Genomic DNA, 72,089 nt, shown 5'->3' with positions numbered 1-72,089 from the left:
CTTAACTCGGAGATCAAGAATCAGATCCGAAGATAGAACGAAGTAAGGAATACGGTACAAGGAGTCATTCTCACCAGATCTGAGGGAATAACACTTTTGCAGATCAAAGGTAAATTTTTTTTATTTTTTTTAATCTAGGTTTATCATTAGCAATGTAGATCTATTTGGGATAAGTAGAGACTGGCATTGGCCGGGCGGGGTTGGTGCCTAACACCTTCCAACCCCGTAACATGATCCCCGGATTCAGATTTCTATAGTAGATTAGTTCTTTTTATCCATTGTAGGGTCAATTTGGTTCCTAGACCGTAACAACTAGGTGGCGACTCCCAAACCTCAAGGGTCAAAAGCGGATCCGCGCACCCCGCTGATCGAGGGCGCTTTCAGGTTCACACAAGTTAACCTTGAACTCCACGTCAATTTACCAATCTAGGGATAAGTCTCACTGTAGCTCTTCACAAATTGATAAAAAAAAATGGCTTCTTACCCAGATCCAACCCCAATCTTTACCAAATCCCCTACTAGCTGGACACAACTCTAACTTGTTCTGCGAGTTCCATCAAAACTCTGGCCATCACACTGATCGATGTATCACCTTGCGCCATGCCATTCAAAATCTTATTGACAACAAAAAGGTCACCATCCATAACCCAACATCACCAAATGTCACCATTAATCCATTACCTACCTATCAACCTCCATCAGCCCTAAACATGGTTTCCAACACCCAATTACCATTTGAACCTATATATCTCATCCATCCCACCCAAGTCAAACCACCCAGTTACCCCATCATCAGAATTGCTTTCGTCGACGAAGTATGCACCACGAGCCACGAGCCCTTCAATCTAGCCTCAAACGATGCATATTGTCTATCCCCACCTCATTACAGTATCCCCGCATTCACTAATTACCTGTTGGCACAAATGAATCTAAAAAGCCCTATCTCTTTGACAAATAAATATTCATACTTGTTAACTAAAGAAGATGTGTTTTTCTCCCTCTCATGCGATGAAGTTAGACATATGACTCGAGGATGAAGAGTTTTTAAGCCACCAAAACTCTGTGTCGACAATCCTATAGTCTTGGTGAGAAAAGAAATAGATCCCATTAAAGAGAATATCGAAGAAGATGACTCCGTGATCAAACAGTTGAAGAGATCAAGGGCTAATATCTCAGTTTGGGGTTTGCTCATAGCTTCCACTGCCTATAGGGAAGTCATTCTGAAAGCACTAAGTACATCCCATGTCTCCCTCGATATTTCTCCGAATCAGCTAGCCAGAGTATATTAGGGGCTGTCGACAATAAATTTCAACGGATCTACCTCGAGATTCGTGAAATATAATCGTAAATGATTTTATTAATTTTTGATGAAAAGTAGATACAGATCTCAGTGTTTTCTCTGATTAACAGTCAAATAAAAAATAGTGATGATGATGTACGTAGCTTTTCTTCTCTTCGAGCTTCTCGCTTTATCAGTTGAAAATGATGCTTTGACGTTGTCTTTGCTTTGTGATTGATCTTTTGTAGATCTTTTTCTCTCTGAGCTTCGCACTTTATCGGTTGAGAATATTTTCTTGACTTCCGGAGAATGACTTTATACTTGATCTTCTCTTTAGTCAGAGTCCGGATCTCTAAAGAACCTTGTTTTGTCTCTAGAGGAGGGCTTGAGAGCTTCTTCTTCTCTAGAGGGAGAGCTTTTATCTTCTGAGAGAAAGTGATCCAGATCCCCTCTCAATGAGAGAGGCTCTTGTATTTATAGACTTAAAGATAATTTAGCGTTCAAATTATACCCCAACTTAAAGAGATTTAATTGATTTATTTAAAAAACTAAATTTGTCTAAATCCAATTTTAAGGATTTTATGGATTATTACTGGGCCAAACTTATTTATTTGGATATAAGGCCCAATATTTATGTGGATAACTTGATTTTGTTTAGATCATGGTGTAGACACCCCATTTTTGCATCCGCCTGATTAATCAACTCGTCAACCGATCGCTATGGTTCTCAATGATGGATGTCTATTCCAATGCTTTATTTTGTTACCAGATATGTTTCGGAAATCCGGATGAGGTATCTCGAACTAACAAAACTTAGAAACCACGCTACGTTAGGAAAATACGACCCTAGAAACATAGAAATTATCATCTTGCAGACCAAAAAGAAGCTTCACGATAAAAATCACTAAAAATGATCAAATTACCAAAATACCCCTAACATCAAAATAACCCTAGAGCCTACGTTACGATTAGGAAAACTTATTGAAACACATTAAATAACAAATCAAAATCAAATAAATCATTTTGTCAATTTTCACAGAATTTGATAAAATTACGAAAATACTCCTCATAAAGTTTACGACCATTTCATACAAAAAACTTCATAAATGATCAAACCAACATTCCCATTGAATTCCTTATGAAAAATTGATTCCAAAACATTCTGGAACATTGAAAAACGACTTAAAACGTAAAAAATCCTTTCTTAGGGCAAAACGGTAATTTTACAAATTTAATAATTAAAAATTTTGAAATTAATAAATAAACCATTAAATAATGTAAACTGAAACATTAATAAAATTAATTTAAAATTTTAAATCAAAAAATTGATCTATCAGGCTTTTAGGCAAACTTGTTGATGGTTGCCAGAATATTTATTCAAGGACCCCTCCATCTGGGGGCCCAAAGAATTAAAGATAAAATAAAAGGGGTTTTCCAAAAGTCAATCAAGTAAGACTAAAGTCAATATTAAAGTCTATCAAGTAAGGCTAAAGTCAAGATATTAAAAGTCAATCAAGAAAGACTAAAGTCAAAGTATTAAAGTCAATCTCATAAGACTAAAGTCAAAACCCTAAATCAAAATCCTGATCTAAACTAATCAAATCAATCTCATAAGATTAAAGTCAAAACCCTAATCAAAACCCTAATCTAAATTAACCAAGTCAATCTCATAAGACTAAAGTCAAAATCCTAAATTAAAATCCTAAAGACTAAGTCAATCTTATAAGATTAAAGTCAAAACCCTAATTAAAACTCTAAAAGAAACCCTAATCAAATCCTAATGCATCTAAAAAACTTTATAAATACGAGCCTCCACACCCTATTTTCGTATCAAATAAAAACCCTAGAATAAATAGGTGAAAAAGCCTCCACAACCTCACAAAAACCCTAATTTCGAAGCCCCAACTCCTTACCTGACACCCATGCTTTGATTTTAGCCTAAAAAATACTTAAAAGTCTTTCAAAAACACCCCAGAATCCATAACAAATTCGAAGAATCCAGATCCAAGAAAGAGATACCTTGTCTCGGAGAACAGAAATTAGATCCGGAGACAGAACAAAACAAGGAGTACGGTACAAGGAGTAGTTTTACCAGATCTGAGGGAATAGAACCTTTGCGTATCGAAGGTAACATTTATATTATATTTTTATCTAGGTTTTGTCATTAGCAATGTAGTCTTATTTGGGATAAGTAGAGACCGGCATTGGCCGGGCGGGGTTGGTGCCTAACACCTTCCAACCCCGTAATGTGATCCCCGGATTCAGTTGATGCTTGATGATGTTGGTTCTTTCCTCAGATTGACTCTAACCTTAGAGCCAATTAGTGCTATCAGAACTGAAGGGTTGAAGCTCGGTTCATCCCTCTCTATGGCATTGACTGTCGGCCCATTGCCTCCCCCATTATGTGTCGGTAACGGGTTCTGATTAATATTCTACTGAGGTACTTGGGCTGCCGGACCATCCAAGATGATCGCTTTCCTATCGATTAGATTCTGAACTTGGTGCTTTAGTTGCCAACATTGGTCGGTGGCATGCCCCGGTGCACTCGTATGAAATTCGCAGAATTGATTGGGATTGTACCCTGGTCCCTCTATCGCCTCTGGGTTTGGCGGCCTCTTAGCGAGATATTCTCCCCTGAGTAGTGTTGGGAGTAGTTCGGATAGATTCATAGACAGACGAGTGAAGACTCGAGGGATTCTGTTGAGTCTACGCTGCTCGATTTGATGATTCTGGGCAAATTGTAGGTTCTGACCAAATACTGGATTTTGACCAAACTGGAAGGCTTGCGGAATAGGTGCTGCTTGAGGCACGTTAAACTGGGGTGTCTGCGACCTCTGGTTTGGTGCTGAGATGAAGAAAGGACGAACGGGTCGTACATTATTCACTTGGACTTCATCATTTTTCTTGTTCAAAACTACCGGTTTACGTTGAGTAGACCCCCCTGTTGGTACCCTTAGATTAGACAAGTCGTAGATCAGTCCTGATCGAATACTGTCTTCAACTCGATCTGCCATTTGAACCAATGACGAGAAACTTGCAGTTGTATGACCCACTAAATGTGTGTAGAATGAGTGGCTCAGAGTTGAGATGAATATGGTATTCATCTCTTGTTTAGTCATTGGTGGCTTAATCTTAGAAGCCAATTCTTACCACCTTTGGGCATATTCTTTCACACTTTTCATTGGCTTTCGAGTCATCTTGGCCATGTCATTTCGGTCCAATCACATGTCTGTATTAAACCTGTATTCCTCCAAGAAAATTGTGGCCAGATCCTGCCAACTTTTAATCTGGGAATGATCTAATTGAAAGAACCATGAGAGAGCCGCCCCTGTTAGACTCCTTTGGAAGAGCTGAACCAACAACCTGTAATCGTCACCAAACTAGCACATAGACCCACAATAGAGCTTCAAGTGGGACAGAGGACACCCAATGCCATTGTATTTTTTGAAGTCAGGACATTTGAACTTTGACGGTAATGATGCATTAGGGTACAGGCACAGATCTCTGAGCCTCATTCCATTTGTGAAGTCTTTGCCTTTCATCCTTCTGATCTCTTCTTCGACTGCCTCGAGCTTGCTTGCAAGTCTCTCCTCTATGGTACTCCTTACATCAGCTGCCCTGAATTCACATTCTTCCTCTTGAACGACCTCATGTCGTGGTGGATTGTAGTGAATGTGAATTGGAGGTACTTGGTTGGCAAGAGCGGTGGGTGGTGAGGTATTCTGTGCTTGCGGAGATTGTTGTTGTGGTTGCTCTGGCATAACCTGATTTGAGCCAGAAACTTGATATTGGACAGCCTGGATGATACTTGGGTTGGCCATCAGCAAATCAAGAATCTTATCATATTTTTCTAGTGTCTTCACTACCAAATCAAGCTTTGAGGCGAGATCCGTTATTACTTCTGACGCTGTCTGCTGAGGTTGCTCTAAAGTACTCATGGTTGGTTGTGAGCGTAGAAAATACAAAGGATTGTCGGATAGTAAGTACTTCTTTCTAGGTCGTTTGGCCACATGTGGATAAGAAGTTAAGCGTTAATATATCATTTACATAATGAAGATGCATGATGATTTATTATGTCAGATTGGATTAATTGGTAAAGTTGTATTAAGAAAATCCTGAATTTCGTTGAGATTGGATTTTTTGTTAGCACGGAGCTAGGGTTCGTCGGTACGGAGCCAGATATTGATTAGCACGGAACTGGGGTTTGTCAACACGGAGCTGAAGGTTTATTAGCGCGGAGTCGGAAGGTTATCGGCAAGGAGTCAAAGGTTTGTCAGCGCGGAGCTGGAGGTTTGTTAGCACGGAGTTAAAGGTTCATCAGCACAGAGCCGGAGGTTTGTCAGCACGGAGCTGGAGGTTCATCGGCACGGAGCCAAAGGTTCATCAGCATGGAGCTGGAGGTTTATCGGCATGGAGCCAAAGGTTCATCAGCACGGAGCTGGAGGTTTGTCAACACAGAGTTGGAGGTTTATCGGCACGAGCCGAAGATTCATCAGCACGGAGCAGAAGGTTTGTCAATACGGAGCTGGAGGTTTATCAGTACAGAGCTGGAAGTTTATCAGCACGAAGCCGGAGGTTTATCGACACGGAGCCGAAGGTTCATCAGTACGGAGCTGGAGATTTATCAGCACGAAGCTGGAGGTTTATCAGCATGGAGCTGGAGGTTTATCGGCACGGAGTCGAAGGTTCATCAGCACGGAGCAGGAGGTTTGTCAGCACGAAGCTGGAGGTTTATCGTCACGGAGCCAAAAGTTCATCAACACGGAGCTGGAGGTTTATCGGCACGGAGCCGAAAGTTCATCAGCACGGAGCCGAAGGTTTATTGGCACGGAGCCGAAGGTTCATCAGCACAGAGCTGGAGGTTTGACAGCACGGAGCTGGAGGTTTATCAGTTAGAAAAAACATTTTCTAAATGAGGATTATTGTAAAAAGATTGAGTCGAAAAACCATTTTGTTAGCCTCTCAATTCAATTATCTGAAATCAAGATCGGCCAGTCAAATCCCTAAGGAAAAGGTGGCGCACAATGGCACTCTTAAATCACCTTATTTCCTTAAATAGACGTAGTCTATCCCCTTCATATCAACAGGGTAAGATCGTTCTTAGGCACCGACTTTGATCAAGAATTGCAATTGGTGCTTTAAAATTTCTTTATTGTTTTTGTTTTTTTCAAATCTAGTTTCTTGGAAAATGATTGGATTTATTTGAATTGATCGACCAATTGTTGATGGTAAATATTGTTCGGGTTGGGTATGAGTTGTGGATCCGACTCAAAATAGATATGGGTCGTGGACTCATTTTGGAAGTGAATATGGGTCGAAGATCCATTATGAGTCGTGGACCCATTTGAAGTGGATATGGGTCATTGACCCATTTGGAAATGAATATGAGTCGTAGACCCAGTTTGAAGTGGGTATGGGTCGTGGACCCATTTGAAGTAGATATGGGTCGTGAACCCATTTGAAGCGGATATGGGTCGTGGACCCATTTGAATCGGATATGGGTTGTCGACCCATTTGGAAGTGGATATAGGTCGTGGACCCATTTGAAGCAGATATGGGTCGTTGGGTCGTAGACGCATTTTGAAATAGATATGGGTCGTGGACTCATTTTGAAGTGGATATGGGTCATGGACCCATTTAAAAGTGGATATGGGTCGTTAGGTCGTGGACCCATTTTGAAATGAATATGGGTCGTGGACTCATTTTGAAATGGATATGGGTCGTGGACCCATTCGAAAGTGGGTATGGGTCGTGAACCCATTTGGAAGTGGGTATGAGTCGTGAACCTATTTGGAAGTGGGTATGGGTCATTGACTCATTTGGAAATGGATATGGGTCGTAGACCCAGTTTGAGTAGGTCTGGGTCGTGGACCCATTTGGATATGGATACGGGTCGTGGACCCAATTGGAAGTGGATAGGGGTCGTGGACCCAATTAGAAGTGGATATGGGTCGTGGACCCATTTTGATATGGATATGGGTCGTGAACCCATTTGAAAGTGAGTATGAGTCGTAAACACATTTGAAAGTGGATATGGATCGTGGACCCATTTGAAGTAGATATGGGTCGTGGACCCATTTTGGTGTGGATACGGGTCACGGACTCGATTCGGAGTGGTTATGGGTTGTGGACCCGATTAAAGTTAATCCTCGATGATGGATGATGGCAAAGTTGATAGTATGCCGCATTGAGTCAGGATCAATTTCGATAGGTAGAGTGTAGGCGACCTCCGTTTGGATCAAACACAAAGTAGCGAGTGGTAGGCCTTAAGTTTAATGATAGAAATGATGCATTTAATCATTTTCAAGCCTTAAAACTCAAAAGAAAAATAAAGTCCAAGAGAAAAGTTGTCAGGACAGATGTTAAGGACAAAATGAGCACACAAAAAAAAAAGATTTATTTTTTGAAGATTTTGAGGCACATAGCCTCTATTTTTGGCTTGGGGTACAATTTTTTTTTTTTTTTAATGATGCAAAGCATAAAAGAAAAAAATATAGATCTCCCCCTTTACCTAGGGGGACATGTATGGAAACAAAGGAGAAAAATAAGAAAACAAGAAAAGCCTAAAATCTATACAACTTTGCCTTCAAGGGCACAAAAAAAAACCAAAAAAAAAGAAGATTACATGATACTCAAGGGTTGATACATCTTGAAATTTGTGTTATATGCCTCTAATCGTATTTTGATGCATGCGGCTATAGGTGGTTTGACGTTACTCAATCTTCAAACCTCCATGCATATTGGAATGCATATGATTGAGGTGGATGTTCTCCTCCCCGCCTCCCCAAATGAACGATTTAGGGGGCTTGAGAGTAGCGGCATCCGGGGTTAGATTTTAAAATAGGAGAAGGTGGTTTGTGCAATGAGCTATGAATTGAATGTGCAGAAGTGCATTACAAATGTGTATGCATTCTCACAAAGAAGAGAAAACCATAACACAACAAAGTGAATCAACCAAAAAAAAATGTTAGTACCAAAAATAAAACTAAAAAAAAAAGTTGAATAATTTTTTTTTTGAAAGAAAAAATAAAGGACAAGAAAATGGCCAAGTCAAATTGGTTTGGTCCTACTAGTCCCTAGCAGAGTCGCCAAGTTGTAGACATGAAATGTTCGCTATGAACCTCAATGCTACGTTGTTTGGAGTCGCCAACATTCTTTTTTGGAAATTGGTGTGAATAGACACCCGAATTGATATTTTGAAAACCATTTTTTTCATAGCATTGTAGTGACTCTCATATGTTGGAAAGGACAAGGTCTACCTAAGATTTAGGTAAGGAGGTCCAATTAAAGGATGGGGAAGGTGTTAGGCACCCCATCTTCTCCACCAAAGGTGGTTACCTTGCTTGGCCATTTTATAAAAAAAAACTTTAAAAGATAGTTAGAAAATGCATGTAGATGCATGCTAAGGTGGTGTGTGCATTGAGTGAAATGTCCCCTTAACAAAGGGTTTTGATTTCAAAGTGACATTAAGGAGCATTCTATAGGAAAGAATGACCCATGTAGTCACATTAAATTTATGCATATGAATGTAGGTTTGAGCTTTTAGAGAAACTTCATGATGAAGTTCCCTTGAAGCCACAACCTTGATGCATGTTTGCATGGTTAGAAACTTAGTGTTTCACCCCATCAAGAGGGTGACACATTTCTTCATCATTGCCATGTATAGGTAAGTGTGTGCATTATGTACAATATGATGCATGCTTGAGGTGAAAATGGCTTCAACCCCATCCTTTCGATCGAACCTTAGTCCAATCTACAGGGGATGGGAGAGAGTATGCATTACATCCTAAGGCTTCTAGAAAGAAGAAAATGAGAGGGGTAGAAGAAGAATATGCAACCTTTAAAATAAATAAATTACATCTTAAACCCCACCTTGTCCTTTCATGAACTTGAACCTTGAAAGGTAGACTTAAGAGCTGAGTGAGATGGTTGAGGGTTGAGTGAGTTGAAATTTAAAATATGAGAGAATGAGTAGAAATTTTAGTAGAGTTTTAGGTTAGAAAATGAGGGTATCTATAGAGTTTTTGGAGGACTTTTGGGGATAAAGTGGTCCAACCCTAAAAATAAAGAAAATGGACATGAAGTTTAGGTTGTTTCTTTTGAGATTTTTCATTTGTTTGAGGGTAAAGATGACATTTGTGAAGAAACCCTAAAAGTATTCTTTGATCTTTGATTTTTTGGTAAATAGAGGTGAGAGAACAAAAGTACTTTTGGGAAGATGAATAAAGGAGTAACATGTGTAAAGGTGGAGTGGTAGGTAAAAAGTAGATCTTGATTTATTTGTAAATAACTCATAAAGTAAGGGTGGAAGTGTAGTTTTGAAATTGACCAATGGGAAAATAAAAGTACCTTTGGGAGGGTGAATAGGAGGATGACATGTGTAAATGTGAAGTGGTAGGTGAAAAATAAACATTGGTTCATTTGTAAATAACTCATAAAGCAAGGGTGGAAGTGTAGTTTTGAAATGGACCAATGGGAGAACTCCATGTATGTACTTGAAAATTCTCACCTTTTGAGGGTAAAATGGGAAGTTCCCTCACCTTTATGGATTATTACCAAAGACCAAATAACCTTTTTGGTTGACTAAACTTTTTGAAAAGGGCATTCTTGAGTTTTCACAAAAAGGAAGTTAACCCTCCAATTAGATGATGCATTGGGTATTGGGGGCTTATGAAATATCAACATGTGTCATCTTGTGGAGGGGTGAGAGAATGGACTTGGAGTGGGCTTGGTGTTGGGCTTAGGTTTGGGTTAGGATATGGACTTGGGTTTGGGTTAGGATATGGGCTTAGGATGGACTTGGCTTTGGGTTTAGGATATGAACTTTATTTATGAACTTGGGATAGGGTATGAGTGATGGATATGGGTTTAAAGTGGATTAGGTACAAGGTAGGGGCATGCAATGATATGAGATGCAATAAGTATGCATGTATGCATGAATAATGATGCCAAGTGGCAATTCGGGTCCATTGAGAATCTTAAGTCTAACTCGGAATCAATTCGAGGAAATTTGGATTTTCCTAACGGGTTCGTGCAAATTGGGGTGTCTATGCTTCCCATGTAAAATCTTCTCGAAAAAGAAAAATAGAACACACACGAATTGATGACACGCAGAATGTCATTACGGAGCCTAAATTGAAATTGCGTTTCAAAAAAATACTGTCGACTCCAACGACTACTCAAACAGAGCAGGCCAACATTCTTAGGGTAAATGTAGAACAAGTTGTTTATAAATCAAGTCCTGTGGGTTCTTTGAAGCCTGTTGTTCAGACTGAGCCTAAAGATACAAGTGTGACTCCAGATAGATGAGAAGCTGAAGCTGAGAATGATGTGTCTCCTAAAAGAGTAATTTTACACACGTTTTTCCTTTCTAAGAAATTTCACTTTTTTTTATGTATATATATATACATAGTCCTTTGTGATTTAATTGTTCTCGCAGAATCATCAACCAATATACACTCCATTGTCGATTTGTTCGCCTTAGAGGATTTTGTAGTCCTCCCTGCCTTCTCGGGTATGGGAGATGTTTGGAATGTCAGTCATCTAAGTAGGGGGCTTTCGAAATTAGTTGATACTGAAGACCCCTCAAAGAGTGATGGGGACGAGGTTTCTTCATGTCCTCGTCAAAATTCTCGTGGCACTCCATCAACTTCAACTACACATACGGCTCCTATCGCATTGGCGTTACCTACTTCTAATAAGTTGGTTGATTCATCTGTGATTGCTCCGAAGTCACGTGGAATGCTTATTGTTTCTATCCAAACTCGACAAGCTTCCTTGCATGATAGTGACATCGACTTATGTGTTTAACAAGCATTACATAGAGCTCATGATAAATTCTTTCGATCTAGAGTTGAGTTGATGTTTAATATTGGTTTTTCCAACCTAAGATAATTGCAATCTCATCATATGCCTACCATTGTCTCTTCTCTCAAGAATGCTTTCAGAACTGATCCTATGCCTTTTGCAAATTTCTTCGAGTTGCTTATAGCTGGAGTGGAGGTGTATCTTTCAGGACGAGAGAGGATTTTATCATCTTCATCAGCAGATGATAGAGATCTTCAACTATCCGTCTTAGACTAGGAAGCTCAATTAAAACGTCAATCAGTGGATAGTTTACGTACACAACTGATTGAAGGTAAGGAGAAAATAGTTGAATTGACTAAATGAGAAGCTGAGTTAGAATCCGAATTGACTCAGATCAGAAAATTGCTACCACAAGTTGCTGCTTCTAAAAAGTCTCTTAGTACCCAAGTTCAAGAAGAGGGAGAGGCTCTACTTACTTTTGAAGCGGAGTGTACTTGCCTATCTAATGCTCCAATCATTGATGATGATGAAGTAGCTGCTTGCGAAGCAGAGAGAGAGTCTTTGAAGAAGAAGTTTTGGAACCTTACTTCTTTATATTAAACTTATTTTTTTTATTTATTTATTTTTTCACAGTATAGGACTTAGGAAATTATAACATTGCTTATTTCATTTAAAATTAATAAAATTCCCTTATTGTCTTATACAAGTATATTATTTTCCTTTTTTTATGTGGTTGAACCTGAAGTAACTTTACAGGCTGGCTACGTACCCAAAATGGGATCAAACTATAACGTAGTTCAGATAGATAATGCTATAAGTTTTACCTAGATCGCCCTCTCAGGTTTTCAATCTAGCAAGCTCAAATTTTTTTTTAATCTTTCTTAATATTTTTTGGATCATTCACAGTTTTTACTCATGCAGGTCAGGAGTATCATGTAGTTTAAGCTCGTACAATAATGAACATTGTTAAACAGTTTAGGCTCGTGCTAAGGAGCATTATCAAACTGTTTAGGCTCGTGCCGAAGAGCATCATTTTTTTAAGCATAGTATCTTTTGAGGAATTTGTCGTTTATTGGACCAAGACGTAATCCTTCCGGTGTTACAAGAAGGTATGCACCATTGATGTATACTTCTTTTACTATATGAGGCCCATCCCATTTTGGATCAAACTTCTTTCCAGAGCGGTGTGAGAGGATAATTGGTCGTTGTACGGCGAGAACTAAATCGCCAACTTGAAAAGAACGTGGTCGAACTTGCTTATTAAATGCCCGTGACAGATGGGCTTGGTAACATTCTAGCCGTTGTTGTGCTTCCAATCTCTTTTCATCCAACGCTTCAAGTTCAACTAAACGTAACTTGGCATTCTCATCGTAGGTTAGACCTTCTTGGATCGTAATCCTTAGGGAAGGTATCTGACATTCCAAAGGGAGAACAGCTTCAACTCCATAAACCAATGAGTAAGGTATGGCTTGCATGGTGGTGCGGTATGAGGTTTTGTATGCCCATAGTACTTCTCCAATTCATTCAAACCAATCTTTTTTCAATTTTGAGACAACCTTCTCAAGAAGCTTGCAGAGAGTTTTGTTGAAGGCTTCGGTGAGTTCATTTGCTGCAGTGTTATACATTGTAGAACAGATCTGCTTAATGTTAAACTTAATGCAGAATTGATTCATCAGCGTATTGCTAAAAGATTTCCCATTATCTGTCATGATATATCGTGGAATGCCATAACGGAAGACGATATTATTTTTGATGAAGTCAACTACCATTTCTTTCTTGACCTCTCGAAAGGGAACTCCTTCAGCCCACTTAGAAAAGTAATCTGTTGCAGCAAGGATATAGAGATGTTCCTTGAAGATTTTGAGAGTGGTTCAACGACATCAAGTCCCCACCTGTCAAAGGGCCAAGATGCGATTATAGGATGCAATGGCTCCGATGGCTGACGAATGTAATCCCCATGAAATTGGCAAGCTTTACACCTTTTTACATGGTCTAAAGAATCTTTCATCATAGTAGGCCAGTAGAACTCCATCCTCTTCAGACTATGATGGAGTTTCGACCCTGACTGATGTGAATCGCACACTCCAGAGTGTGCTTCTTCTAAAGCATTTTGGATTTCATCATCTCCAATATATCTCATTAAGATATCATTGAAAGAGCGACGATATAACTTATCGTTGAAATATAAAAATTGAGGTGCCCTACGACGTATTTCAATTTTGTATTTTAGATCGTCTGGCAGCTTCCCATGCTGTAGATAGTAAATAAGTGGCTGTCTCCAATCTTTGACTTCGACTATTTCGACGGTGTTTGCTTCGTACGCATCGTAATTTTCCTCTATCAAAGTAGGTAGTACCTACCTATGACAAATAAGGATACTGATTATCTCTCCTTCTGGCATAGCCAAACTTGCAGCAAGACTAGCTAAAGTGTCAGCCTCCTTATTTTCAGCTCTCGGTACATGCCTAATGATGACGTCTTCAAATTATAAGTTGTACTGAATAATGGTGATAAGGCACTAACTCATGCTTTCGAACGTCATACTCTGTTGAGAGTTGGTTAATGATAAGTTGTGAGTCCCCATATACATAGAGTTGGTGTAACTTCATCTTTAGCTCGAGTTCTAAACCAATGATCAGATATTGGTATTCTACAACATTGTTTGAATATAGTTTTGTCAAGGCAAACGAGAATGGCAATACTTCATTTTGTGGGGTGATAAAAATTACACCTGCCCCCGCTCCATCTTTTCTAGCGGCCCCATTAAAGAACATTCTCCAAGTTGGAAGTACATCAATAGAGAATACTTTTTCATCAGGCAAGTCGTGAGATAATTCCCATTCAGTCGGAATAGGTTGATCAGCAAGAAAGTCGGCTAACGCTTGCCCTTTTACAGCCTTTTGAGGGATGTAAATAATCTCGAATTCTGATAAGAGAAGGGCCCATTTAGCTAGTTTTCCCGACAAGACTGGCCTTGTCATGATGTACTTGAGTGGATACGCTTGCGCAGTGAGTCGGATTGTGTGCGATAACATGTAATGCCGGAGTTTCTTTGTGGCAAAGATAAGCGCTAAATATGTCTTCTCGATGGGTGAATAGTTTATTTCTGCTCCAACAAGAGTTCGACTCAAGTAGTAGAGTGTACATTCTTTTCTTTCGTCATTTTCTTGAGCCAACAATGCTCCTAGTGACATTTCTTGTGCACTAATATAAAGAATCAATGGCATTTTAGGAATTGGTGCAGAAATAATAAGAGGCTTGAGAAGATACTCCTTGCTGCTTTTCAGAGCATTCTCACAAATGTCATCACATTCAAATGTTGTATTTTTCTTCATCAATTGACTGAAGGGATGACAACGCCCAGCTAAGTTTGAAATGAACCTACGAATGTAAGCAAGTCGGCCTTGTATACTTTTGAGTTCATGATTGTTCTTTGGTGTCAAAATCTTTTAAATGGCTGCAATCTTGTTTTGATCGATTTCAATACCGTGATGCCGAACCACGAATCCCAAAAATTACCCGAGGTAACTCCAAAAGTGCATTTTAATGGATTCATCTTGAGCTGGTACCGTCGTAATTTGTCGAAGGTATCACATAGATGTTGTAAGTGATCTTCTCTTTTCTTAGACTTTACTACTAAATTATCAACGTAACATTTGACCTTGTCATGTATCATGTCATCAAAGATCTTCTGCATAGCTCGTTGGTAAGTGGTACCAGCATTCTTAAGTCTAAAAGGCATAACTTTGTAACAATATATACCTTTTGGGGTACGAAAGGCTGTAGGCTCCTCGTCTTTTGGTGACATTCGAATTTGATTGTAATTAGAAAATTCATCCATGAAAGAAAAAGCTTAATGTCACGTAGTCTCATCAATCATAAGCTCTATGATTGGGAGCAGAAAATCGTCTTTTAGACACGCATTATTCAAGTCACGAAAATCGATACATACGCGAATCTGTCCATTCTTCTTTCTTACCGGAACTATGTTGGAAATCCAGGTTGGATTATTTACTTCTCAGATGAAGCTAGCTTCAATCAATTTATTGATCTTTGTCTTAATTTGTGGTATCAATTCTGGTCGAAAACGACGTTGTGCCTATTTTATTGAACGAATTACGTGTTTAACTACGAGCTGATGAACAGCGATCTTCGGGTCAAGTCCTGGCATTTTTTTGTAAGTCCAAGCAAAGACATCTTTATATTCATGTAGCAACTTGAAGTACTCAACTTCTTCATTCTAGGTTAGAAGAGTGCTGATGAACGTGGGTCGCGACTCTTCAATTGTCCTAAGATTTATTTATTTCAAGTCGTCGACAGTGGCTTATCCACCTTCTTCAAAGATCGGTGGAGCATTTTCGAGTTCTTCATCTGACGACGTAGAATCTTCTTCAAGGAATTCTTGAATGGTAATATGATTTACTGAAACAACATCTTCAGAATTGTCTGTTCCAACAGTTGAAGCTCGGCTGTTGCTCATTTGGTTTGTGAGGATGATGGTGTGTCGCTTCATTACCAATGCATTTGATATTAAGACCTCTAAAGCTACTTGTCGTTTTATGCGAGATGGAATAGTGATATGCAAATCACTACTATCTTTATGCTTCACATATTTATTTCTTTGCTTAGATCGACGTCGCGATTCTCTTTGTATTTTTACTCCAACATTCTGACCAAGTCTAGATAAAACAGACGCACGAGGTTCATGAATTTGTACATCATGATGATCATCTAAAGCACCCAATCGATCAAATACCGACGTGGTCGAGATGTGGCCATCAATTCTATCAAAGATCGATGTTCATGAAACTGGTATTTCTTTTACAGACTCATCGATGACTTCTACTGTAGTATGTTGTGAAGAAGTCGTCTTCATCTTAGAAATTTTGATTGGAACTTCTGGCGTATACCCTAGCCCCGCTCATGTGAATGAAACTCTTTCTCCAGCTCGAACGAGTTTGACTTGTGTTGTAATTAAACCATGAATTTGATCAGTTTGTGGTAGTTCACCCAATCGCACAGGTTCACATTTTTCATAACCGACAATCTTGAATAACTTTGAAGTTTTAGGACTGAACCAACTTTTAGACTCTACGTTTGCGAGGTTGTCTTCATGATTTTTCGCGATTGACGTAGTTGGGACAACGTTTTCCACAGATGTCCTTACTATATAAGATTTTTGGAGAGGTGTAACCGAAAAGGTTAACTCTTTTTTCAACGTCTCCAATTCGATTTTAGAGAAAGAAAGCTTGGTCTTTGAAGAAATCTCTTCGAAAGGTGATTGTCCCGACTTTCGTCTCGATTGCGGCACATAACGAAGCATCGGGGTTGGCAACACGATTGTGGATGACGCATCCACCATTGATTGACCCACCTTGATTTGTCGAGTTTCTGGTTCTTGCTTCTTACTTCGTTCTTTCTAAAGCGGAGGATCAGGAGAAATCTCCTCGGCATCATTCATAGTATGCTTTCCTTTATCAAATTTTTGCTTGCTAGAAGGAGGTACCGAAACTGGAAGTGCTTCTTGAATGACGTCACATCTAAAATAAAATTTCGCATCTGCAAAATACGTTTCTACTTTGTCAAACGGTTGATCTTCGACTATTACATGTTTCTGCACACCATCTTGGTAGTACTTGAAGCATTGATATAACGTGGATGGTACTACCCCAGTTTCATGAAGCCACGATCGGCCGAGAAGTAAGTGATATGAAGTTTTACAATCAATCACTTGGAAAAACGTTGTTGACTCCAAATCTGTAATAGAAAGCTTGACTCTTATCATGCCGATAGCTTTCTGACCACCCAAGTTGAAGTCTTGGATCATCAACTTATTGCGAACAAGTTGATCCGACGAGATCCCTACTTATTTCATGGTACGAATTGGCATGATGTTAACCGTAGAACCACAATCTAGGAGGATTCTTTGAACCTTATTCTCCCTCACATAACATGTGACGTAAAGAGGCGTATTGTGAGGTCGAGACCCTAATTGGAGATCCTCATCAGTGAAGGTAATTGTTGCCATACACATACTGTCTTATTGTGGATTTATGTCAAGTTGAAGTTCCTATTTTGAATCAGTTGAGCTTTGCTTTGAAGTAAGCTGAACTTTTTGGAATTCACTGGACAAATCCAAGTCGACCTGCGAATCTTCTATTTCTGAGGTGCTATTGTCCTTCTCAAATCGTTGATCTCTATCATTGGAAGTAGTAGGATGTTCTTTGGACCTATCATCAATATTATCTTCAAGCACTTCTGATTCCACTTGATGACATGACACCGTGCAGACTTCTTTTAAGAATTTCTTAGGTAAGAATGCTAGAAGATTAATTGGCACACGGGGTAGGTGCTGAAGGATGTCTTCAGGGTCTACGGGCGGAACTCGGAAAGCCTTGTTCTTTGTTGTTCTCTTTCGTTTCTTTGACCCCGTACTTGGTTTTGACTTTCTTATCTTTTTCTTTGGCTTTGAAGTAGAAAGAGTCGGCAAGTATGTAGGACGTCTTTTTCGACGAGTGACAACTATCCACCCTTCATCATCAACTGAAGTAGACTGTGAGATACTAGACTTTGAATTTGAAGTCGGATGATATTGTTGTCCTTGTTGAAGTAAAGTGGGAAATGTGATGATCTTTATTTGATTTGGCCTTGCCTCCAGCGTGGGATAGGCTTTTTCAACGTCAAAATGTATGGACATGGGTTGTGGTGGTTGAGGTAGAACTTTTGGGATTTGATAAGATGGAATCTGTGTTGTATACTGACTTGTCAAGAATATTGGATCAAAAGACCCAAAAGTGACAGATGTCATGTTGGAAGTAACAACATTTTCAACACAATCAAGTTCAATTTTCCCTTGACGTGCCAAATCCATGATTTTCTCCTTGAAGACGAAGCATTTTTCAATCGAGTGACTAATCACCTTATGATAACGACAAAACCTCGGATCATTATCGCGAACTTGCTTCTTCGGGTCATTTGGATATTGGAAGTTCGATGAGCTTTAATTTCAATAGCTCTTCAAACATGCCCAAAACATCAGCATCAGGAAAAGGGTATTCCTTCGTCTCAAATTATTTGAGAGTTTTTCAAACTTTTTCTTTTTCTTGTGTTGAATCAGCTTTTGGTTGATCTTCTCTTTTCTTACCAGTGATCTTGATAGGTTTGCTGGTGGTGGTAGATAAGACTTCTTTAGTTTTGAAGGACTTGCCATCCTTCTTTTCTTGCCTTCGAGACTCACTTGGTCGTAGAGTCTGATGCATAGCTATACTATGCTCCATGTCGTGGGCTCGAGTGGCTAGCTCTTCAAAAGTGTGTGGCTTGATTCCTTTCAAGATGTAAAGGAGTTGCTAGTGCATCCCTTGAACACACATCTCGATAGTAGAAGATTGAGAGAGTCGATCCATGCAGTTGAGGAAAAGATTTCTCTATCGCTCGATATACTCGATAACCGGTTCATCCTTTCTTTGTTTGACGGCGACGAGGTCCACCATATTTACTGTTCTTCTAGTGCTGTAGATGCGGCCAAAGAACACTCTTTCAAGTTGATCCCAAATGTCTATTGAGTTGGGTTCCAAGTCAGTGTACTAGTTGAATGCATTGCCGCGAAGGGAGCAAACGAATTGTTTTACCATAAAATCACCGAATGTACCGGCATTGTTGCAAGTTTCGATTAAGTGAGCAATATGCTATTTTAGATTTCCTTTTCCTTCGAATTATTGAAATTTTGGTTGTTGATATCCCGTTGGAAGACGCATTTGTTCAATGCATTGAGTGTAGGGTTTGGAATAAACTAATGAAGACTGTGGCATGCCCCCATATTGAGCATGAATGGTGTCAGTAATCATTGCTTGTAACTATTGAACAAAAAGTGAAGCAACAAACCCTTGTGGTGAATCTCGAGTAGCTTTTCGTGAACCAGAATAGTTTGCTCGTTGTTCTTCTTCATGCAGAGTCACGTATGCTTCAGGGGTGAATCCTGAAAGATGTATGGGGTCAGCACTCGATTTATTCTTTTTGTCTTTCTGCTCCAAATGGCTGACAGGAGTTGTAATTCGAATATCTTTGTCTTCCATTGTTTTTGTTAACTTGTTGATGGTGTCTGCCATCTGAGCAACTTGTTCCTCCATCGTTAGCGCTTCAGCTGTCATTACTATTCTAATGGATGTGTGAGTTTGTGACGGAGAAGTGATTGATAAAGATCTAGATGATCCCTCGCTTGACTTCGAATCAGATCCAGAATCTGACGAGTCGTCTTCTACCACGTCCGCCCACGATTCCTTCGTGGTAAGTGCCATTTTTGTGGCACATTTCTTGGAGTGATGCTGGAGAGGCTCCACTAGCTTGGATCCACCAATTTTTGTCATTGTTCGTGTCACATGATGATCGCGACTAATAACCTGAGTAGATTCAAGATTGGAAGAAAGGATTTTCTTACCTTTCTCAGTAGTGGAAAATGCGATAGTGTTAACGTTGCGAGATGCCATCGATGTTTTAGTTGATGTTCATGCAGTTAACTGAAAGATGAGAGGTTGAGACTGTCCCACCGAGCGTGCCAGAAATTTATCTACAATAAATTTCAACGGATCTACCTCGAGATTCGTGAAATATAATCGCAAATGATTTTATTGATTTTTGATGAAAAGTAGATATAGATCTCAGTGTTTCCTCTGATTAACAGTCAAATACAAAATAGTGATGATGACGTATGTAGCTTTTCTTCTCTCCAAACTTCGCGCTTTATCGATTAAGAAGGATGCTTTGACGTTGTCTTTGTTTTGTGCTTGATTTTTTATAGATCTTCTTCTCTCTAAGCTTCGCGCTCTATCGGTTGAGAATATTTTCTTAGCTTCCGGAGTAGGGCTTTATGCTTTATCTTCTCTTGAATCGGAGTCCGGATCTCTAAAGAACCTTGTTTTGTCTCTGGAGGAGGGCTTGAGAGCTTCTTCTTTTCTAGAGGGATAACTTCTGTCTTCTGAGAAAAGTGATACAGATCCCCTCTCAATGAGAGAGGCTCTTGTATTTATAAACTTAAAGATAATTTAACGTTCCAATTATACCCCAACTTAAAGAGATTTAATTGATTTATTTAAAAGGTTAAATTTGTCCAAATCCAATTTTAAGGATTTTATGGATTATTACTGGGCCAAACTTATTTATTTGGATATAAGGCCCAATATTTATGTGGATCACTTGGTTTTGTTTAGATCTTGGGCTTTATCTACCAAAACCTACACCCAAATTGTACGAGGCTTATCCCGATTAACAGACCCCCAATTTAGGTTTGTGGGCCCAATTTTGATTTGGTGGGCTTTTTGTTAACTTAGAAGGCTACAAGGGCCTGTTTAAATTTTGATGCCTACAGGGGCAACTTATATGAAAAACATATTGTCTTTCTCTAACTCAGATCTCCCAAAAGAAGGAGCAAGCCACACTAAGCTGTTACACATTACAGTCGACTACAACGGGATGAGGGTACCTCTAGTTTCAATTGATAATGGTAGTGCACTAAATGTTTGCCCTTTAAAGACTGCCACTTGCCTCGGATTTAAAGCTGAAGATCTCAAGCCCACTAATCAGGGTGTTGGGACATATGATAATACCAAGAGGGATGTATTCAGAATTTTGCATCTTCGATTGTCCACAGGCATAGCTGAATTTCCTGTAGAATTTTAGGTCTTAGACATCTAATCTTCTTTTAATCTATTGTTAGGAAGACTATGGCTACACCAAATCAAAGCCATACCTTCCAGGTTACTTCAGAAGATTAAATTTATTAAAGATGGACTGATGATTATCCTTCACGGTGATGCTGAGATTGTAGGAATTGTAAACAGTGCAGAGGTCAAGAGTCAGTCGCTACTTGAGATTCAACCAGAACAACATGGGGTAGAACTCAGCGGGTTTGAATTCGAAAAGATATGCTCAGTCCAATGAAATCACTCGGTAAAAGAATATTTTTCTATCAAAAATACCTCTAATTATTATATGGCTAACTTGTTCAAGAACATGAGGTTCTTTCCTGGTATGGGCCTAGGTCGCAAGCAACAAGGTATCAAAGAGGCATCAGTGATTAAGGAAGTCATCGGCATATTCGTGTTAGGGTATGAACCTACTAAAGAAGATTGGACCCAATATTGGAAGACAAAACGAGACAAGACAATCGTAAAAAGGCAAGAGCGTACCACGGATCTGATTAAAATGAAGCCTTATCGTAAGACCCTTAATGGATATTTCGTGAAAGAATGAGAAGACTTTCGATACCGTGGGTTCCCAGAGCCATTTATTGATCACATCACGGGTACTCGTCTGTCGGGGTTTGAAATCTTCTTCGATATGGATTGGTCTGAAAAGGAAGCAAACACAAAAGTGGAAGAAAAAGAAACTGAAGATTGGCAACTCAACCTAGACTCCCTCAACATTGATCAATTGTTCATTGAAGATCATAGTGTCTTAGTGTTGTCAGTTGGGAAGGGGATCTCAAATCCTAAGTCTGTATCAAGTCCACGGTCGGGTTTCTGACTAATTATCATGTAATGAGTCATGTGCTACATGTCGAAACTGGTTTCATCATTCCTATTAGTCATGTTCAGTCCGACATAATTGATGAGTCTTTTATTTATGTTGAGTCAGGTAATTTAGTTGTTTTTGCTGAGTCAGGTGAGTCTGTTATTTCCATTAAGTCATGTGAATCCGTGAAGTTTGTAATGAGTCTTGTTACCCCATCTCTTTTTAATGAAATGAAAGATAATTTAACTAATAATCTGGCTTCGGAGGGAGAGTCTTCTGATGAAGAACCCCCCTTGAAATAATCAAATTACCTGAACAAGAAAATGAACATCGAACTCAATCTCTAATGGAGGAAGTAGAAGTTATCAACCTCAGAACAAAATAAAGTCCTCAAGAGATTCAGATTGGGATCACCTTATCCCCCGATGAACGCAAAGGGATAGTAGACTTGCTCAGAAAGTTCAAAGACGTGTTCGAGTCGTCTTACAAGGACATGCCGAGAGTAAGCACATATATTGTTCAACATCGGATTCCATTATATCCTGATGCTCAACTAATTAAGCAGAAACTTCTACGTATGAAGCCATAATGGACTCTAAAGATTAAAGAAGAAGTTACAAAGCAGATTAACGCTGGATTTTTGGAAGTAGTGGAGTACCTTGAGTGGATTGCCAATGTCGTCCCAGTGCCTAAAAGGATGCAAAAGTCAGAATGTGTGTGGATTTTAGAGACCTAAACAAGACAAACCCAAAAAACAGTTTTCCTTTACCACACATAAATGTTCTAGTAGATAGTATGGCGGAGCAAGCGCTGCTGTCTTTCATGGATAATTTTTCAGGGTACAATCAGATAAAAATGGATCCTCGGGATATGCAAAAAACGTCCTTCATCACATAGTGGGGAACCTTTTGCTACAAGGTTATGCATTTTGGTTTGAAGAACGCTGGACCCACCTATCAAAGAGAAGTTACAACTTTACTGCACGACATGATACACAAAGAAGTCAAAATCTATGTAGATGATATGATAGTCAAGTCTAAGGAACGATTGGGCACGTTGCTACACTAGAAAAGTTTCTCACAAGGATTCAAAAATACCAATTTCGACTCAACCCGCAGAAATGTGTATTTGGAGCAACTTCTAGAAAATTATTAAGATTTGTGATCAATCAAAGAGGGATCGAAGTAGACCCTGTGAAAATTAAAGTTATCCAAGAAATGCCACCGTCTGAGACTGAAAATCAGATTCAAGATTTTTTAGGCAGAATCTAGTATGTCAGCAGATTCATCGCTCAACTCACCAACGTCTGTAACCTACTTTCAAGCTTCTCAAAAAGAATGAACTAACAGCTTGTTATCACGGATAGATCCTCTCAAATATCTCTTCGAGAAATCGGTCTTGACAGGGAGAACCACACGATGGCTGTTTTTGTTATCAGAATTTGACGTCTTGCATGTTACGCAGAAATCTATCAAGGGGAGAGCTGTGACAGAATACTTGGCGGATCATCCAGCGATAGAAAAAATAAGGCATGTTGATTAGTTCCCAGATGAGAATATCTTGCATGTTGAAGAAGAATCGTAGAATTAGATATGGTAGCTATACTTTGATAGGGCCGCCAATCATAATGGGTATGGAGTAAGGGCAATTCTGTTTTCTCCTGAAGGATGCCACATTCCTATCACAATTAATTTAGCTTTCTCCAACACCAATAATACAGTTGACTATGAAGTGTGCATCACTGAGCTTGAAGCTGCGTTGAATCTGGGTATTACAGAAATTGAAGTTTTTAGGGATTCAGCCATTGTCATACATCAGTCGTTTGAAGAATGGAAAACTAGGGATGAAAAGTTGAAGCCTTATCATAAGTATCTGTTAAACTTGGTGAGAAAGTTCAAAACCATCATGTTCCAACACTTGTCAAGGGAAGATAATAGATTTGCTGACGCTTTAGCTACTCTCTTTTCAATGATTCATTTGCCCCCTGGCATGAAGTTGAGGCCTATCACTGTGGTGCCCCACTGAAAGCGCCCTCAATCCGCGGGGTGCGCGGATCCACTTTTGACCCTTAAGGTTTGGGAGTCGCCACTTAGTTGTTAAGGTCTATGAACCAAACTGACTTTAAAAAAGACAAACTAATCTACGAAAGAGAAAAAGAGTCCGGGGATCACGTTACGGGGTTGGAAGGTGTTAGGCACCAACCCCGCCCGGCCAAAGCCGATCTCTACTAACTTCCCAAATAAATCACATTGCTAAAAACCTAGATAAAAATAAAAGAAAATTTTATACCTTTCCGATAGCAAGGATTTTGTTCCCTCAGATCTGACAAAAATAGCTCCTTGTACCGTACTCCCTTGCTCCGTTCTGTCTCCGGATTTGATTTCGGATCTCCGAGGCAAGATATCTCCTTATTTTTAGATCTGAACTCTTCAAGTTTGTTGCGGATTTTGGAATGTTTTTGGAAGGCTTTTAGGCGTTTCTTATGCTAAAATCGAAGGATGGATGTTAGGTAAGGAGTTGGGACTCCAAAACTAGGGTTTATGGGAGGCTAGGGGGGCTTCTAGACCTATTTCTCTTAGGGTTTATGATTTGATACGAAAATAGGGTGTGCGCACCCCTATTTATAGAATTTTTTAAGGGTTGATTTGGATAGAATTAGTATTTAATTAGAGTTCTTTTAGTTAGAGTTGTTTTTTAGTTAGAATTGTTTTAGGTAGAATTGTGTTTTAATTAGAATTGTTTTAGGTAGAATTATTTTTTAGTTAGAACTCTGTTAGATAGAGTTATTATTTAATTAGAACTCTATTATGATTTTGACTTTTGGTCTTATTTGATTGACTTTTAATATCTTGACTTTAGTCTTAATTGATTGACTTTTAATATCTTGACTTCAGTCTTGCTTAATTGACTTTAATTTTGACTTCAGTTTTGCTTGATTGACTTTAATACCTTGACTTCAGTCTTACTTGATTGGCTTTAAATTTTTGGAGAACCCCCCTCTATTATATCTTTAATTCTTTGGACCCCCAAATGGGGGGGTCTTTAAAGAAATATCTGATGAACCCTCAACAATTTTACTTGAAAGCCCGATTGATCGATTTTTTTAATTCAAAATTTTAAATTAATTTCATCAATGTTTCACTTTAATTATTTAATTTTTTATTTATTAATTTCAAAATTTTTAATTATGAAAATTGTGAAATTACCGTTTTGCCCCAGAGAGGACTTTTCATGTTTTAAGTCAATTTTTAATGTTCTAGGATGTTTTAGAATCGATTTTTCATAAGGAATTCAATGGAAATATTAGTTTGTGTCATTTATGAAATTTTTTGTGTGAAATGGTTGTGAACTTTATGAGGGGCATTTTTGTAATTCTGTCAAATTTTGTGAAAATTGGCGAAGTGATTTATTTGGTTTCGATTTGTTGTTTTATGTGTTTGAGAGAGTTTTCCTAAGCGTAACGTAGGCTCTAGGGTCGTTTTGATGTTAGGGGTATTTTGATAATTTGGTCAATTTTTAGTGATTTTTATCGTGAAACTTCTTTTTGTCTGTAAAATGATGATTTCTATATTTCTGTATCGTATTTTCCTAGCGTAGCGTGGTTTCTAAGATTTTGTCAGTTCGAGATACCTCATCCGGATTTCTGAAACACATCTGGTAACAAAATAAAGCAATGGAATACACATCCATCATTGGGAATCATTGCGATCGGGTTGACGAGTTGATTAATCAGGCGAGTGTAAAAAATGAGGTGTCTACACCCACCGAACGCTAACACAAATCCCCATATCAGATCTCGAGGTACTAGGTGGCACCTAAATTTCGGCATGGTCTCCTCTGTTTATGTTAGCATTCCAAGGCGTTCAACCTGCACCTGATAAACGACATACAATCCTGCATATAACAAACAAAATATAATACTAGCGGAAGCCTATATACGTCTAATAATGTCCGATAGATAAGAGTGCGGAAGAAGAAAAATTATTTACAGGATTATACAAAATTCCTCACTCTAAGAGAAATCCTAACACTCAAGACAGAATCCATAAGACTACTTGGGGGAACTGACACCACTAGGGGTATAGCCCTAGTACTTACCAGGTGACGGACTCTGGTTGTCTATCTGACCAACCAGATGATCATCATTCGTGCTCTATACTTGCCTCGCCAAGCTCTGAATTGAAACTAAAAAATAGATAAGGAAAGGGTGATTAACAATGGTTACCCAGTAGGGAAACAAACAATTTCTACCAATAACTCCTCCTAGCATGAACGAATAAACATACTAACTCATTTTAATAATATAAAATTTTAAAGAATAAACTACGATTAACTGGTACATATAACCAGGGATGAGCAATTAAACATTTTAAAACTCACATTACATCGATCATCATTACTCACTATAACATTATCTTTTTATACAAATCTAATTGATCAAATGGAAACATTAAACGTGGATTTCATTTTATATATCAAAATAAGCAACAGATACATAAGACACAATGGTGGAGTATTAGAATTAGAGAGTTGGGATTCACGACTAGATCGCTCCCAGTCGGAACATGATGTTACAATTCTTCTCTGGCTTTTAGTTCCTGATTTTGTGGCCGGTCGCTGCACTTACCACGTTTTGTTGACCATTTATCCGGCTCAGGCTGGTCGTTTCACGTGACCGTAAGCAATGGGTCTCTTTTCGATGTGTCAGAACATTCGACTACTATAGATTTTTAGTGCTCACTGACTAATCATCTTCGTCTATACTTATCAGGTGTGCATGTGATTCCCAAATATACAAACCATTCGTATACGACCACCTTTACATTACAAGTTCACTAGTAAAGATAGAGAGGAATATCCCGAATTCCAGTTGTGACTCCACTCTCATACGCGTCATATACCACGTATGAGCTTGGTGGTCCCTACCGTACATCCCAGGATAGTACATCACTCCGGATGATATGACGCACTATCCCTTCAGGCATTCACAAACTCTTTAATAGCTCACAAAATAGTTACATATATATATATATATATATATATATAGATATATATATATATATATATATATATAATATATATATATATATATTATATATATATATATTATTTTCATTTGAAAACAAAAGAGAAATTAACAATACAAGGTTGAGAATAGATATCCAGTTTCCTACCATGCAAGTTAGGGGTGCACATGGTTCAGATTGGTTCGGATTTTGGCAAAATTGGAACCGAACCAAACATGATCGGTTCTACAACTTTGGAACCGAACCAATCCAATTACCCTATAGAACCGAACCAATCCAATCCAATCTTGGTTCGGATCGGTTCTCGGTTCTCATACTTAATATTTTCAAACGAAAAAGAAGAATTTGTAGAGATTTACTCACCATTAGAGTTGCAGACGAAGCTAATAGATGGAAAAATCAGTCTGGGGGAGACGAATAGATGTTCTCTATTTGGCCGGAGAGTTATTTAATATTTATGGTTCTTCTTCTAATTATAAATTCGAAATTACAAAAATCTATATTCGAAATTACCAAAATTTATGTGATTTGCCCATGGAATTCGAAATTACCAAAATCATTCTTATACAATGATCCGACCGAAACTCTTCGTTTTCGAAACGAACGAGAACGACGACAACAAGAAAGAGAGAGAGAGAGAGTTACCTCTATGTTTTCCGACGAGGTGAGGTAAGCGAGGGAGAGGACGGAGACTTGAACAGACGGCAGCGAGATTTCTGTGTTTTCCGACGAGGTGAGCGAAAGAGACGATCGAGAATGGACAGACGACGACGAGGTTTCAAAAGAGAGAGAAAGAGACCTCTGTGTTTTCCGACTAGCTAAGCGAGGGAGACGACGACGGCTAGGTTTTGCAATTTCAGACTTTCCCCCAACTTCGATTCGAAGGAGAAAAGAGAAATAAACAAAATAATTTTTTTTTTAAATCGTTATATATATATATTGGTTTGGATTTCGGATTGGTTTGGTTTATTATATTCTTAATCCGGAACCGATCCAAACTAACCGGATTTTTTTTTCGATCCGTACCTGAACCGTGGGTGTGTTTAATCCGAACCAATCCAATCCAAAAGCTTCAAATTGGTTCAGTTCTTGGATTTATCCAATCCAATGTGCACCCCTAATGCAAGTGTGGCCACTCGGCCTAAAATAAATAACATAACGGAAATGTAAACAGCGCCTCGCACTAACAGAAATTTAAATAAACATGCTACCAACAATATTATCCCTAGATATCTGTTCACCAACCTGCACACAACATAACAACGTAAAATGTAGACATCACCCCTCGGGTGTGACTCTAACATTTTACCGTTTCATACCTTTTTTCCCTTTTATCAATTTTTACAGATTTCAATCTCTTCAATAAAATATCCATTTTCTGATATTCATCAACTCAATATGAGTTCATTGAATATTAAATCACATTTTTCAACTATAAAATTTATTTCTATCAATAATATTGAAAAAGAATACAAATTTCATATCAAAACGGGGTCTGAGCATGCACAAGACCCAATTTATGGAAATAACCCATTAAACTATCTTACCCACGTATAATTTGTTAAAAAATACAATTAAACATATCAAACATGCAATTTCTGGCGTGAATTTTTAAAAAACAAAAGAATTCTATATTTTGGAAATACATAAAAAATTTTCCGATAAAATCCTAAATGCAATTTTTACAATCTACGATTACTAATAAAAATTGAAAGTTCCTTACTATTTCTAGGCGAAAGGATCGAAGTGTGTGCATGGAAATCGAGGTGAACACGTACGAAAATCGAGGTGAATAGCACGAAAATTGAGACCGATCGAACTTCGAAGCGACTGATTTTTGAAATCGGCTCGGTGGTTTCGAAGATCTCGATGTATCGTCTTTTCTCCCTTCTGCGACGGAGGACGGTTTGACCCCGAAACGGATGAAATCCGAGGTCGAAGTTTCAAAATCTCCGTATATATGTATGGCTGATTTTCGACGATATCGGGTTAAAAAGAAAGTGAAACGAAAAAAGGTTGGGTGGGTTTTGTAGATGTCAAGGTTGCGAACGTTTCTCCCTTCTACGTAGAAAGACGGTTTGACCCAGAAACGAACGAAATCTGATGTCAAAGTTTCGAAATTTTCATATTTAAATACGTCTAATTTTTGACGATATTGGATGAAAAAGAAACTGAAATGGAAAGAGATTGGGTGGGTTTTGTAGAGAACGTAGCTGTTGACATTTCTCCCTTCTGCGTCGGTCGTCGACGACGAGCCGTTTGCGAGAGATTTGAGGTGGAAGGTCGAAGAAAATAAAAAAAAATTTAAAATCGTTGGCTGTTGGACGAGTTGGGGAAGACGATGTTATATAAAAAAAATATTAAAATTTTATTTATATAAAATTTGGGACAAAATCGGTATTTTGCCAATTATTTTGATCGACAATAATTTGACTATCCGAACTCCAAAACTGACAAATGAATACTCTATTTCACCTACTTTTTCGTTTCGGATCTAATGGTATATTCAATTTCTACAAATTATGTCTCCATCAAAAATTTACATTTTTGGCCTGAGGTGACCCCTAAACTTGATGTCGTTTTCGTTTTTGACGATAATTCGACTTTCTGATCTCCAAAAATGATAAATAAATAGTCTATATTCAATAATTTTTCATTACGAACCCAATGGTATAATCGAATCTTACTAATTTTTTCTCTAACAAAAAGTCACTATTTTAACTTGGTCCGACCCGGTAATCGAAGATTTTACAACTTTTATATTTGGACTGGCATTTGTATATGCTTACAGGTTAAAGTATGTTTTTCCATCATTTTGAATCCAATGGTGAGGTCAAATTCCATTAAAAATGATCAGAAATATTTTAAAATTTTACCCCTAAGTCCTACTTTCAAGATTTTCTTAAAATTACACTATTTATTTTTTTCCTCGAGATACGAATTAAAAATTTGGGGTTGACATATCACTATCGAAGTCCATAACAAACTTGTATATTGCTATCAAATCAACATTGTTACTCGAGTACCTAATGGAAAGCCATGGTATACAGATGTCAAAAGAATATTGGAAAAATAAGAATTCCCGGAAGAAGCATCGAGGAAATAACGACAAACCATACTAAGATTAGCATCTTAATTCATCCTGTGTGCAAGAAGTTTATACAAAAGGTCTTATGATGGGATTCATTTGTCATGTGTTGATGAAGATCAAGCTGAACAGATAATGGTTGAACTACATTCAGGAGATTGTAGTCCTCAAATGAGTGAAAAAATGTTAGCTATGAGAATTATGAGATAAGGGTATTACTAGCCCACGATTGAAACAGATTGTCATCACATGGTCAAAACCTGCCACAAATGTCAAATACACGCAAATCTCATACACGTGCCACCTTCTCAATTAGTTGGCCTGACTTCACCGTGGTCATTCTTAGTTTGGGTAATTGATATTATTGGTAAAATATCGCATAAGGCATCAAACGGGCATGAATAGATTCTAGTTGCTATCGATTATTTTACTAAGTGGGTCGAAACTGCATCTTATGTTGTCCTCACTGCATCTCAAGTTGTAAAGTTTATCCAAACAAGCATCATCAATCGATATGGGGTACCTTCAGAACTGATCTCTGATAATGGATCACATTTTAAAGCTAAAGTTATTACACTATGATCAAAGTTTAAAATCTCGCACCATAAATCATCTCTTTACCGTTCTCAGACCAATGGAGCAGTTGAAGCAGCCAATAAGAATCTGAAGACAATCATTAGAAAAACATGTCAATCAAATCGAGATTGGTCAGAAAAATTATCGTTTGCACATGGGCATATCAAACTTCAATTCGATCCTCTATTAGAGCTACTCCCTACTCCGTAGTGTATGGTATGAAAGAAGTCTTGTCAGTCGAAATGGAAATCTCATCTCTCAGGGTCTTGTTGGAAAGTCAGTTGTTAGAAGCAGATTGGGATCGTCAACGGTATGAAAAATTAAATTTAATCAAAGAAAAACGACTAAGAGCTTTGTACCACGAGCAGGCTTATCAAAGAAGAGTCGTCCGTGCATTTGACAAAAAGATGAAGGCCCGTCACTTATAAGTTGGGGATTTATTACTCAAGGAGAATCGGGCATCTATCTTTGACCCTGGAGGGAAGTTCAAACCAAATTGGGGAGGTCCATTCATCATCAAAGAAATATTACCGGGAAAAGCTGTCAGAGTTCAAAACCATGATGGAATTGAATTACCAGAACCAACCAACTTTGACTAAATCAAACGATATTACGTTTAAGGAGGCTATCTTTGGCCGAATCAATTATCTTATTGCCCAGTTCAATATATCCTTTCTCAATCCCTTTGTAGTTTTTTTCAAAAGAAAAATACATTTTTCGTTCTCAACCTGATCACCCAACCTAGGGGAGGAAAAAATTCAAACTACGTTTTGATCTGACCCCAAAATTCTGGGGTACGTAGGCAACCTGAGAAATTATCTTAGGCCTGACCACATCAAAAAAAAAAAATTTCCCTCACAAATAAAATTCAAAAAAGAAATATTGTCAAAATGGGGATGAAAATTCAAAGGAAAAAAAGAAAATTTAAGATAAAATGCCACACAAAGGGCATTCGGGTTTTTAAGCGTCAAAATTCTTTTTTTTTATGTCCAGTCCTAAGCTTACCCATGAAAATCCTCCTAAGTACCATGTGAAAAAGTCAAGGAAGGTAGCAAATCATGATCAGGCAGTAACTCTAGAAGTTCAAAAGGAAATAGGACATGCTAGGTTGAAAATTTGAAAGGGCGACTTAGGCCAAAATTACGGCAAGGTTGAAAATCCAAAAGAACGGTCTTAGCAACAATTAGAGCAAAGAAAAAAGAGCATGCTAAGTTGAAAATTCAAAAGGGAAACTTAGGTAAAAATTAAGGTAAGTTCGCAAGGTTAAAAATTTGAAAGGGGTCTTGGCAACAATTAGAGCAAAGAAAAAAGAGTCTGCTAAGTTAAAACCCAATAAGGCGACTTAGGCAAAAATTAAGGTAAGCTCGCAAGGTTGAAAATCTGAAAGGACGGTCTTGGCAACAATCAGAGTAAAGAAAAAAGAATAATGCTCGCTATATCGAAAACTTGAAAAGGTGATCTAGGCAAAAGCTAAAGCATGCTCACTAGTTTGAAAACTTGAAAGGGCAATCTAGGCAAAAGTTAGAGCAATAAAGAAAAATAGAAGAAAATCTCCATAGAGTTGAAAAGCTAAAAGGCAGTTCGAGCCGAAACATCTAAAGTCCAAATAATCAAGTTCAACACCCAGTTTAAACCAAGCAAAGACTCAGAAGTCACGAGCATCGTCTACGATTGATCTGAAAATTGTTACTTCTCCAAGTGAGCCAAAAGGGAAAATGGTAGATTCTACAATGAATCTCGAAAGGAAATAATTTATTTTCTTGAGCTTGACTCAAAATCTTCAATATAAAAAGTCGAAATTAAAAGTTGAATCTTTATTGCGTTTGTGATAATCAAATATTTCAAACATTCATGTAGGGGGTACTTTCTTTCTTATTTAGTTTCTCCATTATACTAGGGGCATTTTTTTACGAGATGTATTCAATACACTATTTCCTGTCAAACTAGGCGTATTTTGTTCTCAAACTTGATCAATGTTAATCCTAAAAGATAATGGGAACCCCAAATTTAAGGTTACCCTCTTAATAACAATTTTTTTTTGAAAATCCTTGAGGTTCAAAAGAAGTTAAAATTCATAAAATTTTGAAAGACTTTGAGGTTCAAATAGAAGCGTTTTTGATATCATATTTGGTTTTGCCTAGAGATTAACTCATTACCTTTTCACCTAGAATAAGAGATAGGCATTATTTCTTTCCCAGATTTAATCATTTTTTCCCAGATCTATTCTTTTTCAAATTCAATCATTCTTTCCCAGATCTATTCATTCCCAGATTCAATCATTCTTTTTTAGATTTATTTTGAATTATTCTTTTCCATATTCATTTTCAATCATTTTTTCCCAGATTCATTCATTCATTCTCAGTTTTACTCAACCATATGCTGCCGAGGGTTTTCTAGAAATTATGTTGAAGGTGTTTTCGAAATTATGCTCAAATGTCGTCGAGGATTTTCTCAGAATTATGCTCAGATACCGTCGAGGATAATCTCGGAATTATGCTCAAATGTTGCCGAGGGTTTTCTCATAATTATGTTCAGTTATGCTCAGATGCCACCGAGGGTTTTGTCAGAATTATGCTCAGATACCGTCGAAGGTTTTCTAGAAATTATGCTCGGATACCCCCGAGGGTTTTCTCGGAATTATGCTTAGTTTATGCCCAGATTATGCTCAATTTTATGCTCAGATTTTACTTAATTTATGCTCAAACCTAGCTCAGACCATCTTTGAGATTTATCTCAGATTTTGAGTACACGCACTTGTACGTTTTTTGTCAAGGAGAATTTTTTTAATTCAAGGATCTGACACTGTCAGTAAGAGCTCACACTCAAGGACTTGACAACTTTTTAGTTCGGGGAGAGTTTTACCCTCAAGGATCCGAACATCTTGACGAATTGTTAAATCAAGCTACAAAATGAGTTGTCACTAGCTTTGGCATTCAAATATCGTACTATCTACCGAAATAGATTTGCTATCTAGTTTGCTTCAACCCTTTGCCAAAGAGGGGTATCTGTAGACACCCCATTTTTGCATTCACTTGATTAATCAACTTGTCAACCCGATCGCAATGATTTCCAATGATGGATGATTATTCCAATGCTCTATTTTGTTACTAGATATGTTTCAGAAATTCGGATGAGGTATCTCAAACTAATAAATTTGTAAAAACCACCCTAAGTTAGGAAAATATAATCCCAAAAACATATAAATCATCATCTTGCAGACAAAAAGAAGCTTTATGATAAAAATCACTAAAAATAACTAAATTACCAAAATACCCCTAACATCAAAATTACCACAACCTAATTTCGTAGGTTAAAGAAAACCCTAGAAAAAGTAGGTCAAAAAGCCTCCCTGACCTTTCCAAAACCCTGATTTTGAAGTCCTAACCCCTTACATATCATCCATACCCTAGTTTTTGTTCAAAAATACCTAGAAACTCTCCACAAAACAACCAGAAATTCATCAAAAAATTTAGGAAACACTCAGATCTAAGAAGGAGACACTTCACCTTGGAGATCTGAACCGGATCCAGTAACAGAAACGAAGCGAGAAATATTTTACGAAGAACCACTCTACCAGTTCTGAGGTAACGAGTTATTGCGATCACATAGGTATATTTTCCTTCTATTTTTTTATTTTGTTTTATTTATTTATTCTAGGTTTTATTTAGCAATGTAATCTTCTTGGGGAATAGTAGAGATCGACTTTTGCCGGGCGGGGTTGGTGCCTAACACCTTCCAATCTCGTAACGTGATCTCCGGACTTAGTTTCTTTTTGTAGATTAGTTGTTTTTATCCATCTTGAGTCGATGTTCAGTTCTTAGACCGTAATAACTAGGTGAGGACTCCCAAACATTGAAAATCAAAAGTGGATCCGTACACCCCGCGGATCGATGACGCTTTCAATTATATGAACGTATCAACTTCAATATTGATCATTTTGCCTTAAAAACCCTAAAGATTCACTCAATTACATTCAAAAGTAAATAATATAAATGATTGAATAGTTCTTTTTGACCATTTGCTTGTGATTTCCTATAGTCTTATAGATGGTATCGAACATTTCGCTAAAGTACGAGATAACCATCTATGAGTAGGTACCTAGCATTTACTAGATAATATTTATCTATTATAAAAAATGAATTTCTAGGATTGAATATAAATATTTATAATTGACAAGCTTTACATACAGACCTAGTGAAAGATATGAAAAATTTAAACTGAAAGTATTCAATATATCAAGGAACACGAGTGAATCATTAGCCGACCCTTCCCAACCAACTAACACATGAGTAAATGACATGTCAAACGAACACGTTGTCATTATATTTTGTATGAGTCCCTTATGTCTTCGATATCACACTTGTTCTTCTATTTGTACAAGTGCACTAACATGTGTCACGTCTATCACTCCAATACAACCCTATATATTTTTAAAGTATATTAATCTAAAAATATTAATAATATATATATATATATATAAGAAATTACCTTAAAATAAGATAAAAATGAGGACTATTACAGATGTGCGGAGAGACTTCACTGAGGTTAGGAGGTACAATTAACGACATTGATAAGTTCTCAATAATCAAAATAACTATGTTGAAATACTTGTTAACCATTTGAATTGAGTGATCAAAATAATTTGTAATTATTCTTTGTCCTTGATTATGTCATATTGTCAATAAGAACATCACTACTTGCTCTTGAATAGTAACGTATCGCTCTATCTTTAGTAGACCTCGTTATTCCAAAATGGTACATAGATTCAGAAACACGTGTATTTCTATTCTAAATAGTATGTGACACGTCATACGATTATTATTTAGTGTTTCCTATACAAAGTCAATCCCCGTGTATTAACCATTACTATGTGACTCCCTACTTAAGAAATTTTCATAATAAAATAAGGAAACTAGGACGACTCTTGTCGTGACTATATCTAAAACATTTGGCTCAATAATATTAGTGGTATTACCATTTGAATCAATGGTATCAATAGTACCAACATCTGAATCGATAGTATTTGTGGTATCAACATCTGAATCAATATTAAATTAAATACAACCAATTTATAATACACAATATAAAAATTACAATTAAATGATATCCACTACATACAACAGAGATCATCATTCATAATTTAATCACAATATTCATCTAACAAAAAATAACATATTCATCCAATAGAAAATAAAATATTCATCCAACAGAGTATATTGCACCATATTAGTGCAAAAAGTAATCAACGTATATTATACCTTATACGTGCATCATAATACCAACATAAATATGCAATATAACATGGAAAAAATGCCTAAAAATCTCTATCAGTTAGAAAAATCAGCCATTTCGCCCTCCAACTACCCAAGACGAATAACTACAGATCGTAATCCAAAAAAAACCTCTCTAAATTGCTTCCTCTTCATAAATATCTTCAATGCAAATCATTAAAGATCACTATTGGGAGTTACATCTATTTGTTGGTCTAAGAGGAAATGGACTTTTGAATACTGGCATTCTTAACAAGAATAGGGTTGCTAGAAGTATATGTCTGGGTGTGAACTTCATTTACGAGCATATCCAATGTCAGGCTAATTTGCATAGCAGTAGTTATCTTTTGTCTACGACATTGAGGCTGTAGAGTATCGTCACCTTTACATCCAATGGGATCTGTGGGTGGGGGTACAGTAGGGGTAGTATCATCCTCAAACTCGTTAGCATCATCAAGAGTTAGGTTTAGAGGTGTCTAAGACTTTGGGGGTTGGTTCTCCATGACATCATCTATATCATCAACTTCGAGGTTCTTTTCCTGGGCTTGTGATGCATATGTGTCTCTAAAGATGAAATCCAAGTGCTTCACAAACTTCAAAGGCTTCATTCGAAATATTGCATCTTTTGGATGATGCTTTTAAAAAAATAAAAATCCTAACTTATATATACAAAAATAAAAAGATTTAAAATAAATAAAAGAAAAAATTAACAAAAAATATACCTCTAACCACATATCCCACCACTCCTCACTTGCATTTAATTTACCTCTCAACATCATAAGAGACGTTAGTATTCGTGCAAATCTTATTTCAACGTACCCAAATGCATTTTTGTCTATCTCACTTATTTTTCATTTGCCATCTATCATAGTAAACGTTAGTTATTTTTTTTAACTCTTTTACTAAGATTTCATATCCGATCTTATCAAGTACTTTATGTGGTTTCCTCCTATCTTAACTAATTCATAGTATATCTCAACTCAAACTTTATGTTGTTTGGGTGTCCAATCTATTTTCGCACCCTTTGAATTGTTGTCTTCCATCTGACAATGGAAAATAATGACTCTAAAAATTCATTAGATCATATTTAAGAATCAATCACATTTAAGGAAATTAACCACTGAATATTATATATTTTCATAAATCAAACCAACTAATACACTACATTACAAATTTCATCAAATTTATCAATTAAACTTCAATAATCTATCAAATTTAAGATATGTTCGCCGTTGAAGTCAAATAAACAACCACAACGGCGAAAACCCCCATCGATCAAAATTCTAATGGAAATGACAAACACAACGACCAAAAGCCCCATCTATCAGAGCTTTAATAGATATGACAAACATAACGATGAAAACCCCCGTCGATTGGTCCTTTAATGGAAACGACAAACACAACGATGAAAATCCCCTTTGATGGGAGCTCTAATGGAAACGTAAACGACAAACGCAACAATGAAAATCTCCGTTGATTGGAGCTCTAATGGAAGCGACAAACAACCCCGTGTGCAGACTTGATTAGAGCAAACAAATGAAGAAATATTTGTTCTCTATTTCATATTTGAGAAGGATATGGATATAATTTTAATTTTTGTGAAGGCTAGTATGGTTTTTTCACTTGAGTTGTTATTATGGCTTTCGCTTATCCTACTGTAGACACCTCATTTTTGCATCCGCCTGATTAATCAAGTCGTCAACCCAATCGCAAAGGTTCCCAATGATGGATGTCTATTCCAATGCTTTATTTTGTTACCAGATATGTTTTAGAAATCCGGATGAGGTATCTCGAACTGACAAAACTTAGAAATCACGCTACGCTAGGAAAATACGACCCTAGAAACATAGAAATCATCATCTTGCAAACCAAAAAGAAGCTTCACGATAAAAATCACTAAAAATGATTAAATTACCAAAATACCCCTAACCTCAAAACAACCTTAGAGCCTACATTACGCTTAGGAAAATCCGTTCAAACACATAAAACAACAAATCGAAACCAAGTAAACCACTTCGCCAATTTTCACAAAATTTGACAAAATTACGAAAATACCCCTCATAAAGTTCACGATCATTTCATATAAAAAACTTCATAAATGACAAAAACCAACATTCCCATTGAATTCCTTACGAAAAACTGATTCCAAAACATCCTGGAACATTGAAAAACGACTTAACAAGTAAAAAATCCTCTCCGAGGGCAAAACGGTAATTTCATAATTTTCATAATTAAAAAATTCGAAATTAATAAATAAAACATTAAATAATTAAAGTGAAACATTAATGAAATTAATTTAAAAAGTTGAACCTAAAAAATCGATTAATTGGACTCTCAGGCAAAATTGTTGAGGGTTCGTGGGATATTTCTTTAAGGACCCCTCCATTTGGGGGTCCAAAGAATTAAAGATATAATAGAAGGGGGTTCTCCAAAAATTAAAAGTAAATCAAGCAAGACTGAAGTCAATGTATTAAAGTCAATCAAGTGAGACTGAAGTCAAAATTAAAGTCAATCAAGCAAGACTGAAGTCAAGGTACTAATCGAGTCAATCTCATAAGACTAAGGTCAAAACCCTAAATCAAAACCCTAATCTAAATTAATCAAGTCAATCTCATAAGACTAAGGTCAAAATCCTAAATCCAAACCCTAATCTAAAACTAATCAAGTCAATCTCATAAGACTAAAGTCAAAACCCTAAAACCCTAAAGACTAAGTCAAAACCCTAATTGAAACCCTAATCAAACCCTAAATGCTTCTAAAAAATTTATAAATAGGAGCCTCCACACCCTATTTTCGTATCAAAGAAAAAATCCTAGAAAAAGTAGGTGAAGAAGCCTTCATAACCTCCCCAAAACCCTAATTTTGGAGCCCCAACTCCTTCCCTAACACCCCTACTCCGATTTTAGCCTAAAAAACACCCAAAAACCTCTCAAAAACACCTCAAAAATCCACCACAAATTCAAAGCATCCAGATCCAAGTAAGAGACACCTTACCTCGGAGATCAGGAATCAGATCCGGAGACAAAACGAAGCAAGGAGTACGGTACAAGGAACTGTTTATTTTCAGATCTGAGGGAATAGCACCTTTGCAGATCAAAGGTAAATTTTTATTATTTTTTTAAATCTAGTTTATCATTAAGCGATGTAGATCTATTTGGGATAAGTAGAGACCGGCATTGGCCGGGCGGGGTTGGTGCCTAACACCTTCCAACCCCGTAACATGATCCCCGGATTCAGATTTCTATGTAGATTAGTTCTTTTTTATCCATTGTAGAGTCATTTATGGTTCCTAGACCTAAACTAGGTGGCGACTCCCAAACCTCAAGGGTCAAAAGCGGATCCGCGCACCCCGCGGATCGAGGGCGCTTTCACCTACAAATGCAAATTTTAAAGACATTTATTACCCACTTTTTCAAATGGCGTTAAGAAGTGTTGAAAACATTTTTTTAAGCGTTTTCAAACAATAATTTTGATTTTAAAAAACGTCTTCTTGACGTAAACTCAGTAGAAGTCACGTTTAAAAGCGCTATCAAACAACCACTTAATAATACCAATGATCTTCTTTATTGGGGTGTTGAGTGGTGTGAGTTTAAAGAAGAGCTCGGGAGGTGACCTTGTCTTTCTGCTCTCCTACAACACGATCTACTTCTGATTCGATGTCTCCCCTGATAGGTGGGTGCAAATGTATCTCTTTGGCTCGGCCCATGATCATATTGCCGACTTGCTGTTGGGGAACTTGGACTTGCTTGGTATTTGAGTATATTGTCAAAGGTATGAAGGTTTGGTATGCATAGTAGGGATTCTCAAGTTGACCATGTGTACATTGACCAGTTGGCAATACTTCTCTGCCCTCTCCAACAAATCATCCATATCCTCAAGCTTTCTTTTTAACAAAAAATCGAACAATCTGGAGTTCTGCGATAATCCTCTCTTGAAAAATACAAAAACAATTTTCTTATCGCAACTTTCGACCTATCCCATCTCAGATCGAAATCTATTGATGTACGTTCTCAGTGACTTACTCGCCCTTTTTTTTTAATGTTGAACCGGGTATCCAAGTCTCAATCTTGGTTCATGCTTCCCAAAAATTGGATGAGGAAGCTCTAGTAGATTTGATAAAATGATGAGATCGACCTTGCCCATAAACGCCTGAACCATGTTAGAGGCAGGTATGCTAGCCGAGAATCCCCGATAGTTTAAAACTTCGGTTCCCTCTTGCAACACCATCATTTGCTGGTAATGGTAGAGATTATCCATTAGATTAGTTGTCATGTCGTAAAAAGTGAATTTTGGTATACTAAAGTTTCCTAGGACAATCGACTGTGTGATTTTGTCCCTTGAAAATTCTGCATGATTATCGCCATCGAGTGGTCAATTGTCCTTCCCCGATTGAGGCTAGTACTTGGTCAAAATCTTCATTTTGTTTTTAAGAAGCTCGACAACCTCTTCCCTCCCTATACCATCTTGATTCGCTCGACTTCGATTTTGATGTATTTCCTTGTCCGGAATTCGTTTCTCATCGAGTTGACGTCTCGGTGAAAGAGGGCAATATTCCTATTATTCATAATATTCTCGAGCTTCGTAGGGATTTTTCCTGTGATTACCTTTTGATGCATTGCCCGTTTCTCTTCTTACTATCTCTATGCTGTTATGATGTGGGAAAAGCTCCCATGGCTCCAAATTATCGGCTCTCATCCTTGATTGTGCCACCATCCCCAGTATTCTAAGCATCGATTGCATCTTTCTTCTTACTTGTGCTTGGACATCAACTTGGGTTTCCAAATGTGTTCTAAGTAAGGCCTTTTTGCGTTGGAATCTGATAACCTGATGGTTTTGCTCTACGAAGTTTTGTTGTAGCTCCATGAATTGGTTGCAAAGACTGTAGATTGTTGTTGCTTTGATAGAAGTTAATTATTAGACCATCTCCATTAGAGTGTAAAAGGGAGTCCTTGAGGTAGGTTGTGTATGATCCATTTACTTGTTGGTAGTGTTTCCTGAAGAAGACTTCATTGAGGTGAAGTGGACAACAGATTCTGAGGTCGTTTCCCACAGATGTCGCCAAAAGTGTGAAGGGTTTTTTAGACCCCACTCCTTGAGATGTGTAAAGTTATTGATTAGGCTTTACAAATCTTGATCCACCGACTCTTTTACTTCGATGGATGCTCCTCCAATCATATGTCCCAGCTCTTGTTGATGTAGTGGACTCCAAGCCTCTGAAGGTTTGGATAGAGAAAGTTGGGGGCCCGATGTGGTGCATATGAAAGATCCTCCAAAGATTAAGTTAGAAATAACAATGGAGTTCAAATACTAGATCAAAGTATGATGAAATGAAGAAGATGATGAATACTAGCTTTTAGATATGTGGTTGTGGTTATATTTTATTTTTGTTGGAGAAAATTTGAACCCTCTTCCTTACTTTGAGTGGAAGTTTTATAGCCCCGAGTCTAGTAAAGTGTCACCATATGGCTTGTCTAGGTGTATAAGTCGAGTAGGTCATAAGTTGGCTACACTCTTGGGTTCCGCTTCTATGTCTTATTAATGTTAACACTTGAGTTTAGTTCAAAAAATATCCCAACATATTAATTATTTTACTATATGGGGGTTGGTGGGTTATGGCATGTCGTTGTTAGCACTATTTTGATAAGTATAAGTGGGTCACACATTAAATGCGAAGATTTTTAACTTTGGGATATAATTTAAATCGCCTTGAATTCCTTGTCGTATTACATCCGCAGTCTCTTCCTTGGGAGGAAGACTTAAATTAGGACCTCTCTATGAATTGGAGTTCAATTGTTTTAGAGTTCTTCTATTTCTTGTATTTTGGTGAATACATCTCATAGATGTTTGGTTTGGGTCGTAACGGATTGTTTGAGGACACATATCCTTTACCTCAACGAGTTACCCTCATTTTCTATTGTGTCAGAGAATTGCCCTCCCTGTATACATAAGGCTTCTTTCCTCTACACATGTGCTCTCACCTTCTATTATGCCTTCATTCTACTACACGTTTTTGTGTGCACTCAGACCTTGCATGTACATATTAGCCTTTCCTTTCATGTTTTTCGCACACGTGTAACCTTGCACAATACCCACACACGAGCACAACAACTATATGTTTTCCCTTTTTTCACCTTTGCACGCGACCTTGCATTCAAACAACCGACACCTAGATATTCCATTAATGGCTTCCCCATGGTTAGTTCAAACCCACTACCACATGATGAAGAATGACTTGACATTAGTACAACTGGGTGGCATGATTGTTGCAAACCTTCACGAAAGAATTTATATCCATTTGAATCAAATATTGATTGTACACATACCTTTTGATCAAGTAATCCCATCTAGTTAACCTTATCTTTCTTGGAAAAGTAAGATCAGAATCCCACCAAGATCGATCATGGGGTACCCCCCATTCTTGAATGAGATATGACATTCCATGTGATTTCTTGTGGTTTTTTATTCGGTACTCACGCACGACGCCAATTGTAAATGTCTTTTTTGTAATAAACCTCAAAACATGTCATTAGATCAAGATCACACCAAAATAAACAGTGATGTCATGTGCCCACCTCGAGATGTGTGTTCAGTGATGCGAATGAACGATTCATATGAAAGTTAATTTTTATCCTTCCACAAATATTATGGTAAATTCGTAGGTAAATATGTGATCCTTACTTGGTCTAGTAAGAAATAAGCGAAATTACATCTAGATAATAAAGAGTTCGACCAGCCTTACTAAGATAGTAATGATTTCACCTTTACTAATGGCCATTGGGTCCACCTTTTGCCTCCAAAAACATGATCTGATTCTTTAGGATTGTAGAGGACAACATTCTATGAACTTTGAAAAATACAATTTAAAAAAAATTAAATTTTCACCGTTGAATTTTAATTTTAAATTATGTGGTGTTGGATTACTAATGTGGTAATCCATTTGAGCTAAATGACCCTTATTAAGGCTTAAAATCTGTACTATATTAGTAAGGAAACTGTTTCTCAATAATAAAACACAATTGTGTGATCCACTTGTAGGGGATAAACATCATATTCACATAAGCTACAATAAACCCGCTATTGTTTTTCACATTCTCCTTCAACTTAATTGTTTTTACTCTCCTCCCCTACCCTCTTCCCTTTTTAATAATACTTCTCTAACTTTATTATCTTCCCTCTTTTATCCCTTCAACTAGGGGTATCAATGGGTACCCATTTACCCGGAACTGAAATAAAAAACCCTAGTTCCGGTTCCTTTTTTATTGGAATTGATTAGAGCGGGGTCTAATATGAAATTGTAACCATTAGGTTTTATCTAATGGGTACCTGCAGGTACCCAGAATTGATTTATTTTGTCATTTATTTTTACATTATAACGATTGAGAATTTTCTTATGTTTTAAAATTAACTTATATTACGTAAAGTTCTTCAAATTCCATATGAACTAGATATTAGATCTTAAAATGGGTCATTTCTTCTTAAATTTATTATTGTAAAGGAGATGAATTTTAATTTTTGAAAATAAAAGCTATTAAAATATCTTTTTAGTGGAACAAATTATTATTAAGTTGATATTTTGCAAATAATATGTTACTTTTTATAAGGATTTTTTTTTAATATAATGATTTTGAAATATTTTTTCCCATTTGACTCTTGAGAACCAAAATCGACGGGTGCTCGTGATTTTGACGATTTTGATTTTGGTTCCACTTATTTAAAATTGGAATCGGAACCGACAAGAATTAGAATTGAAAATATATAGTGGTTATGGTTCTAATTTTCATAGGAATCGAACCTCAACCGACCCATTGACTCCTCAACCTTCAACCCCAGATATTTTTTAATAATTTCTCTCCAATCTTATTACTTTTTTCTCTTTTAACCTCTTTAACCCTTGAAGAGGGAGTTGTTTTTCCCTCACAAACTCCTCGATACTTGTCACGTCAAGCATTCAAGGGTAGTTTTGTAAATTAGGAATACCATTAATACACATGGGTACATGGGATTGGTGGATCCCAAATTTCTGTGAGCAAAATTTTTTTCCTCAAAGAGGCAGTATGGGTGAACTTTGGTATTATTGTATGAGAGGAATCTGTTTAAGGTTATGTTTGGTAAATCTTTTTCAAAGTACTTCTACGACTTTTAAGTTGAAAGAGTAAAAAAGTTGTAAAAATCATGTTTGATTAAAACATTAAAAAAGTAATTTATCAAAAAATAAACCTTCAAAAGTAGAAGTCATTTTAACTTATGCGAAATAATTTTTCCCACTCCATCACCGTATAAAACGTGTGTTCAGTACCCGCAATGAACAAAGTACACAATTTATAAGAGACGTGTTCACGAACTTATTGAGTCTAACTAGCCTTACTAACTTAGTAAGATTCCAACTCTTACTAAGGGTTGTTGACCTCACTTTGTAGTATCTAAACATGATCCCATCCGACAAGTGGTAAGATTAGACAATTATATGAATTTTAAAAAATAAAAATATGAAAAAATTGTTATTTTTCATCCTTAAATTTTAATTTTGAGAGTTTTATGGAAGGGGTAGTCATCCAATTTCAAAAATTTGGATGAAGCAAAAACGAATTTATCATTAGTACTACCAAACGAATTTATGTTGTCGAAAAGTGAAAAAACACTTTTACAAAAAGTAAGCGAGAAGTCAGAAAAGTAATACCAAACATAACCAGCAATATAAGTATTCCGTCTCGTTTCGTTCGAGATAACGGGCTGACTCGTTATCGACGCGAACAATATCGAGATGAAAATTAATTAAAATTGAGATAGGTGAGCCATCATCTTAAATTAGCTTAACAACAAAGGCGAGAGAGAGAGAGAGAGAGAGGGAGAGGGAGAAGCTGTTGTGGAAAGGAGTAGCGATACCGAGGTTGAGAAGCAGTGGAGTTATTAATGACATATTCGAATATTAGAAACCTTAGAAAAAAAGTTAGGGTTTCTGTAAATAGTTTGTGATTTTGTGGTTCTCGTTCTCTGCAACGCTGGGGCGTGGAAGCTCAAGATCGAGTTACTGGAGTTGCGCCGATTGGCTGCGTTTAGTTTCTGGAATGGAGGTCGATTCCCCATCAGAGCGGAATCTCCGTTCTCCGCAAGATCGAATTCTACAGGTGACGTTTCTAATTGCTTCTCCTTCCGAAATATGTGATTTTTAGGTGAAAGCACTTCAATTTCACACTTTTCCATTTAATTGGTGTTACTGATAATCGATATATATATTTTTTTGGGGGGGAGGGATTTCGATTTTGGAGTTTCTCTGTTAGATTGCTTACTTTTGTAGGTTTCTTTTTAGGGTTAAAGATGCTTTAAAAAAAAAAAAAATCGAATTTGTGTCTGAAACTATGTTTATTGGTTGAAAATTTGAGATTGGCTCTTTTAAGATCTGTTCAACTTGTTTTTGGTGAATTTCACTTTGTTATAGTTCAATTTCTGTTTATAAATTGTCTATTTTATGATCTTTTCTTTTACTATAGATATATATTTTTCATTTTCAACGTGCTTTTGGTGGATTTCACTTTGTTAGAGTTCAATTTCTGTTTCTAAATTGTTCATTTCAAGACCTTTTCTTTTACTATTATTATTATTATTATTATTATTTTAAAATTTCAACGTGTGTTTGGTAAATTTCACTTTGTTATAGTTTAATTTCTGTTTCTAATTATGCCGTCTTTCCTAAGTAATGTTTTCGAAATTTCATAAATTGTATTGGAGTTTGAGTTTTGAAGAAAATTGCATACCATGTATTGATTAAGGCATTTAAATTTTTATTTGCTCAAAAATGCAATTTCAGAGACTTGTTCAATGTGGAGTTCCGGATCAGTATCTTAATCAACTCCAGCGAGGTTTAGTCACATTTATGAAGGAAAACAAGTATAAGTTAACTGAGATTGTATATGCAATCTTACCTACTGATAAGAATGTAATCGAGGCCATTCTGGAAGTCAAATCGAACCATGGAGGAGGAGGAGCTTCAAGAGGTCCAACCATAAAAGAACAATTTTGTGAAAGCATGATGTGGCTGAAATGGTTGATGTTCGAGGATGAACCGGTGGCTTCCATGAAGAAATTAAGTGAAGGGAATGTTGGTCAGCGTGGCGTTTGTGGAGCTGTTTGGGGACAAAATGATATTGCGTATCGATGCCGGACATGTGAACATGATCCAACGTGCGCTATATGCGTTCCATGTTTCCAGAATGGAAGTCACAAGGACCATGATTATTCTCTTATGTATACGGGTGGTGGGTGTTGTGACTGTGGAGATGTAACTGCATGGAAACGTGAGGGCTTCTGTTCAAAGCATAAAGGGGCAGAGCAGATCAAACCTCTTCCTGAGGAGACTGCTAATTCCGTGGGGCCCGTCCTTGACGTGCTTCTCATTTGTTGGAAAGAAAAGCTAGTGTTTGTGCAAGCAGGTGGTCGTGATGATGAATGGTTAAAGATTGCCAAGGTGTTGACATATGATATTGTTGAGATGCTTCTTGAATTTTGCAAGTACAGTGAAAGTTTGCTCAGTTTTGTTTCTAGAAGATTGTTCTCTTCAGTTGGTTTGTTGGATGTTCTGGTGAGGGCCGAGAGATTCTTGAGCAAATCAGTTGTGGGAAAGCTTCATGAGCTGCTTTTGAAATTGCTGGGTGAACCCACTTTTAAGTATGAGTTTGCGAAAGTATTTATAAAATATTATCCAGATACTGTAAAAGAAGCTATAAAAGAGTGTAGTGATTCTGTGCTGGATAAGTATCCTCTGCTTTCTACTTTTTCCGTTCAAATTCTCACAGTGCCAACTCTAACGCCACGTCTAGTGAAAGAGATGAATCTGCTGGGCATATTATTGGGATGTTTGGAGGATATTTTTGTTTCTTGTGGTGAAGAAGGTCAATTACAGGTACTAGATTGATTATTACTTCCTTTTCAAAAATTCCCCAATCACAATTCAGTCTTCTTAATCCACCACCCATTTGATCAGCTCCATGTGGAATCGTTAAGCATATAAAGTTAAAGTATTTTGGTATTGCATCAGTGGGGTGAAGCACTCGATACTCGATCTGTGGATTTTTTTACTGACTTTGTGAACTATACTGGATTCCAGTGCAATGCTTACTACACCTGCTAAAATTTGCTCTTATTATTGATTTGAACATCCTAATGGTTTTCTTAGGATGTTATACATGTAAATTTATTGATCCATTTGAGTTCTTACGTACCTAAGCGAGCTTTCCTAGCTTAGTTGGGAAACATATTTCTTAGCGTGCATCATCAGTTTTGCAATTCATTTTATTGCTGTTCTTTTCATTTGTTTGTATGATCATTTCAACTAGAGAGGAGATGCTGTAGTTGTAGCTGAATGATATGGAATTATGGATGACCAGCTATTTTCTTGCATAAGATTTTGAACTAGTTTCTCTACTACTAAGTTTAGAAGCCTTTTTTTCCCCTATGCCATCATTGAGAAAAATAGTTGATCAGGATCCTTTTGCAGGTCAATAGATGGGCAGGTTTGTATGGAACCACTATCCGTCTGGTTGAAGATACACGTTATGTCATGAGTCATTTTGAGATTCCCAAGTATGTAACTCAAGAGCAGCCAGATATCTCCAGAACTTGGATACAACTTTTGAACTTTGTGCAAGCTATGAACCCTCAAAAGCGAATAGCTGGCCTTCGTGTGGAGGAAGAAAATGAGACTATGCATAACCCTTTTGTTCTTGGGGACTCTATTGCAAAAGTTCATTCTCTTTTGGTGGCTGGAGCATTTTCAATTGAAGGAATGAAGTTTGACTTGGATGACAGTGATAGCTTACGACACACAAAAGTCGGTAGACTTTCTCAAGAAAGCTCTGTATGTGGTACAACAGGGAGAAGTAGTGCACTGGATGGGGCATCACCGGTGTCTGAAGTCAATTTTGATACTGGGAGTTGTATTTCCCTTGTATCTTCTGTGACTTTGTTAACAGAGTGCCTGAGGGCTATTGGAAACTGGTTGGAATTTAATGTTGTATCAACGGATCCCATGAATTTTTTATCTCCAGATACTTTTAGTAGTATGGGTAGCAATTTCTTAGCCTTGAAGAAAACATCATCTAGGATTAGTAAAGGAAGAAGTACCTCAAAGGTATACCGTGCACCTTCAGCTAGAGGTAGACTCAGGGCTGTGAGTGAACTTCATGATAGGTTTGGTCCTTCACCTATTTATAGTGGTTTTGATATGGATATTGACCTGGAGACAGAATGTGCCAGTGGGGGCTCTGATGACAATGTTATAGAGAAAGAATGTGTTCCAGAAAGGGAAGCACTTGGTGTATTGAGTTTTTCAGATTGGCCAGATATAACTTACGATGTCAGTTCACAGGATATATCTCTTCACATTCCTTTACATCGATTACTTTCAATGCTGTTACAAAAAGCATTGAATAAATGTTATGGGGAATCTGGAGCACTGGAGATGAACAACCCCAGCTTTCCTTTTCCATTACCTGGACACTATAATGATTTCTTTGGGAAGGTTTTGGGAGGCTGCCATCCGCATGGGTTTTCTGCCTTTGTTATGGAGCATCCCCTACGGATAAGGGTATTTTGTGCTCAGGTGCGTGCTGGCATGTGGCGGAAGAATGGTGACACAGCTATATTAAGTTGTGAGTGGTACCGTTCAGTTCGTTGGTAAGTCAGTTTTTGTGTGATTCTTGTAGTTCAGATTAGGTTGTCTATATGTTTCTAATACCAATTTATTGATAGAGCTTATTGATGGTTCTTTATTTTATTTGTTCTCTTGTGCAGGTCTGAACAGGGTTTAGAGCTTGATCTATTTCTCTTGCAGTGTTGTGCCTCATTAGCTCCACCAGACCTCTATGTTGAAAGAATTCTAGAACGATTTGGCTTATCAAGCTACCTTTCTTTGAATCTTGAACAGTCTAATGAGTAGGCGCCCAACCTCACTATACCTTTTCTAAACGAATTGACTATCTGCATATGTTGTGATTGCATGTGTGCATCAATTCATGTATCTAGGATTTTTTTTTTTTTTTTTTGATTGATACGTTTTTCTTTTTGGGTGTTACCATTGGGTAAGCCTGTTTTTAATGAGACCTAATGCAGGATGGTGTGGGAAAAAGATGAAATATGGGTTAGGGAATCTGATTTAGGAGTGAGTTAAAGATTGAGATTTAAGGAAAAGGGATTTCAAGAAAAGAGTCTAGACCTAGAAGGGTTTTATTGGCTGTTGTGAAAGGTTTCCATAATCCCAGTGGCTATATGTTAAACAATTATAATAATTTTCAACATGGTCATGTAATTAGGTTTAAGGGTACGGGGTAGGTTTGATGAGGGGATGATTTGAGGGTCATAGATTGAGGAGTAAGGATTAAGAGAAGGGGGAAATAATTAAAAGGGTTGAGGGAAAGGGGTTTCATGAATTCAAGAGTTCTGGATTCAAGAAAATTAAAAGAAAATCAAGAAAAGAGATGTAAGATTAGAAGAGAAAGAGAAGGGATAGAATGATGGGACCTAGGAATCACATCAAGAACAATGGAGAAATCACACTAAGAAGCTCTATTGAAAGAAACTAATTCTTTATTAATTAAATTGTTTATAAATAAGTCCTAATGCAATCTATATATAAAAATACCCTATTTAGGAATCCTAACATGACTTACACATTCACACTTTTGACTTGATAAGCCAATCCCGTGTAAAACTGATATTCTATCAATATTTTGACCATACCTTTCTTAAAACTCATCGGAATCGTAAAATCTTTGGCTAATAACCTTTCAAATGACAAAGAAATCAACCTAATGTGACAAGTTTTGATGTAAATAATACTCAGACTCATATCTAACTCCTAAAATAATCAAAAGACATCTAAAAACTAAAAATAACCAATCTGAAGCTAATCCCAGTAAAACAAAATTGATAAAAAAAACTGTAGACTCAAGCAAGCGACAACATAAATAATTGCAAAATTGCCATTGAACCTGTGACTATTGGCTCAAGCGGCAACGTAAATAATTGTAAAATTGCCATTGAACCCCGTGATTGTTGACTTTTTTTGCATCCTGCATTAGACTAATAACTCAGGCAAGGGTGGGTTTTGAACCCAAATCTATTGTGTAAACACCCTTAGTTCATTCATCATCTGAAAATTATACTTGTACACTGTCTTCATGCTTATATGTTTAGTCTCATCATTGCACAATCTAATCCTTTTTTCGAGTACATCCAAAGCAAGAGACCTGTTGTCGAGAGCTTCCATTCGATTGCTAAATTCGTTGCTCAGGTTGTTTCTTTTTTGTTCATTGGTATAAACCCAATGATTATACAGTTCTTCAGAGGAGAGTTTTTCTGTCGTGCATAAAAACACCTTTCGTTGTATCATTTCCAAAAAAGTTGATAAACTGGGTGGATATGAGGCCTCCTCGACATTTGTTGCAATGTCTCTATAGCATGTTCGTACTTCGTCTTCCCCTTATTGTCATCAAATTTGGTGTTTTTCGATCCCCAATTGCTATGGGGAGCAAAGGACGAAATACAATCGATTCCTCCATTTAAGTGTTCTCGTTTTCCTTGTTTATGTTCCTAACTCCTCCCCGGGTAGTTCCAAATGTTTGACACTTTTCATACTTCATGGGTGCAACATCAACTAATTCGCTTATTGAACTACCTTTTTGTGATTATGCTTTCTTTGAATATGTAAAGCAACTAGGCATTGACTTAATCTTTGTATTGCAAAGTATTGGAAATAATCTAGTTATTTTAGCTCTAGTTGTTATTTAGATATAGTTTTATTTAACTTCTATTTATTTCTGGTTTGTAAGGGCACTTTTGTCTTTTTACTTCTTTACTGATATAAATTTTTGCCAAGCTCTCACACAGAGACTTGACAATTATCTTTCTACAATTCTTCTTAGTATCAGAGTCTAGAGGATCCATCAACCTCCTTTGGGTTCCCTTCTCTGGTTCGTGGGATCTTGAAGTCTCCTTTATTTCTTTTACTTTTCTTCTTCCTCCCTCCATCAACAACCCTAAATTTTTTAGACCTACTAACCTAGCAGGAACTTCATTAGAAGGTCTCCCCTTTAAGGGCTTTTTTCTCATCTTCCGCCAATCGCATGTTGCGATAGGGATTCTATCAAAAATTTTTCACATGCTGCGATAATTTTTTTTGCGCTGTGCTTCTACCCTACAATAGGGTTTCTATGTTTCAATGTATTGAGTTGAAATTTTTTACCCAAGTTAGGGTTTCTGCCTGTGAATAGATTGTAGGAGTGCTTTCTGCTACTTGCAATTAGTTTCTGTGGGCTGGGGTTACCTGCGACAACAGCATATCTGTTTTTTGAGAGTTACGATAAGTTTGTGAGACCTTGTGAAGGGTTGCAATAGTAGTAGGTCAATTCTTTGAGAGTTATGACATGTCTTTGGGACTTTGTGAAGGGCTGCGACAGTAGTAGGGCTGATTGTGAGGACTTGCGACATCTTTGGTTATCTACGACAGCAGAATATCTGCTGTTTGAGAGTTACGACAGGTCTATTGGACCTTGTGAAGCTTTGTGACATCTTGTGAGGACTTGCGACATCTCTGTTTACCTACGACAATAGAATTTCTGCTGTTTGAGAGTTAGGAAAGGTCTATTGGACCTTGCGACGATCTTCGATTGCAGCATAACTGCTGTGGACTTCTTGCGATTGCAATATAACTGTAGTGGATTGCTTGCGATAAGTCTGTAGGACTTTGTGAAAGGTTGCGTCAGCTGTGGACTGCTTGCGATTGTAGTATAATCGTTGTAGAGTGCTTGCGATAGATCTGTGGGACTTTATGAAGGGTTGTGATAGAAGTAGGGCTATTTGTAAGGGTTTGTGAAACTTTGCGACAGGCTTGTGAAGGCTTGCAACAGACTTGTTCATCTGCGACAGTAGTAGAATTGCTAGAGATTCCTGTTTTGACTGCTAAGAGACCTATGATAGCGTTGCTGCTCCTTCTACTTGTGATTTCTTCCACCTTGGATTAATTCTACGTGAGATCTCCCTTTGATCCAAAGTTTTATTGTTTATAGTGGGCTATGACGACAATTAACGGGACCAAGGATTCCAACACAACTCTTGGGACAAATTCTTCAGTCCAGCGTATAACTAATGCCCTACTAGATGGTCGAAATTTTCAGTCCTGGTCTCGGTCTGTGCGAATTTATTTGGGTAGTAGAGGTAAATCTGGATGGCTTTTGGGAACCGTTACTAAACCTCCTCTCACTGATCCCAAATTTGAACATTGGGAGATCGATAACTGCACTATTCTTGGATGACTATATAATTCAATGGAGTAGCGGATCTATACAATGTTTATGTATCACGAAACTATTTCGTCTTTTTGGTTAGCCCTCAATCAGACATATGCTCATGCTAGGAATGACTCGAGAATTTATGAGCTTTACCGAGACATTGCCCAGGCTACTCAAGGAACACAGAGTGTAGCTGATTATTTTGGGTTCCTCCAGATTCGTTGGGAGGAGCTCTATCATTATGATTCTATGGCTGAGCTATCCGCAGAAGCAACCGGATTTGTGGTTAAGAGGATTGCTCGACAACAGATATATCAGTTTCTCATGGGTTTACGTCTTGAGTTTGAAGCACTTTGGACCTAGATCCTTAATACCACTCCTTTACCTCCTTTATTTGAGATATTTGCGACCATTGACAGTGATGAGCGTCGTTGTCGTATTGTTCCCTCTCAAACTCAGGCACCTGGTATTCTCTCTGTTCCTGCTACAGATCAGATGGCTCTAGTAACTAATTCGAGTTTATCCGACATTCGGATCCCGGGATCAGGGAGTCATGGTTGTGGCAGCCGTGGTCGTGGTAAAGGGAATAGCCTTACTTGCAGTCATTGTGGAAAAATTGGTCATGAGAAAGTCCGTTGTTTTCAGCTCTATTCGCATTTGATACCACGATCTTCGTCCACTTCATTTCTGAGATAGTCTGCTCCTCGTGCCGCTACAGTAGAGTCATCGTTGTCCATTCCTCTCACTGATCATCTTTCCTCACCTGGCACTATTGATTTGCAACAGCTACAGACTCAGATTGCCACTATTATTTGGGATCAAATCCATGCTCACACCCATCCCTCCTTGACAATGGCCTCAGTTACTAGGCCTCCAGGTACATCCTCTGCTTTTCATGTCACTCAATCTAGCTCTGCTCCACTGACATGGGTTATTGATTCTGGTGCCTCTAATTACATGACCGGTGAGTTTAGTCATTTTACCTCTTATATTTTTCCTACCACTCATAGGGAGGTTCGTCTTGCTAATGGATCTCTTACACCTATCCACAGCAAGGGTACCATCCCCTTATCTTCTAAGATATCATTAGATTCTGTGCTTCATGTCCCTCATCTATCTCTTAATCTTATGTTTGTGAGTAGTATTATTAGATCACTAAATTGCTCAGTTACCTTTTTTCCCACTCACTGCATTTTTCAGGACCTGACTTCGAGGAGGATTTTTGGCAAGGAGTATGAGAGGGATGGGCTGTATTTGTTTAGATCTCGGTTTACTGCAGTTCCGGCTTTAGTGCTTCCTTCCTCTGGGAGTCATACATTTTCTTCTCAGACTTTAGATTTATGGCATGCTCGCTTAGGACATGTCAATTTTTAGCACTTATGTCAATTATTTCCTGCTTTAAAAATTGCTTGTAGTGGACACAAATTTCAGTGTTCTGTGTGTGAACTTTCTAAACACACACGTACTTCTTATATTCCTCGTATGCATTGAGTTAATAAAATATTTGATTTAATTCATTTTGATGTGTGGGTGCCTTCTCCTATTACTGCTTTTAATGGTCACAGATATTATGTTACATTTATTGATGACTATTCTTCGTTGTACTTGGGTTTATCTAATGCATTCTCGTTCTAAGGTGCTTCCTATTTTTGTCAATTTTTTAAAAATGATTCAAACCCAGTACAATATTACTATTAAATCTCTTCGATTTGATAATGGGAGGGAATATATATCTAATGGGATTCGCTCTCATTTTCATGAGCATGGTATGCTTCACCAGTTGACTTGTCCTTATACTCCTGAACTGAACGGGGTGGCGGAACGTAAGAATCGCCATCTCATGAACGTTGTTCGTTGTCTTCTCCGAGGAATGCATGTTCCTAAAGCATATTGGAATATGGCAGTCCTCACTGCGGCTGATCTTATTAACCGCGTCCCTAGTCGTACCTTAGAGGGACAAGTGCCTCTTCATGTCCTTCAACCCGATAGTATACTTTTTCTTATTACACCTCGAGTATTTAGATGCACGTGTTTTGTTCAAGACAGGACACCCAATCGTGCCAAATTGGATGACAAATCCATTCAATGCATTTTCTTGGATTACTCCTTTATGTCCAAAGGGTATCGGTGTTATGATCCAATTTCTCATCGTGTCATACACTCTCTTGATTTTACTTTCTTTGAAAATGTTCCATACTTTCATGCCACATTTACTTTGCAGGACTCTCTTACTTTGTAGGATTCATCTCCTATAGTGTTGTTATCTCCCATTTTTCTTCCATCTTCGTCGAAGCTTCAAGTCTACTCTCGTTGCTCTCGTTCTCTTACACCCTTGCCGACCTCCTCCTTGGAAGTAGGTATCTCATCTCCTACCTCCACAAATATACTTGTTCTTATTCCTTCTATTTCTGATTCTCACTTACCTATTGCCCTTCGCAGAGGTAAGCGGGAGTGTGTTACTGATCATCCTATTGCTCAGTTTGTTTCCTATCAGAGTCTCTCTTCCTCTTATCAGACCTACCTTGTAGTCATTGATTCTATTCGAGTCTCTCGATCTGTATCAGAGGCTTTGCAAGACCACCAGTGGACTAAAGTTATGATTGTTGAGATGAATACTTTGCAGAAAAATAATACTTGGGAGCTTGTCACTCGCTCATCTGGGGAACGGACTGTTGGTTGTAAATGAGTCTTTACAGTGAAATATCTTGCTGATGGTACTGTTGATCGGTATAAGGCAAGTCTCGTTGCTAAGGGATTTACACAGACTCCAAGAAGAGATTTTGGTGCCACATTTGCTCCTGTCGCCAAACTCTCCACTGTTCGATTTCTTGTCTTTCTAACTGCGTGTAACTCCTGACCACTTCACCAACTTGATGTGAAGAACACCTTTTTGAATGGTGATTTGACTGAGGTTATTTATATGGACCCTCCTCCAAGGTTTCGTTTTCAGGGGGAGTATTCTGGGAAGGTATATCGTTTTCTTAAATCTCTATATGACCTGAAGCAGGCCCCACAAGTCTAGTTTCAACGGTTCTCTGAGGTTATTTTATCTATGGAATTTTTCAGATGTCACTCAGATCATACTTGCTTTGTTGTCGAGGAGTGGATGGATGTTGCACCATTGTTTTGATTTATGTGGATGACATTATTGTGATCAGGGATGATGCACAGTGGATTGATAAAGTTAAGGTGCTATTAGGTCGTGTTTTTGAGGTTAAGGATTTGGGTCCACCCAAGTATTTCTTGGGGATAGAAGTGACCCGCTCTCGCCGTGGTATTTCATTCTCTCAGCGTAAATACACATTGGATCTTTTTTAGGACACTGGGATGCTTGATTGTCGTCCTGCTTCCTCACCTATAGATTAGAATCATCGTCTTAATGCTGACTCTGGTGATCTTTTATCAGATCCTTAGTCTTATCAAAGACTTGTAGGTCGTTTGATTTATCTGACTAATACTAGACCGGACTAGTCCTTTGCGATTAGTGTGGTCAGTCAGTTCATGTATACTCCGCGTACTTCTTACTTTAATGTCGTTTATCGTATCCTTCGTTACTTGAAGTCGCATCCTGGTTTGGACTTTTCTATTCTTCCACTGCTCAGCCGCATTTGTCTTGTTTTACAGATGTTGATTATGCCGGTTCTCTCATAGATAGGAGATCTACCTCTGGTTTCTGTACTTTTTATGGTAACAATCTTATCTCGTGAAAAGGTAAGAAACAAAATGTTGTTTCTCGTTCTTCTGCTGAAGCTGAGTATCGTGCTATGGCTCTTGGTACATGTGAGCTAACTTGACTTCGTTCTTTACTAGCAGAGTTGGGATTTCCTGTCTTAGGTTCTTCTATTTTGTTCTGTGACAACAAGTCTGCTATTATGCTGGCGTCTGACTCAGTCCTTCATAAGAGAACTAAGCATGATATTTACTTTCTCAGGGAGAAAGCTCGATTTGGTGATCTTCAGACAGTCTTTGTACCTTTTTTAGATCAACTTGCCGACATGCTTACGAAGTCTGTTGGTCTGTTTATCACTAATTCTCATCTTGTCAAGCTGGATTTAGTTGATATATTTACACTAGCTTGAGGGGGAGTATTGGAAATAATCTAGTTATTTTAGCTCTAGTTGTTATTTAGACATAGTTTTATTTAACTTCTATTTATTTCTGGTTTGTAAGGGCACTTTTGTCTTTTTACTTCTTTATTGATATAAAGTACTGCCAAGCTCTCACATAGAGACTTGACAATTATCTTTCTACAATTCTTCTAAAACAAAATTGATAAAAAAAATTGTGTACCCAAGCAAGCGGCAACATAACTAATTGCAAAATTGCCATTGAACCTGTGACTGTTGGCTCAAGCGGGTAAATAATTGTAAAATTGCCATTGAACCCCGTGATTGTTGACTTTTTTTGCATCCTGCATTAGACTAATAACTCATGCAAGGGTGGGTTTTGAACCCAAATCTATCGTGTAAACACCCTCAGTTCATTCATCATCTGAAAATTATACTTGTACACTCTCTTCATGCTTATATGTTCAGTCTCATCACTGGGCAATCTAATTCTTTTTTCGAGTACATCCAAAGCAAGAGACCTCTTGTCGAGAGCTTCCATTCGATTGATAAATTCGTTGCTCAAGTTGTTTCTTTTTTGTTCATCGATATACGCCCAATGATTATATAATTCTCCAGAGGAGAGTTTTTTTGTCCTGCATAAAACACCATTCCTTATATCATTTCCAAAAAAGTTGACAAACTGGGTGGATATGAGGTCTCCTCGACATATGTTGCCATGTCTCTATAGCATGTTCATACTTCGTCTTCTCCTTATTGTCATCAAATTTGGTGTTTTTCAATCCCCAATTGCTATGGGGAACAAAGGACGAAATACAATCGATTCCTCCATTTAAGTGTTCTCATTTTCCTTGTTTCTGTTCCAAACTCCTCCCCGGGTAGTTCCAAATGTTTGACACTTTTCATACTTCGTGGGTGCAACGTCAACTAATTCGCTCATTGAACTACCTTTTTGTGATTATGCTTTCTTTGAATATGTAAAGCAACTAGGCATTGACCTAATCTTTGTATAGCAAAGCTCTGACCCAAGTGTTAATACGTGCAATTTTCTCCTCATGTGTGAACATTATTGCACATTTTCTACTTCATTTGATTGAAATCCTAAACCTATGTCTTTAATTTACTTTATGTTATATTGAACTTCCTTGTCTTCCCACAGTAAAATTGCACTTTGTACAGGTAGACATCCCATAACTGTCAAACCTTGATGGAGCCCTTTACTATGTAAAACTTGGAACTTTAAAGCAAGAAGACTGCTTTTTCTTTTCTTTTTTTGGTGAAGTTTGGAAGTTTGACTCCTTAAAACACTATGCAGATTGTTTAGGAGTGGTACGGTTCATGATGTGCCAGATATGTGTCATAGTCTTGTGAGACATATGTGGACACACTTGTCCAAAGAACTCAAGAATTTAGTCAAGAGCCAGTTACTTGCACCCACTGTTTAGTCTCTCCACACCCACTTACACTTTGCACCTCCCTAAAATCCATCCAGTCTCAACACACCCACCTTTTTTCCAGTTAATCTTTGCACCCACCATGCCAACCGAAACTCATTCTGTCTTCTTCTTCTTCGCAATACAAGAAGCAATACCCTTGGAAGTTGCAAAGTATGTTAGCAATGACCATGATTTCGACAGCAACAACAACAACAACAACAACAAAAAAAAAAAAAAATCAAATGAAGCTTCATTCGGTAGTTCAGTACCTTAAATGCCAAAAGTGATTCGATAGATTAGGTTCCTACCGAGTTCTTTTAGGTGGATTTGATAGGGTCTTATCGAGTAACTTCCTACTGAGCAAAGAGTTAAACCTATGTTTAGGTGGGGGGGTGGAGGGTTTTTTTGTTTGGGTCAATTTGGTCATTTCATCAATTTTTTATTTGGCTCCTTAACTGGGGGCATAGAGCACAATGATTGGTGCAAGTAGAACGCCGCTTTATTCAAATATTTTCTTTTCAGCTATATTCTTTATATGATTTAATGTATTGATCTCATCTAAATACCTTCTCTCCCTGTAAAAATACGTTCTCTTTATATTACATACTTAATGAACCAAAGCATTTAAAAATAATCTCTCTGTTAATATATGGAACATATTATTTGGATTTGTGTATTCAGTTTATTGGGGCTTTGTGTCTAACTAATACTTTGGATCAGTGTCAGCTTTGGCACATGTGCCATCTCTTAGTTAGATACAATTTTGCCTCACCAGCCTCTTCCACATGAAAAACAGCCCCCCCCCCCCCCTTTCTCTCTCTCTCTCTCTCTCACACACACACACACACACACACACACACATGTTTTCTTCATTTCAACTAATAAAATCACTGGGGATATGTTTGGTCAAATGGAATCTTGATTTGTCTGTAGAGAGAAGTTCAAATGTAGGAGGGGTTGAACTCCACGCACGAACCTCATTGCCAAAGTACATTATAATTTGCATTTGGTTTCTGGATAGTGCTTTTGTGATTACATCCTGATGAATACGAAATATTCAAATCACTGGTGGATTACTGTTGATAAAATGAATGACAAAAAGAGAACGTGGAGAGATACATGTTGATGAAGGCATCACAGGCCTACATTGCCAGATTTGTTTAGATTTAGGCTAAATTCTAATTTTCTATTTGTTCCGTGTGTTTGGGGGCCCTCAGACCTGTTCTATGTTGTTGTTGGTTTTTTTTTAATGGGTTATTATGATCTATTTTAAATCATGGCATTTGATTTTAATGGTTGAGATTAGATTAGGGTTTAGGGAGTCTTATAAATACTGTTTTGAGTTCATTGTTTTGCAGCCATTGAGTAAAATTTACAGAGTTTTGAGCTCTCCTATGAATGGCTTGGTGTAACGCCATCTTGGTGTGATTCCAAGATAATCTTCTATTTTCTTCTTTATCTTCTTATCTTCTCCATCTTTCACCATTATTTTTCTGTTTTTTGATACCATTAGTCATACCAACACCTTACTGAAATACAATTCAACAAACACATACCCAGCCACGCCCTTCATGAATCCCACAAAACCCTAGCTAAACCCATCTCTAACCCTTTAACACTGCTGTAATTTAGTTACAACACCTAAATACCTAATTCACTCCTAAACCTTTTCTAATCATAGCCACATCTACTAAAATCCACCTAAACCTTACCCACACCCTATTTCCTGTCACCCTACACCTATCCTAAGTAGACTAGGTTGCTGGATATTTTTGTTTGCATCCAAGACTTATCCTAATTTTATTATTACATCTTGACACCATAATATTAACGCTTGAGCTTAAACTTGTTTCTTGAAATCCTTGATTGAGATCACTGGTAATTGGATCTAAACTAGCGGAAGACCAATCTTCCATTGCCATATCTTCTTTCAAATAATTGAAGAATTTTTACCGTGAGATTGTGATTGCCTTAGGACCTTGTCTAATTGCTTACTAGTGTTTTCTTCTTTTCTTAATATTGATTTATGGTTGCATGAGCTTTTGTTTTATGTTAAAATTGCTCTTAGTGACTGACTTAGTCTCAAACTCATCATTTCTGGTTAGACATCACTGTCCTGCATCACATGTTCATGTTGATGAGGTTGTTGAACATGGGCTTAGAGAATTTCCTTTCTATAATTTTGATGTTGTTCACTAGCTGTATGACTATAGTAGCAATCTTTCCTAAACAACTGATTGCGAAATATTGTGGAAATACACAGATTAGAGGGGAATCTTGTCTTATGTCAGCTACTCATAATCAACTCTGGTTTTTTCTGAAGAAAAAAAATCTCAAACCTTTCTAAGTCATTTAATGTTTTTGTCTAAAGAATATTATCTGCTAGTTATGTTACTCGGCCATTTGCTATTATCACTCTAAGCAGCTGGCTTTTTTACATCGAATAATTAATAAAATCAATTATGTTTTGAATTGATTATCTCATTTGTCTTCTTCTAATCTTACAATTTATTTGCAGATTTCTTTAGAATACCATTTCTTCCTGTGTCATATTTATATTGTTCCCTGTCATTCACGGGGTTAGTTTTGAGTTAGCTCATCTGGTTATATCTAGAAATTGCAGAAACTAAATGTGTTGTAAAAGAACACTGTGTTTTCAGGTATGAACCAGTTTTAGTTCAGGAAATGCTCACTCTAATCATACAAATAGTCAAAGAACGGCATTTCTGTGGGCTCTCTACTGCTGAAAGTTTGCGAAGAGAATTGATTTATAAGCTAGCCATTGCAGATGCTACTCGTAGTCAGCTTGTAAAATATCTTCCTCATGACCTTTCTGAAAATGATAAGCTTCAGAAAATTTTGGATGAAGTTGCAGTGTATGCTAATCCATCTGGAATGAAGCAGGTTTGGTTCATAGTCTCAAATATCTACCATCATATTTAGCCATGCAAATAAGCTCCGGTAGTATCCTGATCTTTGTGTGCTTTCCAGGGTAAATATTCACTGCGAAAAATATTCTGGAAAGAATTGGATTTGTATCATCCTCGTTGGAACTCAAGGGAGTTGCAAGTTGCAGAAGAGAGATACTTGTGGTTCTGTAAGGTTTCTGCTTTGACTTCTCAGTTACCTAAATGGACGAAAGTGTTTTATCCCCTCAATGGAATTTCTAGAATAGCTACTTCAAGAGCAGTCCTCAAAATTGTTCGTGCAGTGTTGTTTTATGCTGTTTTCACAGATAAGTCGTCTTCGTCACGTGCTCCTGATGGAGTTCTTGTTACAGCATTACACCTACTTTCACTTGCGTTAGACATCTGCTACCTTAAGAGACAATCCAGTCAGCAATCATGTGGTAGTACTTCACGTGATTTGGAAGATTCCCTTCCTATGCTGGCTTGTGCTGGTGAAGAAATTGTTGTTGAATCACCAAATGAGAGTGGTCCATGGAAGCAGCAAAGCTTGTTATCACTACTTGTTTCATTGATGAGGATGCATAAGAAAGAAAATGTTAACAATTTTGTGGAAGCAGGGCAGTGTGACCTTTCTTCTTTGATTGAAAATTTATTGAAAAAGTTTGTGGAGCTTAATGTTGATTGCTTGCCTAAGCTGCAAAGACTAGCACCTGAGGTGGTTTGTCATTTGTCTCAACCCATTCCGAATGGAGATATACCATCAGGCTCAACTTCTGATGTTGAGGACCGCAAAGCGAAGGCTCGAGAGCGACAAGCTGCTATATTGGTGAGTTGTTATTTTCTGCTGTATGCAATACTCCCATTGCATGGTGTTTTGGAGCAATTTCTACCTGGACGATGTGTGCAGCATTTTGTTTCCAATGATTTATTTTCATGTTAGTGTGTTCTTAAGATTATTTCTATCTTTTCTTTATTGGTTAACTGTGTTAGTTTACCTGGGGAGGGGTGGATTGAACGTGCTCACTGTTAAATAGTTCTTCCAAGTTCTAACTTCCTTGAAGAGAGGTTTAGATGAATCTTTTTTTTTATTTTTTTATTTTAATATTAATGAAACCACATGGTAGATTATTGGAATTTGTGCTATGTATAGATTCCATACATAATCACTTGAAAAATCTCACAAGTTATAACTTTTTTTGATAATTTTTTTTTTGGTGATAAGAAACAACACAAGTGGCAAGTCGTAACTTGTGAGTGCCATGCATAATTTGTGAGTGATATTATGATTCATATACTGAATTTCCATCTCTTTCATGCCATGTTGTTTGATATTATGATTCATGTAGGAAAAGATGAGAGCTGCACAGTCCAAGTTTATGGCAAGCCTCAAATCCACGTCAACTGAGGAGGTAGTTGTTTCAAAATCAAAAGAAGATTTGTTTATGTCCGATAACAGTCATGTCTCAGGGGAGTCAGCACCAGTTGTTTGTTCTCTTTGCCGGGATCCAGATTCTAAAAATCCTGTATCTTTCCTGATTCTTCTCCAGGTAAGGGATTATTTAATGTGTGTTACCTAGCATATGATATGTGCCTATTCTTAAGAAGCCATTTTCCTCCCTTATAATTTGGACTGTAAATGGATTATTACTCTTGTCACAATGATTAAAAAAAGTCTCATCTGTTATTCTTGTTTCCGGGACAAGAAATCTCGACTTGTGAGTTTTGTGGAGAGAGGTCCTCCTTCATGGGAACAAGTACACCTTTCAGACAATGACCATCTTTCTATCACTGCAAGTGAGACGTCTGATTCATTTGGAAGGAACATTCTCTCAAGCAGTCCGGAGATGATTTCATCTCCTCATTTAGTGCAGTTGGTTCAGAATGCAGTGAACGAGTTCACGCATGTTGGGCTACCCAGCGAAGTTGATGCATTTCTGCATTTCATAAAGGAACGGCTTGCTGCTACTAGGAATATCCATCTGCCAAGTATATCCCATGAGACAAACACAAATACTGCATCTTCCATTGAGATGATGGAAAATGATATCTTCCACTCCATACTGAAAGATGTGCAAGATATCTTGCTGCATTCAAATGTTATGGAGGATGAGATGAATATTTCAACCTCACATACCAAAAAGTGTTTAACCCAAAGCAGAGATTTTGAATCTATACTGCTTGGAAAATATATCTCATCTCTTGCAAAAGAAACATCAGAACATCCTCAAGCTTCCAAGACCTCTCGTAGCGAAAATGCAACGTCGAAAACCTCTATTCAGTATGCATCATTTGATGGATTTGGTCCGACAGATTGTAATGGGATTCATATTTCTTCATGTGGGCATGCTGTGCATCGGGAGTGTCGTGATCGCTATTTGTCATCTCTGAGGGAAAGGTAAATTTTTTACTTGGAACCACATTGCTTGCTGTTGGCTCATCTTTTCTCAATTATTTAGAAGTTAAATTGTACAATTTTGCGATTCATTATCTGGATGTTTATGCACCCATTTATATATTCTTTATTTATTGTGAAGTGACAAATTGACTAGGTTCTGTAGTCGGTGCCCTTTTTTGGCTTGTTGTCCCTTCCCTGTATATTTGGGATGGTCTCCTCGACCTCTCTTTTCGTTTTTCTTAATAAATGCTTTTGCTTATATAAAAAAGAGAGTTACTGGTAGTAAACCTATACATTGATGATGACTAGATATATTGTTACGGGAGTGTGTGACCTGATTATTTTTTACACTGCCCACACAGACATGTCAGGAGAATTGTTTTCGAAGGAGGGCAAGTTGTGGATCCTGATCAGGTATGGTGTTCTTTTGCATATTTTTTCTGTTGTAGAAGATGGAAATAATTTGTTATCTTACTGGTATTTGCTCTTATCTTGTCAGGGTGAATTCCTCTGTCCTGTATGCCGAAGGCTTGCAAATTCAGTGTTGCCAGCATTCCCTGGCGATTCTAGTAAGGTTGGGAAGCAGATAATGTTATCTGACCTTATATCAGAACAAACTACAGGATCTTCGATCACATCAGGAACTTCTGTTCTTCGCCTTACACATGGCCTCACTCTCCTTCAAACTGCTGCCAACATGGTTGGGAAGGGTGGAATTCAGAAAACTTTTTCCCAACAGCGGAACGAGATAATGCGACAATCTTTAGAACCTGTCTTTCGTTTACTATGTAAAATGTATTTTCCTGACAGACTTGATAAGCTTTTAGCATCTGGGAGGGTAAGCCACTCCATGATTCTCTGGGACACCCTTAAATATTCCCTGATCTCGACAGAAATTGCAGCCCGTGGGGCAAGGTCTAATATGTGTACAGGAGGTTCAACGTCTAGTCTTGAAGCTTTAAATGGGGAACTTGAATCATCTTCTGGATTTATATTATCCTTGTTGCTCCAAGTTGTTCAAAGCACTCGAAGTGAGAATTGTCTTCAAGTGCTGCTAAGGTTTAGAGGCATTCAACTCTTTGCAGGGTCAATTTGTTCTTGTGTTTCTATAGATGACTTTTCGACTAGCAGAGGCAGCCGACGAGGTATGACTACTATTACTGCTGTTTCTTTTAATACATATCTAGTGTGATTGATGTTACTATTTTTATTGCTCTTTAGTTGAAGCCTTGGTGCTTCCACTCAAAGAGGTATCATTACAACTACTACTTGTAGCACATTTGAAGCCAGTGTAACATGTGAATTAAAACTATAGATATTGAATATTAAGGCATCCAGTCCTCAAGGCCTTTGCAACCAAAGCCTCACATGTTCTGCACACTTGAACTGTCACTATAAATATGGCAACTGACAAGTATTTGATCTTGAGTTGCCTTAGAACTTTCTTTGATTGGAAAGATAATTTTATTAAGATGTAAAAAAAGAAGGGGGGTTGAGAAGATCAACCCGTACAACAAGGACAAACAAGCAAAGAAAAGAGAAGAACAACAAAGCTCCAAAGAAACTACTCCAACACCAAATTACAAATCCTATCCCATCTGCAATAAAATCTTCAAGAATCGATAAAATCAAGTCTTCTTCCATCACGGAAATTTTCCCTTCAAAGGAACGACTATTCTTTTCTTTCCAACTACCCCAACGACTTGCAAATGGAGCTAGTACCAAAGAATCCATTTCGATAAGGAAAAGAAGCCTCCCCAAGTTAGCCACAAATCCAATAGCCATTTGACCGAATGGGGCAAACAACCCGCAATGCCAAAGAGAAAGAAATGCAACCAAATCTGAGAAGCCACTCGACAATGAATGAATAAGTGATCCGAATTTTCCGCAGCCAAAGTATACAAACAACACTAATTAGGAGAAATGAAGCCTCTTCTAATCAATTGGTCCAAGGTTGGTAATCTCCCTAAAGCCGTCAACCAAATAAAGGCCGAGATCTTTGAATGCACCTTACCACCCCACACAAATGTATGAGGGAACATCATTGAGCTCCTTGGAACTAAGGTATCATATATAGATTTGACCGAGAAACTCCCATCTCTAGTTCCACCCCAAATTCTATGATCCTCCAAAGTAGCATCCGTGTGGCTCTTCTCCACCAAATAGAGCAAACTCCCCAATCTTTGAAGGTCTTTCTACACCCAAAGATCCAATTGATGTCCCCATTCCCAATGGTTCTAAAAAGATAGATGACTTTGACCTTTTCTCAAAGACAAATCAAAAAGATCCGAAAATGGATCCTTAAGCGGTCCATCCTTGCACCACCAATCCTCCCAAAATCTCACCTTAGTCCCTTTCCCAACCTTGAATTTAACATTTTTCTTAAATAAAGGAAGACTTCTCAAGATACCTTTCCAAACTCCACAACCAAAGACAAATCGAAAAGATTCGAAAAAAGATCCTTAAGCGGTCCATCCCCACACCACCAATCCTCCCAAAATCTCACTTTAGTCCCTTTCCCTTTCTTAAATAAAGGAAGACTTCTCAAGATACCTTTCCAAACTCCACAACCAAACGACCTTCTAGCCGTCCCACTTTCCCACCCATTTATGCTAACCCCAAAATTTTCCACTATTGCTCTCCTCCAAATACTCTCACATTCCTCTCCAAACCTCCATAACCACTTTCCCAACAAAGCCGCGTTCATTGATTTAAAATTTATAAAGCTCAAACCACCATTCGTTTTAGGCAAACACAACTTTTTCCAACACACCTAATGATGTTTACCTTTTGTCCATGTCATTTGTCTGGTTATTTTGCATCATAGGAGTACAATTTTCAGGTTCCTCATTGACCGTACATTTTGCAGGCAATATCTCGGCTGTCCTGAAGCATATTGACAAAGGAGTTGTTTATCCCGACATTCAGTTTTGGAAACGAGCTGCTGATCCTGTCCTTGCTCATGATCCTTTCTCATCGTTGATGTGGATTCTGTTTTCTCTTCCATATCCATTTCTATCATCTGCAGAGTCTTTCTTATCTCTTGTCCATCTCTTCTATGTTGTCTGTGTAGTTCAGGTATTCTAAGTTGTTAAAGAAAATTCTTTTAAACGACAGGTTGTACGGAAACTCAGATTTTATATGTGTTTTCTCTTGGAACCTGATTTTCCCATCCTGGTATGTTGCGCTTGCAGGCATTAATCACGTGTTGCGGAAAAAATCAGTATGATACCACTGAGTTAGGATTTGGTGATTGCCTGATTGACGATATCTGCAAAATTAAATCTGTAGTTGCTCAACAGTATTTTGTTTCCAACCATATTGGTTCTTCTTGCCATCCTAAGGATATGATTCGTAGATTGAGTCTTCCTTATTTACGAAGGTGTGCATTACTATGGAAATTGCTAAAATCTTCAATGTCAGCACCGTTCTGTGCTAGATCTCGTGAGTTGGATAGGTCATCTTCCCGTGTGAACGATGATATGTTTCAAAGTGATGGTCATCTTTCAATGGAGCTTCAAGATGTGGAGGAGCTGGAACATATGTTTCAGATTCCCAAGTTGGATGTTGTTCTCAAGGATAAAGTTTTGCGTGCTTTGAGCTTAAAATGGTTCCACCATTTCTGCAAGGAGTTTGAAGTCCGTAATTATGGACATGCTTTGCATTCCACTCCAGCAGTTCCTTTTAGGTTGATGTGTCTGCCATATCTTTACCAGGATCTCTTGGAGAGGTTTGCTTCTGAGAACTCTCTATCAGATATGCTTTTAAATGACTTACCTTCCTTTGGTTGAAATTTTAGTCTTTCAATAAAAATACTTGATTTATCAGGTATATAAAACGCCAGTGTCCTGAATGCAAAGCTGCTGTAGATGAATTGGCATTATGCTTGCTGTGTGGTAGATTATGTTCTCCAACCTGGAAATCCTGCTGCAGGTTCCATATTTTTCTCTTTATTTTTCTTCGTGATAGTATTTTTATTATTTGTTGAATCTAAACCTTGTATTTAGCTATGTTAACCTTTCCACTTTTTAGCAAAACATACAATTTTGACATTTCTTACTGCTTTTTAAGGGAAAGTGGATGCCAAACTCACGCGATGTCCTGTGGTGCTGGTATTGGAGTATTTCTGTTGATTAAGGTATGCTTTGTACTTGCTGGACATTAATTTTGTTTGGCTTGCTCAATATCTGTCATCATTATTTAGTGAATTTCTCATATAATGTATATTTTCCCCTTTATTTCTAAACATGGCTTGCTAACCGTTTTCTTATAACAGAAAACCACAATCTTGCTGCAAAGATCCGCACGTCAGGCACCTTGGCCTTCTCCCTACTTGGATGACTTTGGAGAAGAGGTAAATCAAACTGTTTTGTAATTTTAAATTGTGTATAGAAGTCATGATTAGCTGCTTTTAATGTCATACTAGCATAATCACTGGATATTTATGATAATCATCAGAGAGACACTCCCTTAAATGCTATAAAGTGGAAGGTGCCAACTTGGTAAAAGTGTAAATTCCTCGAGCGGCAATAGAACTGACCTAAGTTCAAAACCTGGCTCCATGCGCTTGCCTATGGAAAAATGCCATTGTCATAGTTTCTCTCTATTTCAAACTTCATAAGGTACTCTATTATGATTATGTCTGCATGGATGATATTAATGTGACTAGTGGGATTTTTAGGTTTGAAGGGGAAATCTAGGGTTGAGAAGAGGTTCTTGGCCTTTGCTGACCTCCATGTCCGCCTAAACTGGCCACTAATTGCTTGAGAGTCATTGTGAGGAGCAATACATGGATTGGATAGAGGAATCAAGGCCTCAAGGCTGAAGCTGAAGGGAAATAAGAATTACTCCAGAGGAAATAGATTCATACTTACAACCATTTTCTTTGACTACCTCTCTGTCCTCCCTAGACCTTAAGGGTTAGGGGTTTGTACCCAATGGGATATGTTTTCTAGGGATGTCTTGACTTATGAAATGTTATCCTGAGCTTCCTCCTTGAGTTCCCAATGACGCACTGTTTTTGTAGCACACTTTTTGGGAAGCCCTAGATTCCATCAGCATCCCTGAATCTTTATGGAGAAGTAGTGGACGCCATTGATTTCGTGTACTATTGATGTGACTTTCCACATTCTAATTCCTACGTGTCATGTTTCATAATAGCCCTAAGCCTTGCAAGTGGAGATCAAGGGCTGGCTTGTCAAGCAGTGTTTTTGTGATGCACACAAGGTTGAGGATGTAATATTTTATGATGGAACAGCCGAGTATTCTAGTGTTGAGGGTCCTCAGCTAGTCTACCAAGTTGCTGATCCTTCTCTTTAGTTACTGAGGTGGAGCATTTGGGACCTTAAAAGTGTGAATCAAAATGCACTACTTGTCAGAGGAACATTTGGCTCTTTTTGCTGGTCGGTTCTTGTTCCTTGATCCACCTTTGAGTGGTTGAACAATCTACACATTGATCATCCCTCGGAGAACCTGTTATTCTATTGGCCGCTTGTGCCTCCCCAACCCACCTCAAGTTCATCCCTTGTTAGCTTCTACGTAAGACAATACTAATTTGTCATGTTTCTTTCTTTTTTTCTTTCGATTCTTTTTTGGGGTGGCAATGCAATTTGGGTGTTGTGACATGTACTTTTTATGTCAGGAGGATATTCCATTTTCTAGAAGAGAGTGATAGGGTCTTTTATTTTTGATTGGTAAGCTGGGGTTACGTGGACTACCGCACATGTTAAATGAAAAGCGAAAGTTACATCTTCTAGAATCTTCAATAGTTTTTAGAAGATAGCTAGAAATGAACAGGGCTGCACATATAAAATAATGGGAAGTACATTTAGATGCTATGAACTTGCCATTTTTATTTTTATTTTTTAAATTTCTTGAGAATATAATGGATTATCCATGCTCCAAACGTTCTAAGGATGGTTGGTATTTCTCCGAACATGTGCTTATCCTTCTGAGGAGGATAATTTTTTTAGAAATAACCTCATCTATGTACTTTGAGTTCGAGAAGATCACTATTTATTCGAGATGAGGAGATGCGATTCAATGTCCCTTCAATCGATACCTAGAATTTCAATTAAAATTATGGTAGCTAAGGACCAAGGCTCTCCATGGTCTAGGAGAGGTATGTGTGTAAGTTTTTAAAGCTTTTAGAGTTGCTAAGATTGTAGAAGAGTATTTTCTTCTCAAATAGAAGTGATATTTTCTACTTTTATTTATTGTTTTCTGCTGTTTATTTTTGTTTTTGTGGTTTGTTTCCATCAAAGAACCCTTTGGTGCCTATGGCTTTTTGCTATTAGTTGGTGTATTTGGAAAGAGAGGAAAGCGGAAGCCTTTGAAGGAAAAGAGAAGGAAGTCAGTAGAGATGGGGCTTAAAATCGGTTGGACCCGGGCTGGATCTTAGTATATCCATGTTCAGATTCGATTTTTATCTGGATCCGAATTCGTTCCTACTCGGATCCTACTATATGAGTCTTGAGTACCTTATGGTTAAAAGTGATGCCAAAAGTCTTGGAAATCACTGAATTCCATTTCTCCCATATGGTAAATGTTGATAAAGGATAGTTTATTGTGGTCTAACCTAGTGATCTGCAACATTTTCTTTTATGATTTACAACAAGCACCAAACGTCTCATACCCGAATCGGTAGCATTTGGATGTATGCTTAACTTAAAATATATTATGTACGAGCAGGATTCATTCAGCCAAACCCAAATTTTTGTATGATGCTTTGATATTGATTGTTATGGTGCTGTTTATTATCTTCTGAATGCGCTTGGTAACATTTTGTGGATACAGTTTATTTACTCATAATCGTTGTTAAAGATGTTCCTGATCCACTGTTCCATTCCTTTTTTTGCATGGTCTTAAACATGTTTCCAATTGCAGGATATCGACATGCATAGAGGGAAGCCATTGTATTTGAACAAGGAACGCTATGCAGCTCTAACGCATATGGTAAATAAATAAATTTTCCTCCCTTTTTGAACCATTTCATGATCTTAATGTTCACTGTAATACTAGCAACTTGATTGGCTCTTATTACGTGGTCAATTTGTTTTATTTTCCTCTAATATTTTAATGATCGTATATGTATAATCATTTTTAAGTTAATACTGCTGGATGGCAGGTGGCTTCTCATGGACTCGATCGGAGTTCAGAAGTGCTTCGTCAAACAACTATGGATTCTCTCTTCTTGATTTAGGTTCAGATGTATTCAAGTCTCTCCTGTGAAGGTAAGTGTCCAATGACAGAACTGCTACAGTATGCCTATTTCTTTGCAATTTACTTTAGTTTATGAATCAAGCAAACACTAATTTGCACTACCAAAACATTTGATATAGATGTCACAGGAAATGAAACATTCTGGGTCAGATCAACATCAAAAGAATAGATACGGGATTTCAAATTGCAAAAAACCAGTCAACTTGTTCATGTATCTTGGTTGTGGCTGAAAATTAGGTGAAGAAAACAAATTGAAGTTGTGCAGATGAGGAATGGAAATATTTTGTTGCTTGTGCAGTTACATACAGGTGGGTATGCTGGTGTTGTATTTTCTGGTGTGCTCCACTATCACTAAATGTTTCATGTATTTTTTTGTAAAATATTGAAAAAAAAAAGTATTATCAAGGTTTAATTTATGAAGATAATGATGGTTACCTTAACCATATTATGGTGTAGGCAAAATAGTGGCACACTGCTTTTGCCCGTTTCTATTATATAATTTTTTAAATAAATTCAAATGCTGCAATTCATTTTATTTAAGTATAATACATGGTAGGGTATAGGCATGAAGGGGACAAGGGATTCGTGTGGTCAATCGAGAGGGTTGTCAGTCAGATGGATGGCCTAGATTGGCCGTTTCTGCACTCCCATGTGGTAAGAAATCCCTGCACTATTTCTGGGGGTGTGGCTCCACAATACATCTGCACTTGAAAAATAACATGATAGGAAGTTAAAATAACATAGAAAACGTTCTTATGATCCTATAATAATAAATAGGTAATGGTCATTCATTGTCTGAGGATAATGGACACAATGCGACCCATAACCTTTCTAATTAACACTTCTAATTAAGATCTATAGAAAGTTGAAACTAAGAATTATTTTATTTGGGTTGGAAACATGTATGCTTTTTTACCCACTTAACACATGTAAAACCATACAAACTCCATTGTTATTTTTATGTTTTGGCAATAACTTACGTAGTTGTCTTTGTAAATAATATAATAATGTGATTTTGTTCCTTGGAGTCTCTTCAGAGAATCGTCTTGTAACCAAATCATCATAAATTCTAGGATGAATCAAACAAGTCAGAAGTCAAGGTTCTGAAAGTTGAATATAGTCAATTATATGACTATTGGATTTCTGCATGCTTCTTGTTGAGCCATGTCAAATCTCATGGCTCTTTTAAATATGTAGTTTTGGGTACTTTTAGAATTCAAGCATCTCTGACAAAATCAATGCGGCGTTGTTCACCTTGTTTTGTCAAATTGGAACCCATTAAAAAGCTCTCCATTGGGTATTGGTAATTTGTTTGTAGAGCTTTTAAAAGCGTATATGGTTTCTTTTTCTAACAGGTTACCGTGGAGTGGATTGGCAGATGCTTTGGATTTCCTTTCCATGGGTTCTGAAATTGGGGTTGAAAATGGATGATGGTTTCAGTTGCAAATTGTTCATCTCTCATATTTTCTATGTTGTACAGTTCACTTTGTTCTGAATCCAAACCTGCACCTCTGTTTACTATCTTCTTGTTTATCTAGCTATAGACTAGATCTTCATTTTTTTCTTTTTCTTTTAAGGGTCTTCAGTTTTATCGATGAAACCCATGGCTTCATTCTTGCTGTTTCTGTGATGCTGCATGAACAGTTTAGATCCTATCAAATCTAGACATTTTTAGTGGAACCTTTACACATCTTGCCATGTTCATACCCATTAATCAAAGAGTATGCAATTTATTGGCCTCTTTGATGGGCCATGCTCAATAATATCATCAATTTGGTGATCATAATGAAAAATAAATGATCGATCTTATGTCAAAGTAATTTTAGTGAGAAGCATTTGAATTATTTGGCTGTTCAAGTATACTGAATCATCAAAAAAAATAAATGCAAAAGGACTCTTATTCAAGCTGTTCTTTGACCATGCAAAAGCTCGCTCAGTATAGTTACATTGGTGGACTAGAGTTCTGCGTGCATTCTCTCTTGGGGTTAATAGGGGTAAAAGTGAAAAAAATAAAATTGAAGAGATATTACTTAAAAAAAAAAGAAAAGAAAAATTGAGGTTAAGAGTTAACAAATAAAAAAACAATAGAGTGAGTTAAAGATGAGATATAATATAGTTGAGTCGTCCCCATCACAGAAATGTAAATCATTTTCCTTGGGATACACAAGAAAAGATTAAAACACTCAACTTTATCATAGGGGGTATGGTATGTCAAAGGGGGCATCAGA

At 37.5% G+C, this 72,089-nt stretch overlaps 2 protein-coding genes across 5 annotated transcripts; one reads left to right on the top strand and one right to left on the bottom strand.

Moving 5' to 3' along the window:
* Nucleotides 1-12,123: 12,123 nt before the first annotated feature.
* LOC147384586 (uncharacterized) lies at nt 12,124-12,561 on the bottom strand. The gene has a single exon (XM_086424959.1). The coding sequence runs from the start codon at nt 12,559-12,561 to the stop codon at nt 12,124-12,126; it is 438 nt and encodes a 145-aa protein (XP_086281085.1).
* Nucleotides 12,562-44,366: 31,805 nt separating this feature from the next.
* Nucleotides 44,367-71,545, top strand: PRT6 (proteolysis 6). 4 transcript variants are annotated; one of them, XR_015172512.1, is made up of 20 exons: nt 44,367-44,678; nt 45,359-46,450; nt 47,045-48,222; nt 48,340-48,480; nt 59,997-60,240; nt 60,328-61,071; nt 61,592-61,792; nt 61,949-62,640; nt 63,003-63,054; nt 63,140-63,785; nt 65,510-65,718; nt 65,835-66,370; nt 66,469-66,573; nt 66,712-66,778; nt 66,917-66,994; nt 69,526-69,594; nt 69,767-69,872; nt 69,981-70,169; nt 70,425-70,515; nt 71,217-71,545. XR_015172512.1 is itself a non-coding variant. In XM_086425189.1 (18 exons), the coding sequence occupies exons 1-17, from the start codon at nt 44,619-44,621 to the stop codon at nt 69,839-69,841; spliced, it is 6,189 nt and encodes a 2,062-aa protein (XP_086281315.1). In that variant the 5' UTR covers nt 44,367-44,618; the 3' UTR covers nt 69,842-69,872; nt 69,981-70,387. The 4 variants fall into 4 exon arrangements, 1 of the variants encoding a protein (XP_086281315.1); XR_015172511.1 differs by having other exon boundaries at nt 70,418-70,515; XR_015172510.1 differs by lacking the exon at nt 70,425-70,515.
* The last annotated feature ends 544 nt before the right edge of the window (nt 71,546-72,089 follow it).

The sequence above is a fragment of the Akebia trifoliata genome, chromosome 15 (assembly GCF_017979445.1).
Source record: "Akebia trifoliata isolate Shusen 1 chromosome 15, ASM1797944v1, whole genome shotgun sequence".
Classification (NCBI taxonomy): domain Eukaryota; kingdom Viridiplantae; phylum Streptophyta; class Magnoliopsida; order Ranunculales; family Lardizabalaceae; genus Akebia; species Akebia trifoliata.
Note: the sequence above shows the minus strand (reverse complement) of the source record. Positions and strands in the feature narration are given on the sequence as shown.

What these genes read in the sequence shown, in the direction of transcription:
- LOC147384586 (XM_086424959.1), bottom strand. Translation starts at nt 12,561, where the DNA reads ATGCAAGCCATACCTTACTCATTGGTTTATGGAGTTGAAGCTGTTCTC.
- PRT6 (XM_086425189.1), top strand. Translation starts at nt 44,619, where the DNA reads ATGGAGGTCGATTCCCCATCAGAGCGGAATCTCCGTTCTCCGCAAGAT. An exon ending in ATCCATCTGGAATGAAGCAG is followed by an intron (nt 60,241 to 60,327) that starts GTTTGGTTCATA and finishes TGTGCTTTCCAG; the next exon opens with GGTAAATATTCACTGCGAAA. An exon ending in AAGTTGTGGATCCTGATCAG is followed by an intron (nt 63,055 to 63,139) that starts GTATGGTGTTCT and finishes TTATCTTGTCAG; the next exon opens with GGTGAATTCCTCTGTCCTGT.